At 42.4% G+C, this 61,128-nt stretch overlaps 2 protein-coding genes across 3 annotated transcripts; both read left to right on the forward strand.

Moving 5' to 3' along the window:
* The first annotated feature begins 25,740 nt into the window (after window positions 1-25,740).
* Window positions 25,741-40,706, forward strand: LOC118359455 (immunoglobulin-like and fibronectin type III domain-containing protein 1). The gene is made up of 3 exons (XM_052482607.1): window positions 25,741-25,757; window positions 38,198-38,390; window positions 38,718-40,706. The coding sequence occupies exon 3, from the start codon at window positions 38,771-38,773 to the stop codon at window positions 39,050-39,052; it is 282 nt and encodes a 93-aa protein (XP_052338567.1). The 5' UTR covers window positions 25,741-25,757; window positions 38,198-38,390; window positions 38,718-38,770; the 3' UTR covers window positions 39,053-40,706.
* A 9,877-nt stretch (window positions 40,707-50,583) lies between these two features.
* On the forward strand, window positions 50,584-57,870 carry LOC118359844 (uncharacterized). Of its 2 annotated transcripts, XM_052482204.1 has the most exons (6): window positions 50,585-51,429; window positions 54,824-55,311; window positions 55,510-55,672; window positions 56,209-56,298; window positions 56,350-56,680; window positions 57,069-57,870. In XM_052482204.1, exons 1-6 carry the CDS (start codon window positions 51,151-51,153, stop codon window positions 57,071-57,073), a joined length of 1,356 nt encoding a protein of 451 aa, XP_052338164.1. In that variant the 5' UTR covers window positions 50,585-51,150; the 3' UTR covers window positions 57,074-57,870. The 2 variants fall into 2 exon arrangements, with proteins under 2 accessions (XP_035594562.1, XP_052338164.1); XM_035738669.2 differs by having other exon boundaries at window positions 50,584-51,429; window positions 56,209-56,680.
* The last annotated feature ends 3,258 nt before the right edge of the window (window positions 57,871-61,128 follow it).

Raw genomic sequence — 61,128 nt, forward strand, 5'->3', positions numbered from 1 at the left:
TGGCACAGATTGTTCCTGGGACTCAAGCCATACAGACTGCCCTTGAACAACCCAGCTAGGTCTGTCCGTATACATCTGAGTGGATTATCAGTAGTAAGCTACCGCTCTGGCTGCTATCTGCAGGATCATGTTCATGAACACAGTGGCTCTTGCCAATAGAGTTGATTCCCTTTTCAGTCATCAGCCTTCAACCCATACAATACAACCTAAACTCTTAGGAAAAAAAAGGGGCTGTCTAGAACCTTAAATGGTTATTCAGCTGTCCCCATAGGATTACCCTTTGAAGAACCCTTTTTGGTTCCAGGTAGAACCCTGTTGGGTTCTATATAGAACTCTTTCCACAGAGGGTTCTACCTGAAACCCAAAAGGATTCTACCTGGAACCAAAAAGGGTGCTCCTATGGGGCAGCTGAAGAACCTTTTTGGAACCCTTTTTTCTAAGAGTGTATACTCTTGACAGAGAATAGCATTGAGAATATCATAGGCCAAACCATTGTAGAGTACGAATGCCAACACTACCAGCATATTAATTACCATGACAACCATGGGAATCAATGCAGAACTACCATGATTTATTGATAGTGCCACACCAGTAATTAAAATGTGATATGAAACGAACACCTTATGTTACACTCATTATGGAAGTGGGTCTTGCCTCATCATTATCATACTGGTCACTGCATGGATGTAACGGTATCTCCCAAAATGAATGAATGCAAACACAAGTGTGAACCCCAATAATCGTCAGAGGGCTTTTTTAAAAACATGAATCAAGCTGAGGGCGTTAAGTGGACACAGTTGCAGAGGGGTAAGCAGAAGAAAAGGTTAATATAGGCATCAACTTTGTTCTCTTGTCTGACAAACAGGACAACCCACTCACATTCAGAAAGGTGATTACCATTAGGCCTGATTTGCTTGATGAGGCATTTGATTGCTGAGGATCAATTTTGCGTAGGAGTAATGCAGTGCAGAGGCCTCAGACATCACATTGCAGACAACAGAGGATCAGCAGGCATGACAATAAACCCTTAGGGGGGAGGGGGGGGAGTATATAGGAGGCCACACAGCTGGGTCAGGGCGAAAGGGCCAAGAGATATTCATGTTGAGATTTGTTGATCGTAATATGTAACTAGAGAAAGAGTGCCTCAGAGTCTGAGGCATGATGTTACACAGAGGGGAACTCTTACCAGTGAGCCACACAGTTGTCCTGTCTGATGCGGTGGTTCTCCTGAGTGATACTGGGGATCTCAGCCAATGGCAGCCATTTTCCTTAGAGACTCATGCTGTACACGTCCACCATGTCCTTGGCTGAAACTGTCACACCTTGATCTGTTTCTCCTGTCTTGTGCTCGTCTCCACCCCCCTCCAGGTGTTGCCCATTTCCCTCATTATCCCCTGTGCATTTATACCTGTGTTTTCTGTTTGTCTGTTGCCAGTTCGTCTTGTCTCGTCAAGCCTACCAGCGTTTTTTTCCCCCCGGACTTATGTTTCTCATCAGCTCCTGTTTTCTAGTTCTCCCGGTTTTTGACCATTCTGCCTGCCCTGACCCTGCCTGAAGTTCTGTACCTCATGACAGTGCCTTGGATTACTGACCTCTGCCTGCCCTTGACCTGTTGCCTGCCCCCTGTTTTGTAAATACACTTTTGTTATTTTGAACTGTCTGCATCTGGGTCTGATAGAAACAAGAACAAAGTTTAGGAATCTACCAGAATGTGTTAATGGCCTGCCTCACAGACAAATACCTTACAAAACAATCAACTCCCCTTCAGAAAACTAGTCATTTGAACGTTTCATAGAAATAACTTCTGGAGAATGTGATCCAAATTCTCCTCAAGGTAACAGCTGTTCTGAAGATAAGAGATCAGAGTGGTATGTGTATATAAGTGGGTCAAGGGATTGTTTTACAGGCCATGGACCGAAGAGAGCATCAGAGATGGTAAGGCAGTGTATGATAGTGTAGCATCAGAGATGGTAAGACAGTGTATGATAGTGTAGCATCAGAGATGGTAAGGCAGTGTATGATAGTGTAGCATCAGAGATGGTAAGGCAGTGTATGATAGTGTAGCATCAGAGATGGTAAGGCAGTGTATGATAGTGTAGCATCAGAGATGGTAAGGCAGTGTATGATAGTGTAGCATCAGAGATGGTAAGGCAGTGTATGATAGTGTAGCATCAGAGATGGTAAGGCAGTGTATGATAGTGTAGCATCAGAGATGGTAAGGCAGTGTATGATAGTGTAGCATCAGAGATGGTAAGGCAGTGTATGATAGTGTAGCATCAGAGATGGTAAGGCAGTGTATGATAGTGTAGCATCAGAGATGGTAAGGCAGTGTATGATAGTGAAGCATCAGAGATGGTAAGGCAGTGTATGATAGTGTAGCATCAGAGATGGTAAGGCAGTGTACGATAGTGAAGCATCAGAGATGGTAAGGCAGTGTATGATAGTGTAGCATCAGAGATGGTAAGGCAGTGTATGATAGTGTAGCATCAGAGATGGTAAGGCAGTGTATGATAGTGTAGCATCAGAGATGGTAAGGCAGTGTATGATAGTGTAGCATCAGAGATGGTAAGGCAGTGTATGATAGTGTAGCATCAGAGATGGTAAGGCAGTGTATGATAGTGTAGCATCAGAGATGGTAAGGCAGTGTATGATAGCGTCGCATATGATTCATCAACACTGAAAGCATGTGAGATAATAGGTCAGATGGTTTTAAGCTTTTGCTTCTTGTTGCAGTTGCTTGGTGTCAATCAATGGATGACAGGCACACATCTTTCCAAAGAAGCTTTTTCATTTACTTTCAGCGAGATAGCCTTGCCATCTCATCGTGAAGTACCCCCACTCACAGCCCGCAAATGAAAGAACCACTGAATGGAAATATTGGAAAGGAAAAGTGCAATACACTGCTGAAATTCAATGGAATTATTTTCTTCAGCTTTACAAACATCAAGACTACCTTGGTGTTTTGTGTTTACATGCTCTCCAATTTTTATTTTTTATTTTTTATAAATCTTGCCATTTTGCAGCTATTCAATGATAACACAAAACGGAGAAATAAAATGTTTTGTCACATGCTCCGACTACAACAGGTGTAGGTAGACCTTACCATGAAATGCTTACTTACAAGCCCTTAACCAACAATACAGTTCAAGAAATACAGTTAAGAAAAAATTTACTAAATAAACTAAAGTAAAAATTCTATCAAAAGCACCACAATAAAATAACAATAACGAGGCTATATACAGGGGGTACCGAGTCAATGTCCGGGGATACAGGTTAGTTGAGAGAATTTGTGCATGTAGGTAGGGGTAAATTGACTATGCATAGATAATAAACAGCGAGTAGCAGCAGTGTAAAAACAAAGAGAAGTAGGGTGGGGGGTGTCTATGTAAATAGTCCGGGTGGCCATTTGATTAATGGTTCAGCAGTCTTATGACTTGGAGGTAGAAGCTGTTAAGGAGCCTTTTGGACCTAGACTTGGCGCTCTGGTACAACTTCTCGTGTGGTAGCAGAGAGAACAGTCTATGACTTGGGTGACTGGAGTCTGGAAAAAAATGTCTGCCTTCCACTGATACCACCTAGCATATACTGTAGGTCCTGGATGGCAGGAAGCATGGCCCCAGTGATGTACTGGGCACTCTAGCCTCTGTAGAGCCTTACGGTCGGATGCTGAGCAGTTGCCATACCAGGCAGTGATGCAACCTGTCAGGATGCTCTCGATGGTGCAGCTGTAGAACTTTTTGAGGATCTGGGGGATCCATGCCAAATCTTTTCAGTCTCCTGAGGGGAAAAGGTGTTGTCGTACCCTCTTCATGCCTGTCTTGTTGTCTTTGGACCATGATAATTTGTTGGTGATGTGGACACCAAGGAACTCGCAACTCTCGACCAGCTCCACTACAGCCCCATCGATGTGAATGGGGGCGTGTTTGGCCCTTCTTTTCCTGTAGTTCATGATCAGCTCTTTTGTTTTGCTCACGTTGAGGGAGAGGTTATTGTCCTGGACCTCCTCCCTATAGGCTGTCTCATTGTTGTCGGTGATCAGGCCTACCACTGTGTCGTCAGCAAACTTAATGATGGTGATGGAGTCGTGCTTGGCCACGCAGTCATAGGTGAACAGGGATTGGTCTGTCAGGAAATCCAGGATCCAGTTGCATAGGGAGGTGTTTAGTCCAAGGGTCCTTAGCTTAGTGATAAGCTTTGTGGGCACTATGGTGTTGAACACTGAGCTGTAGTCAATAAACAGCGTTCTCACATCGGTGTTCCTTTTGTCCAGGTGGGAAAGGGCAATGTGGAGTGCTATTGAGATTGTGTCATCTGTGGTTCCCTTGGGGTGGAATGCAAATTGGAGTGGGTTTAGGGTTTCCGGGATGATGGTGTTGATGTGAGCCATGACCAGCCTTTCAAAGCACTTCATGGCTACCAACGTGAGAGCTGCAGGGCAGTAGTCATTTAGGAAGATTATCTTCGCTTTCTTGGGCACAGTGACTTTGGTCTGCTTGAAACAAGTAGGTATTACAGACTCGGTCAGGGAGAGGCTGAAAATGTCAGTGTAGACACTTGCCAGTTGGTCCGTGCATTCTGAGTACACGTGCTAGTAATCTGTCTGGCTCCACGGCCTTGTGAATGTTGACCAGTTTAAAGGTCTTGCTCACACTGTCATCCGGAACAGCTGGTGCTCTCATGCATGCTTCAGTTTTCCTTGCCTCAAAGCGAGCATAAAATACATTTACCTCGTCTGGTAGGCTCACGTCACTGGGCAGCAGAAATGTGAAATTCTCACGACAGTTCATTTCCTGTCCTGTATGTTCAAGTGTAAAGCACATTGTAGGGACATCTGAGGGACCAATAGGACTTAGATTTGTCAATTTCGAGATATTGATTACCAGTCTTTAAATAATTTCTGTAGTGTGTCCTGGCAGTGTTACAACTAATAGATTACCTGATCATTAAGTCATGAAAACCTTCAGTAACAGGTGCTGTTTGTTGGTGACAAGCAAAAAGTATTCACATTAGTTATATAACATCCAACAAGGACATTACATGAAGAACATGTAGCATATCATTCTAAAGGAAGCTCTGAAATCATGCAAATTCCTTATTAAAGTGAGCGTTTTTGTTTTTCAACACCATTCTGGTCAAATTAGTGTATTGCTGGAAAGGAAATTCGTGCAGATTGAGATTTTGGTTTCCCAACCAAAGTCATTGGGTCTTATTTCAAATGGCTGCAGAATCAGTGTCATACCACCACCTTGTGGAGGCCATGAGAAAAGAAGCCCACTTTCCTGGTTTTGATCATGGGGAATAGCTTGATGTAGCCTACCACTACCATGGCAACTGCGTCAAGTTACCATGGAGTTAACATACTGTCACCAGGATACAAAAGAGAAGCTGTTGACAAGGAGTTTAATCACCTCAGTGAGGGTCCCAGACTATAATGATATGACGTTTGAGGAAGACCTCTACTACAGCAGTGTTCCCTGTGTGCCATTTGACGTATTGTAGAGATTGATACTAGAACGGGATCTAAGGCCAAAGGTCAGACATCAAAATATCACAAGATTTGTGACTTACCGTTTAGGTCCAAAAGGCTCCTTAACAGCTTCTACCCCCAAGTCATAAGACTGCTGAACAATTAATCAAATGGCCACCCGGACTATTAACATTGACACTCCCCCTCTGTTAGTCACCTTACCCCTACCTACATTTACATTTGACCTTGACTAGCTTTTACCCCTGCACATTGACTCAGTGCTGGTACCCCCCTCTTTATAGTCTTGTAATTGTTATTTTTTTGTTACTTTTTGTTTTAGTTTTTACTTTAGTGTATTTTCTTAACTCAATTTTATAACTGCATTGTTGGTTAAGGGCTTGTAAGTAAGCATTTCACAGTAAGGTCTACGTCTGTTGTATTCAACGTGTGACAAATAATCTGTTTTGTTTTACTCCCGCCCCGCTGGCAGGTACAAAAGTAAGGTTTCGGTAGTTCTGTTTTTGATATATTTAAACTAATTCACCCTAGAAATTAAATGACAGTTGCTAATGATAGAGGCAGGGGTGCAACTTTCAGAGGGGACGGGTAGGCTGTTTTTCATTTACAGCCAGCTGGATTTAGGACCGCACAGACACCACAGAGCGTTCAGAAAGTCTGCCGTATTGGACCAGCACCGGAGAGATGAACAGAAGCAGCTGCTGTCTGTGTTGCGCTTTTTCTCTGAGTTGTAAAAGCAAGCAGGAACCGTTTACTCTTTGGTTGACTGATCTAGCTGGCAAGGTAACTTCTGTTCGGCAGAAAAAAGAAAAAATAAATACTCCCAGTGCTGAGCTACTAGTGTACCTGATGTTATGTTAACTAATGTTTAATGCCCTCTCTACTGAAGTGAATGAACTAGTAGCAGCTAGTTAGCTAGTTAGCAGCTACGACAGCCAGTTCAGCTCTAACTAGCCTCTGGCTCTATCAGGTAGCAGAATTTAACAGCTGTTGTGTGTATGGAAATGTTTTGTAGCATTTGTTTTCTCCCATTTCAACATAAGTAAATTTGATGTACCATTAGCTAGCAGAGCTGGCCTAAAGTTGGTTAATGTTAGCTAGCTACCTAGCTCACAAACTTCAGCTATTATTTTTGTCCCAATCACAATAGACCTGTGTAGTAACTTGACAAGGAATGCCCACACGCATTTAAATATTACTTTCCTTTACTTTCAACCTAAGAAATAAAAGGTGTACAGAAACAGCTAAATGATACAGCCCACTAAACAAGTGGTAGAGTTGCATTGTACAGATCTGAATCTGGGTGATGACCTCATCAAAGGAGAAAGGTCATGCTCAATGCCAATAATAACCATGCACACATGAATATCAATCATACTTATCAATCATACTATACCCCAGGTAAGTGCAATCCATATTCAATTTAATCATTTATAGTGTTCACACGATAACAACCCAAATGAAACCAGCGACCAAATGATTGAAGACTGATATTCTGACATTTTTTTAAGCACAACGTGAGTTTTTATTAGTCAGTATAACAATGTTATATGGATCTGTCAGTTTCTCAAGCTAATTCCCTAATATTCACACTGACACAGTATAAACAGTTCTACAGGCTTCACTGTCATTCTGCACAGTCAGTACACAACACTATGCTCATCATAGCTGGATCAGATGGTGACAGGTGTCCCTACAGGGTCAGACAGCCAGAGAACCAGTCTACAGAGCTCAGGTGAATTTTGCAGTATATTATAACAATCAGTGAATGGATACAAAATTCTATCTTGAGTTGATGGGTAGACTACAGTCTGGGATCTGTGAATAATGGTCATTTCAATTATTGTCTCATTTGATTCTATTCTTGGATAATATGATGTATAAATGTACACCAATGTAATTATTTCTCATGCCTCATCTGAGCAGGATCAGATGGGTACAGGGGTCTCATCAGAGTCGGGCAGCCAGGGAAGATCAGTCTGTGGCGGAGCTGTGGTGAATTTATGCAGATACAACACTTTTAATTTGAAATGTAACCTTTATTTAACTAGGCAAGTCAGTTAAGAACAAATTCTTATTTACAATGACGGCCTACACCTGCCAAACCCAGACAACGCTGGGCCAATTGTGTGCCTCCCTATGGGACTCTCAATCACGGCCGGTTGTGATACAGCCTGGATGATGTACCATTTACATTCTCTGTGCAGCAAATACTGGACATGCAAGAAGCTTCAAAGATCACAACTATTTGAAGGCAGTCTGACAAACCTCAAGTTGATTTCCAAACTGTATCAAGGGTTGATAGAGGCTTTCACTGACGACACAAAACACGTCAAATAAAAATGTGAGGACGACCTGGGAGACGCTATTGATGTTGAGGAATGCATACAGACATGTTAGAATGTTCATGTAATCTCAGACATACACTACCGTAGTTGAAGACTATAGTAGAACGTACTATATGCCAGTGAAACTGAATATTATGCACACAAATGTAATTATTCAGATGGAGGTGTAAAACACAAAAGAGGACATATTTGCATATGTTGTGGTCTTGTGAAGGCTGGCTGAATTCTGTCAAAGGTTATTTTCATTTGTCTAAGCATGTCAACAGATTCACCCTGTTTTTGTTTGTCTTGAAATGTACTGGAGACTTATCAGATAAAACGGTCTAACCTAGCATTTATAGCGGCTAAGAAATGCATTGCCTATTTAACTAGGCAAGTCAGTTGAGAACAAATTATTATTTACAATGACGGCCTACACCGGCCAAACCCGGACGATGCTGGGACAATTGTGCACCGTCATTTAATAGTAAGTTTGGTTATCCTCCCACAATGATTGGCAGAAATGTAAAATTATGTATCATTAGATTTGATTTATTATAAGATTAAGGGTATACTGTGCAACTTTCATAAGGTATGGATGCCTTTATATGATATACAGTAAGATAAAAGGAGTCTGTATTGAAATCATGCCCACGCCAGGGGAGATACCTATTTAGACAATCCCTAGCTGCTGGGCTGCTCAGTCCTGGCCTTGGGGCCTGCTGTACTGTTGGTTGACACTCTGGCCTAACACACCTGAACCAATAATGAATGTTTCACTAAGATCCTAAAGCTGAGTGGGGTGTGTTAGGACGATGCAGGGGGGTGAACCCCTAGGGACAGGATGGGGTGACCGTGCAAGTAAAACGGTGAATGTGTGTTTTGTTTAACTTTTCTTTTCCAAACATTTCCTTGAGACATTAAAAAACCAACATGGGAAGGAAGTTGTGTTGGGGAGAGTTGAGTTCTTGACTGGACTGGTGGGGGATGGGCATGCGGGCTGGCTGGCATTTTATATAGAATGTCTTAATTAAAGACAATCAAATGTCTTTTTACTTTGTAAGAGTTGTTAATTTGTTAGGCTATTGGTTAAAGGTGCAGCACAATATTGATTTATGTCCTTCCCACTTCTAAAACCCTGGGTAGAGGACATGTACTGTTTGTCATGTGGTGTTTCTATCGATCTCTGAGTAATAAGAGTTACTTTTGTCCCGGTTTCCCCCTTCAGTACAGAATGAGACCTAATGAAGACCTGAGGGTCAAAACATTGTCTATCAATTACCCACATGGGAGTAGATTTGGCCTTATTTGGTAGCATACAGTGCATTCAGAAAATATTCAGACTCCTTCACTTTTTCCACATTTTGTTACCTTATTCTAAAATGGATTACATGTACCCCCAATCAACACACAATACCCCATAATGACAAAGCAATAACTTTTTTTAGAGATTTTTGAAAATGTATTAAAAATAAAAACTGAAATCACATTTACATTAGTATTCAGACCCTTTACTAAGTGCTTTGTTGACGCAACTTTGGCAGCGATAACAGCCTTGACTCTTCTTTGGTATTACGCTAGGCACACTTGTATTTGTGGAGTTTCTGAAAAACATCCCCACAACATGATGCTGCCACCACGCTTCACAGTAATTGATGGATGGTGCCAGGTTTCCTTCAGACGTGACGCTTGGCATTCAGGCCAAAGAGTTCGACCATGGTTTCTAATGGTCTGAGTCCTTCAGGTGCATTTATGGCAAACTTCCAGCTCTAGGAGGAGTCTTGGTGGTTCCAAACGTCTTCCGTTTTAAGAATGATGGAGGCCACTGTGTTCTTGCAGACCTTCAATGCTGCAGAAATGTTTTGGTAATCTTCCCCAGATGTATGCCTTGAGACAATCCTGTCTGTAGCGCTCCGAGACAATTCCTTCGACATCATGGCTTTGTTTTTGATCTGACATGCACAGTCAACTGTGGGACCTTATATAGACAGGTATGTGTGCCTTTCCAAATCATGTCCAATCAATTGAATTTCCCACAGGTGGACTCCAATCATATTGTAGAAACAGCTCAAGGATGATCCATGGAAACAGGATGCACCTGAGCTCAATTTCGGGTCTCATAGCATAGTCTGAATACTTATGTAAAGAAGGTATTTCTGTTTCTTATTTTAAATAAATTTGCAAACATTTTTAAACCTGTTTTTGCTTTGTCATTATGGGGTATTCTGTGTAGATTGATGAGGAACAAATGTAATTGAATCCAGTGTATAAATATGCTGTAACATAACAAAATGTGGGGAAAGTGAAGGGGTCTGAATACTTTCCAAATGCACTGTACTGTACATCCCATATAATTGTTCTTCCACAGGGGAAATACTTAATTTGGCTCATTAAACCCCACACGATGTAGGCCTAGGCCAATGGCGGTCCATGCAGACCATCAGACACTATGTATAATAATACACTTTTGACTACTTTTATACACTAAGTGAATTTGTCCAAATACTTAAGAAAAAAAGACCCCTTCAAATGGGGAAACTAGATATGTGATTTAATTTCTAAACCATATGAAATACCCTGAAATGAAAGGTGACATTCTGAACTGTCACTTCATATGAAACATTTGATCCCAAATCCAAAACGCAGGAGTGTAGAGTTTATTTTGAAAACATTTCTTCACTGTCTAAATATGTAGGGCAGTGTTTTCTTTTACTAATTGTCTCATCCTTACAGCAATAGCAGCCTCCAATTTTGTAGAGACATTTCTAGGATGAATCCGTCTGAATTTAGGGTGACTGTACGTAGCTTTCACTTCATTGATTTACCATTTAGAATTGCAGTATTGGCAGTCATGACATTTTTTTTGCGTACCGGTATGTATAAACTGAAAAAAAGTGTGGACAACCCAAAAGTATTTAGATAGCCAAATCCACTAATTTTAAGGATTATTTCAGCCACACCCATAGCTAACAGGTGTATGAAATTGAGCACACAGACATGTAATCTCGAAAACATTGGCAGTAAAATGAAAGTCAGTGACTTTCTACGTGGCACTGTCCTAAGACGCCACCTTTCCAAAAAGTCAGTTCATCAAATTTCTGCCCTGCTAGAGCTGTAAGGGCTGTTATTGTGAAGTGGAAATGTCTAGGAGCAACAACGACTCAGCCGTAAAGTGGTAGGCCACACAAGCTCACAGAACTGGATTTCCTGTTGCTGAAGCGCATAAATTGTCTGTCCTCATTTGCAATACTCACTACTGAGTTCCAAACTGCCTCTGGAAAAAACGTCAGCACATGAACTGTTTGTCGCGAGCTTCATGAAATGGGTTTCCATAGCCGAGCAACCACACACAAGCATAAAATCACCATACGCAATGCCAAGCAACAGCTGGAGTAGTATTAAGCTTGCTGCCATTGGACTCTGGAGCAGTGAAACTGGAGTCACTCTGGAGTGATGACTCACGCTTCACCATCTGGCAGTCCAACGGACAAATCTAGGTTTGGCGGATGCCAGGAGAATGCTACCTGCCCGAATGCATAGTGCCATCTGGCAGGAGGAATAATGGTCTGAGGCTGTTTTTCATGGTTCAGGCTAGACCCCTTAGTTCCAGTGGGAAAAAAGTTAACGCTACAGCATACAATGACATTCTAAGCAATTCTGTGTTTCCAACTTTGTGGCAACAGTTTGGGGAAGACCCTTTCTCGTTTCAGCATGACAATGCCCCTGTGCACAAAGTGAGGTCCATACAGAAATGGTTTGTTGAACGGTGTGGAAGAACTTGACTGCACAGACACCTGACCTCAACCCCATCATAAAAATGGATCTCTATAGGAGAAAGCCTCCAGCTGTTTTCTAGGAAATTCTTAGAACAAGAAAGTGGCTTGCGTCTTGTGACCGTAGCTTACGCATTGGTAAATATGGCACAAACAAACCTAAGAGATAAGTAGTAGCAATTCCATCTAATGCTTTGTAGTAAAACCTTAATCAGCCCTAGTGTCACACCCTCCTGGTATGATGGCGCCGACAGATGGTCGCTTCGCGTTCTTGGGAAACTATGCAGTATTTATTTTTTAATGTATTATTTCTTACATTGTTACCCCAGAATCTTAAGTCTTATTACATACAGCCGGGAAGAACTATTGGATATAAGAGCAACGTCAACTTACCAACATTACGACCTGGAATACAACTTTCCCAAAGCGGATTCTCTGCTTGGTCCACCACCCAGGACAATGGATTGGATCCCAGTAGGGGACCCAAAACAATGGCGCCGCAGAAGGGGCAGATGGAGCGGTCTTCTGGTCAGGCTCAATAGATGGGCACATCGCTCACCGCTCCCGAGTATACTACTCGCCAATGTCCAGTCTCTTGACAACAAGGTAGATGAAATTCGAGCAAGGGTTGCCTTCCAGAGAGACATCAGATTGTAACATTCTCTGTTTCATGGAAACATGGCTCACTCGATATGTCATCAGAGTCGGTACAGCCACCCGGTTTCTTCACGCATCGCGCCGACAGAAACAAACATCTCTCTCGTAAGAAGGGCCGGGGTGTATGATTTACCGGGTTGTGGTTTGATCATAACATACAGGAACTCAAGTCCTTTTGTTCACCTGACCTAGAATTCCTTACAATCAAATGCCGACTGCATTATCTACCAAGAGAATTCTCTTTGATTATAATCACAGCTGTGTATATCCCCCCCAAGCAGGCCCTGAAAGAACTTCATTGGGCTCTATGTAAACTGGAAACCGTATATCCTGAGGATGCATTTATTGTAGCTGGGGATTTTAACAAAGCTAATCTGAAAACAAGGCTCCCTAAATGTTATCAGCATATTGAATGTGCTACCCGGGCTGGCAGCATTCTGGGTCATTGCTACTCTAACTTCCGCGATGCATACAAAGCCCTCCCTCGCCCTCCTTAAAGCAATTCTGACCACGACTCCATTTTGTTGCTCCCAGCCTATAGATAGACACTAAAACAAGAAACGCCCATGCTCAGGTCTGTTCAACGCTGGTCTGACAAATCGGATTCCATGCTTCAAGAATGCTTCAAGAATGCTTCAATCACGTGGACTGGGATTTGTTCTAGATCGCCTCAGACAACATTGATGTATATGCTGATTTGGTGAGCGAGTTTATTAGCAAGTGCATTGGTGAGTGCACGATGCACGGCCCACTACACTGACACGGCCCACGACCAAAACCTGCAGGCTCTCCTTTACCGCGGCCAATGTGAGTAAAATATTTAAACGTGTTAACCCAGACGGCATCCCTAGACTCAGAGCATGCGTGTCCTCAGAGCATGCGCAGACCAGCAGGCTGGTGTGTTTACGGACATATTCAATCAATCTCTATCCCAGTCTGCTGTTCCCACATGCTTCAAGAGGGCCACCATTGTTCATGTTCCCAAGAAAGCTAAAGTAATTTGGCTCAGTTACCATCACCCTGTAGCACTCACTTCCGTCATCATGAAGTGTTTAGAGAGACTAGTCAAGGATCATATCACCTCTACCCTACCTGACACCCTAGACCCACTCCAATTTGCTTACCGACACAATAGGTCCACAAACGACACAATCACACTGCACACTGCCCTAACCCATCTTTACAAGAATGCTGTTCATCAATTACAGCTCGGCATTTAATTAACACCATAGTACCCTCCAAGCTCGTCATTAAGCTCGAGACCCTGAGTCTCGACCTCACCCTGTGCAACTGGGTCCTGGACTTTCTGACGGGCCGCCCCCCAGGCGGTGAGGGTAGGAATCGTCCCTCTTCCTCCCTCACCGGTGCAGGGTTCTTCTTTCTTTTTGGAGAAGGACAAGACCTTGCATCTGTGTATCGACTACCGGGGTCTCAATGACATTACAGTTAAAAAACGTTACCGGGAGACCACTCATCTCCTCAGCTTTCGAGCCTCTTCAGGGGGCAACCATCTTCTCCGAGTTGGATCTTCGGAATGCCTACCATCTGGTTTGATACGGGAAGTGGACCAATGCTCCCGCAGAGTTCCAGGCCCCGGTCAATGATGTGCTCTGAGGCATGTTGAACCGATTTGTTTGTCTACATCCTCATCTCTTCCCGGTCAGCTCAAAACCACATCTTCCATGTCCTCCACCGTCTCCTGGAGAACGTCTTCCTTTTTCTCAAGTTTTGACCCTTTTTTTGTGTGTTTTTTTGTTGTTGAATTTTACCCCTTTTTCTCCCCAATTTCGTGGTATCCAATTGTTAGTAGCTACTATCTTGTCTCATCGCTACAACTCCCGTACGGCCTCGGGAAGGACGAAGGTTGAAACTCATGCGTCTTCCGATACACAGCCCAACCAAGCCGCACTGCTTCTTAACACAGCGCCCATCCAACCCGGAAGCCAGCCGCACCATCGGAGGAAACACCGTGCACCTGGCAACCTTGGTTAGCGCACACCACAGGAGTCGCTGGTGCGCGATGAGACAAAGATATCCCTACCGGCCAAACCCTCCCTAACCTGGACGACACTAGGCCAATTGTGCGTCGACCTCCAGATTACGACAGAGCCTGGGCGCGAACCCAGAATCTCTGATGGCACATCTGATGTACAGTGCCCTTAACCACTGCGCCACCCGGGAGGCCATCAGTTTTGACCTATTTTTAACAAACTATATAGTTTTGGCAAGTTGGTTAGGACATCTGTTTTGTGCATGACGCAAGTCATTTTTCCAACAATTGTTTACAGACAGATTATTTCACTTATAATTCACTGTCACAATTCCAGTGGGTCAGAAGTTTACATACACTAAGTTGACTGTGCCTTTAAACAGCTTGGAAAATTCCAGAAAATGATGTCATGGCTTTAGAAGCTATTTGGCTAATTTACATAATTTGAATCAATTGAATGTGTACCTGTGGATGTATTTCAAGGCCTACCTTCAAACTCAGTGCCTCTTTGCTTGATATCATGGGAATATCAAAAGAAATCAGCCAAGACCTCAGAAGAAAAATTATAGTCCTCCGCAAGTCTGGTTCATCCTTGGGAGCAATTTCCAAATGCCTGAAGATACCATGCTCATCTGTACAAACAATAGTACACAAGTATACACACCATGGGACCATGCAACCGTCAAACCGCTCAGGAAGGAGACTCATTCAGTCTCCTAAAGATGAACAGTCTTTGGTGTGAAAAGTGCAAATCAATCCCGGAACAACAGCAAAGTACCTTGTGAAGATGCTGGAGGAAACAGGTACAAAAGTATCTGTATTCACAGTAAAACTAGTCCTACATTGACAGCAAGGAAGAAGCCACTGCTCCAAAACTGCCATAAAATAAGACAGACTACAGTTTGCAACTGCATATGGGCACAAAGATTGTACTTGGTCTGGTCTGATGAAACAAAAATAGAACTGTTTGGCCATAACCATTTATGTTTGGAGGAAAAATACCATCCCAACCGTGAAGCACGGGGGTGACAGCATCATTGTTGTGGGGGTGCTTTGCTGCAGGAGGGACTGGTTCACTTCACAAAGTAGATTGTTGATATATTGAAGCAACATCTCAAGACCTCATTTAAAGCTTGGTCGCAAGTGGGTCTTCCAAATAGACAATGACCCCCAGCATACTTCCAAAGTTGTGGCAAAATGGCTTCAGGACAACAAAGTTAAGGTATTGGAGTGGCCATCACAAAGCCTTGACCTCAATACCATAGAAAATGTGTGGGCAGAACTGAAAAAGCATATGCGAGCAAGGAGGCCTACTAACCTGACTCAGTTACACCAGCTCTGTCAGGAGGAATAGACCAAAATTCACCCAACTTATTGTGGGAAGCTTCCCAAAACGTTTGACCCAAGTTAAACAATTTAAAGGCAATGCTACCAAATACTAATTGAGTGTATGTAAACTTTGACCCATTGAATGTGATGAAAGAAATAAAAGCTGAAATAAATAATTCTCTCTACTATTATTCTGACATTTCATGTTCTTAAAATAATGTGGTGATCCTAACAGACCTAAAACAGGGAATTTTTACTTCGATTAAATGTCAGGAATTGTGAAACTGAGTTTAAATGTATTTGGCTAAGGTGTATGTAAACTTCTGACTTGTTCATATTATCTCGACTATCCTGTGCCCCCACACATTGACTCTGTACCGGTACACCCTGTATATAGCCTCACTACTGTTATTTTATTGCTACATGCCATATGAGGAAACCCTTGTTCCTTGTGGGTACCAATACTATGGTGAATCATACTAGCAGTTCCATAATTCCCATCACCTACACACCATTTTTTTGTGCTTATGCTGTGGGGAGACCAATCTAAGTCTGAGTGCTCATTGACTCTGGGGCTGATGAGTTTTATGGATGCCACTATTGCTTCGGAGCTTGGTATTCCCTCTCAGCCTCTCTGTCCTCATGGATGCTAGGGCACTGGACTGCCACTCTATAGAGGAAGTCATCCATAGTACTGTGCCCATTCAATTAGGGGTTCTGGTAACCAACGTGAGACCACAGTTCTTCCTCATTGCATCTCCCCATGTTCCGGTTGTTTTGGGATTTTCCTGGCTCCAAAAGTTGTGTCCCTAACACAGTCCTGTCCAGACTGACCTGTCATCCAGGGACCCGTTGTACACTAGCCTGCCTTCGACAGTGTATCTGGAGGCCCACAATGGTCCCTGTCATCTCTGCCTTTGTCACCCGCGTGTTTTTTTCTTCTTCCCGTAGTCCTTTCGCTATTCTCTTTTTGATAGTCTTCCCGGTTTTAACCCCTGCTTGACTCTGGACTACTTTTCCGCCTGCCTGATCATCCTGCCTGCCCTGACCTTCATCCTGCCTGCCCTGACCTTGATCCTGCCTGCCCTGATCTTGATCCTGCCTGCCCTGAACTTGATTCTGCCTGCCCTGACCTTGATCCTGCCTGCCCTGACCTTGATTCTGCCCTTCAGTACCTTTTTGACCCTTTTGCCTGTCCATGACTATTCTCTTGCCTTACAATATTTATTAATCCAATAGGGTAAGACTCCAACCATCTGCCTCCTGTGTCTGCAATTGGGTCTCGCCTTGTGTCATGATACCTTTGTGTCATGATACCTTTGGATCATGACCAGACCGTCAAAGCAGCAGTGGTTACAGAAGTCGCTCTGTGTGAGAGATTAAGATCTGAGATATCGGAAACACACAACTTACCATGGAAAGGCCAGAGTAAAAACAGGCATTACACTCTGCTATTGGAAATGTTTTTGCAGTTGTTCCTACAATCTGTCAGACATGACTGACTTAGAATATGTGGACAACTACAAATACCTAGGTGTCTGGTTAGACTAAACTCTCCTTCCAGGCTCACATCAAACCTCTCCAATTCAAAGTTAAATCAAGAATTGGCTTCCTATTTCGCAACAAAGCATCCTTCACTCATGCTGCCAAACATACCCTTGTAAAACTGACCATCCTACCGATCCTCGACCTCAGCGATGTCATTTACAAAATAGCCTCCAATACCCTACTCAATAAATTGGATGCAATCTATCACAGTGCCATCTGTTTTGTCACCAAACCCCATATACTACCCACCACTGCGACCTGTAAGCTCTCGTTGGCTGGCCCTCGCTTCAAACCCACTGGCTCCAGGTCATCTACAAGACCCTGCTAGGTAAAGTCCCCCCTTATCTCAGCTCGCTGGTCACCATAGCAGCACCCACCTGTAGCACACACTCCAGCAGGTATATCTCTCTGGTCACCCCCAAAACCAATTCTTTCTTTGGCCGCCTCTCCTTCCAGATCTCTGCTGCCAATGACTGGAACGAACTACAAAAATCTCTGAAACTGGAAACACTTATCTCCCTCACTAGCTTTAAGTACCAGCTGTCAGAGCAGCTCACAGATTACTGCACCTGTACATAGCCCATGTATAATTTAGCCCAAACTACCTCTCCCCCTACTGTATTTATTTATTTATTTAGCTCCTTTGCACCCCATTATTTATATTTCTACATTGCACATTCTTCCACTGCAAATCTACCATTCCAGTGTTTAACTTGCTATATTGTATTTACTTCGCCACCATGGACTTTTTCTTTTTTGCCTTTACCTCCCTTATCTCACTTCATTTGCTCACATTGTATATAGACTTGTTTATACTGTATTATTCACTGTATGTTTGTTTCACTCCATGTGTAAAAAGTAACTCTGTTGTGTGTCGAACTGCTTTGCTTTATCTTGGCCAGGTCGCAATTGTATAGGAGAACTTGTTCTTAACTTGCCTACCTGGTTAAATAAAATAAATAAACTGTCAGACAGATAAGATGGTTTTGACTAGGCCGTTTGACACGAACATCATGGGTGTGGTTTTCATGCTTAGTCTCCTGACTTCTTTATGCTGTCAGTATCCTTTCAAGAAGTTAATGTACACTGAGTGTACAAAACATTAGGAACATCTGCTCTTTCCATGACATGGACTGACCAGGTGAAAGCTATGATCTCTTATTGATATTTATTGTTAAATCCAGGGGAGGAGACAAGTTAAAGAATAATTTGAGACATGGATTGTGTATCTGTGCCATTGCGGGTGAATGGGCAAAACAAAATATTTAATGCCTTTGAATGGGTTATGGTAGTAGGTGCCATGCGCACCGGTTTGAGTGCGTCAGCAACTGCAACGCTGCTGGGTTTTTCAAGCTCAACAGTTTCCCGTGTGTATCAAGAATGGTTCACCAGCCAACTTGACACCTGTGGGAAGCATTGGAGTCAACATGGGGCCAGCATCTCTGGGAAATGCATTCAACACCATGTAGAGTCCATACTCTGATGAACTGCGGCTGTTCTGAGGTCAAAGGGGTATACAACCTTATTAGGAAGGTGTTCCTAATGTTTTGTACACGGTTTTCTTTATTAGAGGAAAGCTGAAACTGAGATCATTGTATTGAGTGTTTTCCTCTTACAAGACTCCTAAGAGTCCCCCGATAACAAGTCTTGGAGCATTACCAGGAAGAGAACAGTATATGCCACAATAAAAATAAGGTACCCTTGATTATGCAACACATGTTACATAATACGTTAAGCATGATGAAAGGAACAAATGACTCCTTAACCTCTGAAGTCATCACAGCTGATGAGCATTAGAGCTATGACAGGTCAGCCATGTAAGTTCAATACAAACCTGCATGGTGTTTGTCCAGCCATATGGGAAGCATATGGTGTCTGTCTTTTCACCTTCATGAAATAACGAACAGTTTCTTTGAAATGCTTTTTAGCAGTAGTACTACTTCAATAGAGACATACAAGCATTGCAAACGAATTATGTTAATTTAATGTACTTATACTGCATTTAAAATTATCCCATTTCCTGTACAGAATTAAGGAAGCTAGTGAATAAGAAATTTACTCTCTGATTGCTATGGACTATGCATGACAGGATTAAAATACCAACCTAATGGCTACAGTTTTAAATGGAGACCACCACACCAATCACATTTCAGGAAAGATGGCTGGACTGTCACCTGTCATTATGTGGTGAAGTCAGCGATGAGTTTTTCTATCTGTTGGTACCACTGACTCCCTCTCACTCCACAACCTATTTCAGCATATAGCCCCCCATTCCCAGACCACCCTCCCTCTTTGAGGAACAGTCTGCCTAAATACAGGGAGAGCCTCCTCTTGATCAGTCACTGTGTTTGGTTACTTGCTGGCTGGCAGAGAAATCAAACCCATTTCCCCAAATATTTACTACCAAGCAAAACATTGGAGGCAGCGAGGAAATACCCAAGCCATCAAATAGAGTCTGAGTGGAACTAATAGTATGTGAGCTGTAGAAAGGCCACAGGAAGGTAAGCTACATTCAACTTAACATTGCAAGTTCATACAGAGTAGGGTCAACCCTGATTTAATTTCCAGGGACCATAATTCCGATCACAATGTCAGGCATACCTAAAATGAACCTGCAGAGTTTAAAGGTATACTGTTTTTTTTTTAAACAAACCCTGAGGGATGTACTAAGATTGAGACCAGTCGGGTATCAGGAATTACCATACTTTGTCTATTTGTAGTTTTGAATTATGCCATTGTGACAATATCAGTTTAACTGTTCTACACTGGACCATACTGTATTTTCCCCCAATCAATCGGACCGAGCGCAGTATCTCTGTGAAGACTTGATTCCTGTCGTCAATTTGTTATAACACAATATTTCCTGCTGCACACAATGTAATTTAAAATGCAATGTTATTAGTGAGATGTGGGTTAAAGTTTGGGTAGGCTATTTAAAAAAAAAAAGATGTATCAGCCTTTCACTGTGGGGTGTTCAACTGAATGTGTCTTCTACATTTAACCCAACCCCTGCCTTAATCGAAATCCACGTCATCGGCGCCCGGGGAGCAGATGTTGTTGGGGGTAGCTGCCTTGCTCAAGGACAGAACAGCAGACTTTTCCACCTTGCCTGCTGAGGAATTCGAACCAGCAACCTTTTGTTCTTATCTGTTAGGCTAACAGGCATAGTGACTGCATATGAAGTCATTGCAGTAGGCAGGCCTGGGTTCAAACACTATTTGACTCCTTAACATTTTTTTAAATAGTGTTTGCTTTAGCATGCCTGGAGTGCCTGGTGGGTGGTGTTTGCATTTTGTAGACTATTCTATTGGTTACATTGCAATAGACAAGCTCAATCAAGCACATAGTACATACAGTATTTAGAATGATTTCAAATAGTAATTGAACCCAGGTCTGCCAGTAGGTTACCAGCATGGTCACAGCTAACTATAGCATGAGGTGTGCACAGTCAGTGTTTGTCATAATAAAATCAGTTCAATCATGAGACAGAGAGCAACATAACAGGAAGGGAATTGCTTGGCATCCTGACGTTCATTCCAGTCATACACTATTTATTTAGTATGGTGCTATGACTGCCAAGATGTGAAACTCTCAAATCTCTTTTGGACTCTTTCCCTGTAGAATTAACAATTTAATTGAAACTGTAGCTCGTATGAATTTCACATTTTCAGAGTTTTCCATTTTGTTTAGCAGGTCTGATTTGCGCCCCTGTGCTCACACGGGCACAACTTTCACTTGGGACGGGGGACATGTCCCCCCCACATTCTGAAATTGCATTTTTGTCCCCCCCCCCAGCCCCAGTTTTATCATTGGAATGTGATACAAAATGAGGCAAAGGGGGGCTTTAGGACCATGCAGACTCTTCTGAGCGATCGGGTAGGCTGTTATGTCCCCCCCACTTCTAATGCCAAAGTTTCACCCCTGCAACAGTATATACTTCTTGTTTTTGAATGTGTTGCCCCTTTTCTTTTCATGGATACATTTTTATCCTGTCCACTCCAGTTCTCAAGGGCTTGATTGGTGTCAAACCTTTTCTCCATCCCTAGCAAACACAGCTGATTAATCTAATTGCATTCTAAACTGAAGATCATGATTAGGTGATCATTGGAGTCAGGTGTGTTAGCTGGGCCTGGGGAAAAACTGTGACACCAATCAGACCCTTGAGGACTGGAATTGCCCACCCTTGCTGTACACTAATCTCTCGGATCAGTTTGTGAAGAAATGTGAGAAACTCAGCACTCTGATTGATTTGCAATAATGAACTGTGCCCATATTTCATCAGGTTTCGTTTAGATTGCTAGACTAAGCCTCTCACTATGTATCAGTTGGGAGGTACACATGTAAGTGAAGTTCAAATATTTTAGACTCAGAATAGTCAATCAGAGCAGCATTTCTGGGTGATTCCACGTCAGCGGTCCGAGCAGAAAATATTTTTGGTGTCTCACATTGTTCTGGCAATTCTCACATAGGAACTTCATTGGGAGGAAGGATGTTTTTTACATTTGTATCACAAATGTTTTTTTTTACATCATGTTGACATCAGCAATTTTAGGCCCTTTTTAGACCTATTGTATACAGTAGATACCTCCTGTAAGACACTGATCTGTGAACAGTACATGATACAGACAACATCTTGGTGTCATTCTACTCCTTATAGTGTGCTCTAACTTATGGAGTATACCTAGATTCTGAAATTAACAAGGTGGGCTCTCTGATACTTTTAATGATTTGAACCAATCACAGCCCTCCTATAGGATTGCACAGTTCCCTTTGAATCCATTTTCCCATTCACGGTGTTGGTGGAGCTCATAAAATTGATCATACCTTCAGAATTTGTCACATCTGCTCCTGCTACAACCTCTGGTGTTCATCCGATGTCTTGACCTGCAGTTTTCCCCCTGTACTCTCTCCCTCTGTGATTGTGTGGTTGGAGACAGGTGTGCTGGAGTCAGACCAGATCCCTACCAGCTGCAAATCGTTCCATAAATCAAGATCTCTACATATACTCATTCTTGCCAGATCGTAATCTCTGCTCATTACCGCTCTGTCTCCTGTTCCACATCTCACCACCTTGCTCTGGATATCACTCACCACCACTACCTTGGATTCCCCTCAGGACCTGTTTACCCTGTTCAACTCAGCCAACTCCAACCTCACTCTACACTTGTTTTTTTCTGCAACTCATGTGAGCTACCCCGGTTCTGCACTCCATATTTCTCTACAATAATCTACAATAATCATTTTGGTTCATTCATCCCTGCTTCCTCTTCGGAGTCCGCTCTTGGGTTCCCCCGTTTCGCTCCGCGTAACAGAATTAGCAGAGAGCCCACTCTGGAAATGTTCCAAACAATGTCATAAAATGAACAAAATAAAAGGTAGTTTTGACATACTAATATTAAAATCAGAATCAAGACACTATTTTAGAGCACACTAGAAGGAGGATAATGCCACCAAGATGTTGTCTACCATGTACCTTTCACAGGAGGCATGTTTCGGTTTAAAAATGTCCACTTTCATCATTTTAACAGAGGATTGCCAGGACAATCTGAGATACCAATAATATTTCCCGCTGATGTGGAATCGCCTTTCTGTTTAAGAGGTCAAGGCTAATTGTTTAAATGTTGCGTTGTTGATTAAGTCTTAATGATATATGATTTATTGAAGTGTCATACGCCTACCCACATGGGCTTACAAGACACTACAGAACAAAATAACATTTGACAAATTATACACATACAATAATCATGGCAAGTAAAGCTACCATCTAGCCACACTACACAAAAAAGTACATTTATCCTTCTCCAGTCATTGTGAACAAACTGAGCAATCCCAAACACACCCTGTCTGAAACAGAATTCAAGCATCTGTTCATCCCGTAACCCTGATGTGTTCTAGTTATTACCAGAACATTTACAAAAAAGAAAGTCTGTCATACAGACGATTGTTTTCAATTTCCCCAAGATCACACAGTAGGCAAAGGATCTCTATTAAATCTACCCCTCTCTATAGCCAGATGAAGGGTGCTGGAGTTAAGTTGTGCCTAATCAGAACTTCAGGCGGACATATGGTTTAGGGATGTAGATCTGAGTGTACATTCTAAATGTAGGTTTAAACCAAACAACTTCCCAGTTCTCCTTGTGGATCATAAAACACTTGTCCTTGATTTGGTTAATATCACAGTGATTTTTTTTCCTATATACATATAGTACCAGTCAAGTAGAGTTCAGAGTTCAGACACACTGTCACGCCGGTGTAAAGGATTTGGAGACAGGCGCAGGAATGCACAATAGGGGTTTTTAATACACCCAAAACAAACACGTATACAAAACACTGGGCTGTACCCAAACAAAAGAGCGAAGGTAAACCTTGATGATCAACACGATACCCGTAATACACAATCTATAAAGCACGCAGCATAACAGCTGCACCAACGCATAGGTACTCACACGGCCAACGGACATGGGAACAGAGGGCACATATATAATATACTCATCAGGGGAAATGGGAACCAGGTGTGTGTAATCAGACAAGACAGTCCGGGGTTGATGATAATGAATCCCGTTCAGTGAAGCCTAGAAAGCATGTGACGTAGACCTCCAGAACTGGTACACAGAATGAGCAGTAGTACTGGGGGGATCCGTGACGCACACCTACTCATTCCAGGGTTTTTCTTCATTTTTACTCTTTTCTACATTGTAGAATAATATTCTAGACATTAAAACTATGAAATAACACACATGGAATCATGTAGTAACCAAAAATATACAATTCTTCAAGTTACCACCGTTTGCCTTGATGACAGCTTTGCACACTCTTGGGAAAGAAAACCCCTTGACTGAGTAGGTGAGTCCAAACTTTTGACTAGTGCTGTATATACTGCAAATCAGGTTCACAAAAAAAGTTAACAATTCTCTTGCCCATTGATAGACTGAGATCTTACTCATAACTAACACTTTTTTGTGATTTATATTTATCAGTCTGTTCCATACGTACCATGTCCCAGTTTTCCCAACCACACATGGTTCTCAACCCATATCTCCACAGGTGGCCAAGTTTGGAGTCAGTTTGTGAACACCAAGAAAGCAGCGGATTGCTCTGTTTTCAAACATTGTTACAATTAGTACGCACTTTGGATCCCCATACGCCAGCACCATAGTCCATCGCTGGACACGCACAAGATTTATACAACTGAGAATACGCACAGTAACCAAGATCCTTACAGTACCTATTTTTATTTGGTTTAACACTGACCCGAAGGCTCTAATTGCAGAATCTGCCAGTGATCTAATGCCATCTTCAAAGGTCATGTGTTCATCCAGAGTGAAACCAAGGTATTTATAGAGCCCAGTGTAGAATAACAGGGTTGTACCAAAACAAAAGTTGTGTGCACTTCTTTCTGAAATGAACAGAAGGACTTCTGTTCCTAGGAAAGCCAAAGCATATATAGATAGATAAACAAAGTCCTTCTGTTCATCAAACATCTGACCAGACAGTTCTAGATGGTGGGAGAGCCTGTTTTTTAGAATGCAATAATAGAATTAGCATACAATGCTAATGAGATTCATCCCTCTATTGTTCAATGGGATTTTAGGGTAATTTTTGGGGATTGGCTTGATTATGGATTTGTATCATACAGATAGAATAATGCTTCAAAACAAGCCTGGAAGAGTTCAAATTGTATTTGGAACAAATAAGATATTTCTACAGTTCTTCACTCCCATGCCAAGACCCTTATGCGATGACCTTTGTCTTCAACTTTTTGGCGAGACAATTCTTAGGCTCAGTTTACACAGGCAGTCTAATTCTGATATTTTGCCAATAATTGGTATTTTGACCTATCAGATATTTTGCCCATAATTGGACAAAAGATGAGAATTGAGCTGCCTGTGTAAATACAACCTAAGTGAATTTAATTCATGGGGATTTAAAGCCATCTAGATATGCCTTAAACAAGTAGATATGTGTTTGTATACTTATATAAAAAACCCTTGTTATTTCTATCTGCTTACCTATTCAAGTATAACCCCTCCATTTCATTTGCACAATGTCGGTGACAGCATGGTCATAGGGCACATACCTAATAAAACTATCACATGCACAAGGTTAGTCTTGGCTGTTAAGTGAAGTGCAATCTTTTGAATCCCATGTAATTACATTGTTTTCTGACGGTTCTTAAATGAGCACACCACCAAAGTAAATATGAAAGGCAATGCACTGTAATGCTGTTTGTTTACCAGACCATGAGAAACACAGCAATCATACACAATCATATGCATCCCATAAATTATGAAATGTCAGCAAACAAGGACGTTTTCATCTCTTAGATTAAATATAGTCTACAGTACAGTACACTGTGCACCCTGAGCATGTGTCATTGTCACTGTTATGAGCAGTGGTCACAATTAGTCACACAGGAGAAGGGCATGAGCCTGATGTTCTCACACAACCTTCATCCTTCACAATCCACATTTAGTGGCTACCTTTAGAAACAGCTTCACAATAGATAAAAAATAAAATACAGAATGATAATTCAAAATATCAAAAGTCCTAACTAATCAATCAACTGATGTTTACATGATCTTTTCACTTGCAGAGATCCCCGTGACTGACTGAGCTTTTGGATCACACACGTCTGCCAAGAGGTAGAGGTACTGTATACATGTGTATTCCTTTCTGTCCTTCCTAATTCAGGCACAGAACAGACTGTGAGAACATCTCAATTGCATAGTCCTTGCATCCTCTCTCCTTGTGTCCTCTCTCCTTGTCATTTTCTCAAACTGTTGGATGAGAAAGCTAGAGGTCCCACCCCTCTGACCTTCTCCTCCAATAGGTTTTGATGAGGCAGGGAGAGAAGACGCAAGGCGTATGCAATTGAGATTCTCCCTAAGACAGAAGACATCAAACATCAAGCGTTTATCTTCACAAGGCCCCCAATGATTGCCAGAGAGAATGAAGATGGGAAGCCCTTGTGGTTCACTGTGGTATTGCATGAGCCTACAGTATATTGGCAGCATACTGTACATTGCCAGAAAGCCTGCTTTGAACATTGCTAAGTATACTCGCCAAGTAAAACAATATTTGCTAATAGCTGGGTTACAAAAAATGCTTTAATCATGCCAATTATTTCCCCATCGTACACAGGAAAATATGTTTTACTTTTTTCATATTGCGAAAAGGCTGTCCTTGTGTAGATAAGAACCCAATGTAAGAAAAAATTGTACTTTGGTTATTTCTTAATGCAGTGTGGCTAGTGGGCCCTTGTGTGATAGACTAGTAAGTAGTATCTTATGAAATTACATTAAAGGAACTGATTACACAAATATTTTTGCTTTGCGGTAATGAGTAAGAAGTTACTACTGAGGACCACAGAATATCAGAGCTCCTGCCAACTTGTGATCCTCAGGCTCTATGGATGTACCAAGGTGCCTGATCAGTCTATTATGAAATGAACAACCCCAAGACAAAACAAAACACAAGGAATCGACTGCAACACGTTTTTGTCATCAAAACAAGAACATCTTGTTTCAAGTGATCAGCCGTTTCTGAAGAGATTACTGCAAGACCTAAAACAATGAACATTCGAATGAATGTTCAGCCTCATTGAATATTGAACTATGCAGATGAGCCGGAGTCTCAAGAGGAGAGCTGTCTCTTTTATACACAATGGCAGCTCTCTGAAATATAGCCAATCAGAGGTGACCAACACAAGAACATTGGAATCGCCCTGAGGATGGGGGAGGATGACTAAATGTACAGCTCTAGGGTCTAGCACCATGTCACACAGAAGAGAAAGAACATCTCCACAACAATAAATTGTCTGAGATTGAACCACATCTGCAAGAAATTAATGAACTTGTATTTCTCTAGTAACTTGGTCCTCTTCATTATGTTAGTCCATAAAGGGTATGTCTTTAACAATGTACAACACATTCTCAATGTGAATAAATGCCTTTGTACCTGTGTTTGTCTTTCACCCCATCTATTGAGTTGTTCACACTTTAAACAAACTGTTATTATCCTTTATGGTGTTTTATAAGGTTTATAATACTTTACCTCTTTGTATATTCAGAATTTGCGACTTTAAGTCAAATGTTACCATATTATTGTATGTCTCCATGTTGGAATCTATCCTGTCTTTATGTGTCCTAATGTCTCTGTACCAAGTACTAGGTCTCAGCCATGTCTTTGCCAGAAAGGTGCTTCTCCTCTCCCTTTCAACAAGTCCTTACCAGGAGGAACGTCTCTTGCCCCATCTGCTTCCATCACTTTGTCTTTGCATGCCCAGGCCCTTCACAGGCTGAACATGAAGTAGATTTTTTATTTTTTAAAGGTAGGACAGTGATCAAACACAAGTTTTGCTTTTTCACTCATCAGTATATTGTTTTTCAAATTCCACACAATGAGGTAAAATTAGGTACATTTTGATTGTGTGTCCTGAGGTTAGAAATATTCTGGACAACCAATCAAATCAGTTTAGGTCATGCTGCCTTTAAGGCAGATCTGAACATGACAAACACAATCAATGTTCAAGCTATTTTGGATGAAAAAAAGCGGTATTGCGGTATTGTATCTTGTGTGTGTGTGTGTGTGTGTGTGTGTGTGTGTGTGTCTGTGTGTGTGTGTGTGTATATGAAAAAATGCATTCCAGAAGAATGTGCATGCATACTTTACATTCTTCTGGATTGCATTTTAAAAAATATATATATACACAATCGCTCTTATCAAGACACAACACTTCCTAAAACTACAGGCCATTCTCCTGTGTGAAAATGTAAAATGCTATTCAGATTCAAGGACAAGAATAATAAAAAAGTGTTACAGGCTGCACAGTGCACTTTGGATTATTATTGTCCTGTGATGTGCACAGTAAAGACTTTGACACCATTTCCAGTACCCCACTTGGGGGAAAGCATGCCATGACTGACATCTGCTGGTAGGAATATATTTGTCATACAAAATATAGAACCGCTTCATTTCAGGGACAGATATGCAGCAGGTGCATAGTATGTGGTCCCGTGTGGCTCAATTGGTAGAGCATTGCACTTGCCAAGCCAGGGTTGTGAGTTTGATTCCCATGGGGGACAAGTATGAAAAAGCAGGAAAAAATACACGCTCACTACTGTAAGTTGTTCTGGATAAGGGTTTCTGCTAAAAGCTTCTGTAGCCTAGACCCAGGTCTACTGCTTGCTAAGATAACAGGATGCCTCTACTAATGACTTGTAACTTAATAAATATACCATTATTTAATACATTTCCCCCACAATGAAATTGGGGAGGGACTGTGGATCTCCCTCCATCTGTTCGGACTTTAATTTCATGCGATAGCTGACACATCACTGGCCCGATTTTGACTAAACTTGGGTGAATGATGCATCTACACGGATTGAAGTGGATTTCTCAAGGGATCATAGCTTTCACATGGACTCACCTGGTAATGGAATGAGTAGGTGTTCCTAATGTTTTGTGCACTCAGTGTATATTGATACATTGGCTGGATCTATGTTTATGTATCACATTTGTTGGGGCTTTATCTGACTTATTTTCTTTTTGCGTCTCATCTTTTCTCCTGCTGGCATCAAGAGGTCCAAGGTTCCTGGGGTCATGATCACGCAGTTTATAGAGGGGGTCATGATCACGCAGTTTATAGAGGGGCTCCTGAGTGGCCAAGTGGTCTAAGGCACAGCATCTCGGTGCGAGAGGTGTCACTATAGACCCTGGTTCAATTCCAGGCTGTATCACCACTGGCTGTGATTGGGATTCCTATGCAGTGCACATGGCCCAGCGTCATCTGGGTTAAGCCTTCATTGTAAAAATAAATAAAACAATTCTTAACTGACTTGCCTAGTTAAATAAATAAAAATAGGACTTACCAGGGGGCAAGAGCACCCCAGACTTCCCATCACTCTAACCATTCAAGAGGGTAAGCCCCTTGGATGTTTTAGGAGGTCTGTATCAGACCTATGCCCTCTCAGTGTTGGTCTATGTGCAATAGCTTTTCGAGTGTAATTCACATTGGGATTGAGGTATTTGATCATGAATCCATGTTTTTGCATATCATATAGGTAAATTAGGCATTTTCAAAGCCCATGTGTGTGGGGATCCCAAACTGGTAGTGACGTGGGGAAGAGCCAAGGGGGATATGTCAGACACAGAGACATTTCAACACAGAAAAACAAATATGAAGAAGCTACTGGTGAATACACTTTAGAGGTGAATCTAACCTTGTGCAATAGCATGCGTATAACCCATGAATCCAGTCAGTTGTCCTTATATAGTTGATTTATTTCACCAGATTCCCAGAGTGTCTGGAGAGGAGGTAGACACTTACAAATGCTATTCTACAAATTAATATGGCAAGGCTATTTGCACTGCGGCATTGAATGTTATAGAGTGTGAGAATGCCTGCCTGGTATTATTTGTTTTCTTACACTTCATATCATTTTGCATGAAGAGTTGAGTCTTTGTATTTTGGTGCTAATCCTTAACATCTCTCATTAGTTGGATTCAAGAAGAAGGCCTTGGAGCAGCTGGAAAACGTAGGTAGGTCTTTTCATTCATCTATCCATGACAATGCTGATTTTATAACCAAATGGAAAGGTGGTATTTACCACATACGACTTGGAAAAATCCACTTGAACGCCCCTCCAACTCGTACTAGTGGGAAACCCATCTATCATCCCTGAGCTCCGACTTCTCCCACATGCTGACCTCTGATGTGACCTACTAAGGAAATGACCTCGATAACAGCATTGTCGGCAGTTAAATGTAAGTCAAACATTTTTGATTAAAAACTATGGTTTTTGAACATCATTTGTTTACAAGCATGACATATGTACTTTCAGTTGATGCAGCTTGATGGCCATTAGCCAAACAACGTTTCTCAACAAGTTCAAAGGACATGAATGCATCCAACTGGTAATTACCACCTTCCCACTTGGTTATGAACACAGCATAACAAGCGTAAGAAACCTACAACTACAACAAAGGAGGAGTATTTGGAGTCATGGAGTTGTCAGTCCGAAACCATTGATTGTGAAAAGCACATTAATCATTTCATTTAAACTGAGTGTACTAAACATTAAGAACACCTTCCTAACATCGAGTTGTACAAATCTTATCTCTTGTGTTGCCTATTCACCCTGTGAATGGCACACATACACAATCCATGTATCAATTGTCTCGAGGCTTAGAAATCCTCTCACCTTATAAGAATCCACTCTCCCGCCCTCTGGTCATTCTCAAGCATGCTTCTCTTCCTCACGCTCTTGCAGGCAGGGAAATGCGGTCATACATCTCACGAAAGTCACCTCAAGTTCTCTTTCAAATACTTGTTTTGATGCATCACATATGGAGAGCCCTGCCTTGCTGTCTGATAAGTGTGGGAATTGGACCATTTTTCTGTCCTGCTAAGCATTCAAAATATAATGAGTACTTTTGTGTGTCAGGGAAAATATAGTAAAAAAGTACATTAATTTCTTTAAGAATGTAGTAAAGTAAAAGTTGTCCAAATGTAAAGTACAAATACCCTAAAAACGAATGAAGTATAGTACTTTAAAGTATTTTTTTATTAAGTACTGTACTTTACACCACTGCCTGCCTTATATTTGACTATGTTGAAGCACTTTTGACACCAAGGTATGATCTTAGTCAGACTACTACTCAGCAGAGCATGTGCAAATGTCTCAGCTTCAAAATGTTAGTGATCAATTTAGTGATAAACTAACTCTGCCAGTACCCTAGTTATTGATGGAAAAACAAGCCCTGCTCGTGCAATAATAGTTAGAGGCAAAAAAAGGGCCATAGGCAAGGGGAAAAGGGCCACAGTGTGTCTTGAGACCGGAAGGAGGGCTGACATGCAGACTTCTGCCCCTGGCTAAAACACTGGAGGGAGAGCCTGAGGGAGGGAGGCACTCGGGTGGAACAAAATGTGCGTCTCCTCTATTTTCTCATGTGAGCACAGTCACGAAGAGAGCTGCTGCACAGAGAAAGGGGTTTTGTCCTAATGCAGCCTTACCTTCCCACTGCTGCGAAAGGAGGAGAGGGGAAGGAGTGGCAAGAGTTAAACCCGAGGAGAGTGGGTAGGGAGGCGTATGCTTTGCGCTCTATCCTCCTTAGCTTACCTCCCCCAGGAGGGTTATAAGGGCGGAACCCTGCTGTAGCCTACTGTAGGACTGATTACTTACAGGTTTGGCCTGGTTCAGCAATCTAGCCTGAGTCTTTTCAAACTGCTCCGTCGCGAGGGACCTCAGTCCCCCAAGGCCAGCATGTTGCCCCCTCCCAGCTGTGAGGCTGGGGTGAGATGCAGGAATTGAAGGCTTCACCTTCTTTCTTGTGCATGTCACACTTCTGTCACATGGTGAGACAGAGGGCCCCAACAACTCCTTGGGTGTCACTGGGGCTTCCATGAGGTCCACCTTTTCTTTGTATTTTAAGCTGGATAAGCTCAGTCAAAGTGCCCTTTCTCCCATCACTGCTAGGCTCATGGTACGACCACAACGTTGAATGGCACTACGGGAAGCAGAGGTTTAGATCTGTAACCACACAAATCTCCTCCCAAGCATCTGGATCTAGGGTGGCTGAAATCCAGTTGCTTCCCCACCTCCTCCTCCAGTAGCTCAACCTGATAAGCCAACAATAAAGAGGTCACATTGAGAGCTCTGACTGAATTGGCTAAGGCTTTGTACATCTTCTGAAAATAGAGGCAATAAAGAGCTCCCTCTTTCTAGGGAGTGAGGTGCCGGTGTTGATAGTAACACGGCACGAGGTGTTTAAGTGGTTAGCCAGTGACGGCTCCACCATGGGAGGGTTGCCAAACCCGTATTCCTCCATTTTGTGCATGGCCAGGTCAGTCATGCTGAGGAGAGCTAGGGGGTAATGCTATTCGTGAGGAAGAGAAGCGAGAATGACCAGATGGGAGAGGGTGGGAGAGTGACTCCTTCCAAGATGGCGTAGCAGTCAGACGTATTTTGTCCTCGTCGTGTCCTGTGTTTATATTTTTTCTAAAACTCAACTTCAAAACACTCTCCTGCAAACCGCCTCACCCAATGTGGTGCGGATCTGTTTTTTTTTCTAAAGTATTATTCACCTCGAATCCGAAATCCCCCAACAGAAGCTAGCCAGCTCACTAGCTAGTAATCAGCTAACCACTGCTAGCCGTCATCAGCTAACCTTTAGCTTGGAAAGCTCTCGCCAGTTTGTACAACGTGACTCAAACCAGAGCACACCGGACCTCCATATTCTCTCCATATCCCTGGATTCCTACCGCAAGCTCGGGACATTTTCACCTGGATCTTCGCAGCTAGCTAGCTGCTATCCGAGTACTGGCTAACGTCGGTCCTGGAGCAAGCACCAATTAGCATTAAGCAAGTCTAAGCTTGGCCCTTTCTCCTGGTTAGCTAAAGAGGCCCATCAGCCACTCCTGGGCTACAATACCAGGACCCTTTCTACTGCTGATACGGGGCACGGAACCCCGCCGATCCTTCACGACTGGACTACAACGTAATCTGCTCAAGGGGATACTCAACTGGCCACTACATCGTGACCACTCCTGAATGCCCGCTATCCGGGGTCCGCTAGCTGCTAGCTGTCTAGAGCATATTGGACTGTTAGCTGTATAGATCCATCGGCCAATTTCTTGGGCCATCATACCTATTTTGCTAATTGGACTTGAACCCCTCTGCTACTCGGAACCCTACTAATCCATCATGACTGGTCTATCAACGTCACTGCACGCGGAGAACAAAACAGACTTTCCTCCGTCGAGATGTCCCTCTAAGGCCCATCTGCTAGCTTGCTAGACCCGGTCTGTTAGATTGCTAGCTCCGGCCTGCTAGCTGTCTCCAGCCAGCCCAACCACTCACTAGACCCCTATTGATGACCCGGCTACGTATGCCTTTCCCTAATATCAATATGCCTTGTCCATTACTGTCCTGGTTAGTGATTATTGTCTTATTTCACTGTAGAGCCTCTAGCCCTACTCAATATGCCTTAACCTACCATTTAGTTCCACCTCCCACATATGCTGTGATATCACCCGGTTTAAACGTCTCTAGAGACAATATCTCTTTCATCAATACTCAATGCCAAGGTTTTTCTCCAATGTACTCACATCCTACCATACCTGTCTGTACATTATGCCTTGAATCTATTCTCTCACGCCCAGAAACCTGCTCCTTTTACTCTCTGCTCTGAACGCACTAAACGACCAGTCCTGTTAGCCTTTAGTCGTACCTTCATCCTACTCCTCCTCTGTTCCTCTGGTGATGTAGAGGTTAATTCAGGCCCTGCAGTGCCTAGCTCCACTCCTACTCCCCAGGTGCTCTCATTTGTTGACTTCTGTAACCGTAAAGCCTTGGTTTCATGCATGTTAACATTAGAAGCCTCCTCCCTAAGTTTGTTTTATTCACTGCTTTAGCACACTCTGCCAACCCGGATGTCCTAGCCGTGTCTGAATCCTGGCTTAGGAAGTCCACCAAAAACCCTGACATTTCCATCCCTAACTATAACATTTTCCGACAAGATAGAACTGCCAAAGGGGGCGGTGTTGCAATCTACTGCAGAGATAGACAGAACTCTGCAGGCTTACTATCCAGATCTGTACCCAAACAATTCGAACTTCTACTTTTAAAAATCCATCTTTCCAGAAACAAGTCTCTCACTGTTGCCGCCTGCTATAGACCACCTTCTGCCCCCAGCTGTGCCCTGGACACCATATGTGAATTGATTTCCCCCATCTATCTTCAGAGATCGTCCTGCTAGGTGACCTAAACTGTGACATGCTTAACACCCCAGCCATCCTACAATCTAAGCTTGATGCCCTCAATCTCACACAAATGATCAATGAACCCACCAGGTACAACCCCAAATCCGTAAACACGGGCATCCTCATAGATATCATCCTAACCAACTTGCCCTCCAAATACACCTCTGCTGTTTTCAATCAAGATCTCAGCGGTCACTGCCTCATTGCCTGCATCTGTAATGGGTCTGCGGTCAAACGACCAACCCTCATCACTGTCAAACGCTCCCTAAAACACTTCTGCGAGCAGGCCTTTCTAATCTACCTGTCCTGGGTATCCTTGAAAGATATTGACCTCATCCCGTCAGTAGAGGATGCCTGGCTATTCTTTAAATGTGCTTTCCTCACCATCTTAAATAAGCATGCCCCTTTCAAAAAATGTAGAACCAGGAACAGATATAGCCCTTGGGTCTCTCCAGAACTGACTGCCCTTGACCAGCACAAAAACATCATGTGGTGTTCTGCATTAGCATCGAACAGCCCCCGTGATATGCAACTTTTCAGGAAAGTTAGGGACAAATATACACAGGAAGTTAGGAAAGCAAAGGCTAGCTTTCTCAAGTAGAAATTTGCATCCTGTAGCACAAACTCCAAAATGTTCTGGGACACTGTAAAGTCCATGGAGAATAAGAGCACCTCCTCCCAGCGGCCCACTGTACTGAGGCTAGGAAACATTGTTACCACCGATAAATCCACTATAATGGAGAATTTCAATAAGAATTTTTCAGCGGCTGGCCATGCTTTCCACCTGGCTACCCCTACCCCGGTCAACAGCCCTGCGCTCCCCACAGCAACTTGCCCAAGCCTCCCCCACTTCTCCTTCACCCAAATCCAGATAGCTGATGTTCCGAAAGAGCTGCAAAATCTGGACCCCTACAAATCAGCCGGGCTAGACAACCTGGACCCTCTCCTTTTAAAATGTTCTGCCAAAATTGTTGCAACCCGTATTACTAGCCTGTTTAACCTCTCTTTCTTATCGTCTGAGATTCACATCGATTGGAAAGCTGCCGCGGTCATCCCCCTCTTCAAAGGGGGAGACACTCTAGACCCAATCTGCTTCAGACCTATATATATTCTACCATGCCTTTCTAAGGTCTTCGAAAGCCAATTTAACAAACAGATTACCTTCTCCGCTATGCAATCTAGTTTCAGAGCTGGTCATGGGTGCACCTCAGCCACGCTCAGGGTCCTAAACAATATCATAACCGCCATCGATAAGAGACATTATTGTGCAGCCGTATTCACCGACCTGGCTAAGGCTTTCGACTGTCAATCACAGCATTCTTATTGGCATACTCAACAGCCTTGGTTTCTCAAATAATTCCCTCGCCTGGTTCACCAACTACTTCTCTGATAGAGTTCAGTATGTCAAATCGGAGGGCCTGTTGTCCGGACCTCTGGAAGTCTCTATGGGTGTGCCACAGAGTTCAATTCTTGGGCCGACTCTTCTCTGTATACATCAATGATGTTGCTCTTGCTGCTGGTGATTATTTGATCCACCTCTACGCAGACGACACCATTCTGTATACCTCTGGCCATTCTTTGGACACTGTGTTAACTAACCTCCAGATGAGCTTTAATGCCATACAACTCTCCTTCCATGGCCTCCAACTGCTCTTAAATGCAAGTAAAACTAAATGCATGCTCTTCAACCGATCGCTGCCCGCACCTGCCCACCCGTCCAGCATCACAACTCTGGACAGTTCTGACTTAGGTATTTGTAGTTGTCCACATATTCTAAGTGTTTGGTTAGACTGTAAACTCTCCTTCCAGACTCACATTAAACATCTCCAATCCAAAATCAAATCTAGAATCGGCTTCCTATTTCGCAACAAAGCATCCTTAACGCATGCTGCCAAACATACCCTCGTAAAACTGAACATCCTTCCGATCCTCGAGTTTGGCGATGTCATTTACAAAATAGCCTCCAACACTCTTCTCAACCATGTGGATGCAGTCTACCAGTGTCATCCGTTTTGTCACCAAAGCCCCATATACTGTACTACCCACCACTGCGACCTGTACGCTCTCGTTGGCCGGCCCTCGCTTCATACTCATCGCCAAACCCACTGGCTCCAGGTCATCTATAAGTCTCTGCTAGGTAAATCCCCGCCTTATCTCAGCTCACTGGTCACCATAGCAGCACCCACCCGTAGCACGCGCTCCAGCAGGTATATCTCACTGGTCACCCCCAAAGCCAATTCTTCCTTCGGCCGCCTCTATTTCCAGTTCTCTGCTGCCAATGACTGGAACAAACTCACTAAAGCTGGAGACTCTTACCTCCCTCACTAGCTTTATGCACCAGCTGTCAGAACAGCTCACAGATCACTGCACCTGTACATAGCTCATCTGTAAATAGCCCATCCAATCTACCTCATCCCCATACTGTATTTATTTATTTATCTTGCTCCTTTGCACCCCAGTATCTCTACTTGCACATTCATCTTCTGCACATTCTACCATTCCAGTGTTTAATTGCTATATTTTAATTACTTTGCCACCATGGCCTATTTATTGCCTTACCTCTCTTATCCTTTGCACATGCTGTATATAGATTTTTCTTCTGTATTATTGATTATATGTTTGTTTATTCCATGTCTAACTCTGTGTTTTTCACGTCCTGACCATAGAAAGCCTGAATTTTCTATGGTAGAGTAGGTCAGGGTGTGACTGGGGGTTTGTTCTAATTTATATTTTCTATTTGGGGTTCTAGGTTTGATTTTCTATGTTGGTGATTTGTATGATTCCCAATTAGAGGCAGCTGGTTATCGTTGTCTCTGATTGGGGATCATACTTAAGTATAATTTTTTCTACCTGTGGGTTATGGGATATTGTTTATGTTTAGTTGCCTGTTAGCACTGCATTGTCGTCAAGGTTAGTTTATTCTTTATTTGTTTTGTATTTGCTTAAGTTTCACTTAATTTTAATGAATAATGTGGAACTTTACGTACGCTGCGCCTTGGTCTGACCATCATTATTACGAACAGTGTAACAGTGTTGTTGTATGTGTCAAACTGCTTCGCTTTATCTTGGCCAGGTGGCAGTTGCAAATGAGAACTTGTTCTCAACTAGCCTACATGGTTAAATAAAGGTGAAATTTAAAAAATAAGGAGGTGACGTGCTCAACTCATTCGCCATTCTAAAATGTTTGTTTGTGCTTTTCTATTTACCAATTTCTGTGTTCTATTCAGGTTCTTTACTAATAACCAATTTATGTGTTCATGCAAGTGACTGATTGAACAAATCTTCACTATCAGTATCTGCAGTACGTCCAGAACCTTGTTTTGAGAAAAGGATATCTCAGTTTCAAGGCCTCAGCTTAGAGAGAAGCCTTGTGAGGTATTGGTCTGTCACATGAAGGAAGCAAACATTAATGATTAATGTATTATGAATGATGGATAAGCTAAATCATGCAAATATAACTTGTCTGTATATAAGTGTATTTTTTTGTATTTACATTTTTACCCCTTTTTCTCACCAATTTCGTGGTATAAAATTGTTAGTAGCTACTATCTTGTCTCATCGCTACAACTCCCGTACGGGCTCGGGAGACACGAAGGTTGAAAGTCAGGCGTCCTCCGATACACAACCCAACCAAGCCGAAACTGCTTCTTAACACAGCGCCATCCAACCCTGAAACCAGCAGCACCAATGTGTCAGAGGAAACACCGTTCACCTGGAAACCTTGGTTAGCGCGCACTGCGCCCGGCCCGCTACAGGAGTCACTGGTGCGCGATGAGACAAGGATTTCCCTTACCGGCCAAACCCTCCCTAACCCGGACGACGCTAGGCCAATTGTGTGTCGCCCCACGGACCTCCCGGTCGCGGCCGGTTACGACAGAGCCTGGGCGCTAACCCAGAGTCTCTGGTGGCACAGCTGGCGCTGCAGTACAGCGCCCTTAACCACTGCGCCACCCGGGAGGCCTATATAAGAGTATTAATTGGACTGTGGAGCTCCTGATCAACATTGATTGGAACCTCTCCAGCGCGCTGGTAATAAATAATTATTCATTTAAGATTGACTTTGAGTGTCCCTGTGTAAGAATTTCCATGACACATTATTCACCAATAATAAGATGAAAAGTTTAATGGTGGTGAGAGCAGGAAATTCTGTTAGGATCCTCTTAAACTTTGAGGTAAGAGGGTAAGAGGTCAAACTGGTAAACTCATCTTTCTCTAAACAATGTTTCCCCAGATTGCATTGGTAGGTCTTTCTGGTAGATTCCTGGAATTGGCTTATGCTTGGTGTTTTCAATCCAGATAATGTTCCAATCATCTTGTTATTAACAGGCCTCCCCATGGCCAGAAGTCACGTGGCTGAAGGATGATGTTCCTGTGCTGAAGCGGGTCAGTATCTCCAACTCTGAATCGTCATCTCCGCTACTGATCACTTCATCTGAGTGCTCTGATTCAGGGATCTACACCATAGGGGTCAAAACCCTAGTGGACCAGGAAACCTTCAGCGTGGAGGTTAGGGTTACAGGTACAGTAACATACAATGAAGCTCTCCCAGTCTATTTCAGAATGAGAAGGGATTGGAACTTAGCCTCACAAGATACTTGATCTCCTACGTTAATGGTTTGCTAAATGTAAGCTTGCGAGATCAGGCGGCTTGCAAGGCTAATTGGAACTTGCACAAGATGAAAAAAATGGCAAGTGTCAGCACTCACAAATTAAGTATTTTAAAATATCAGCAGTCACAATGAACATTGGCCATGATTGATGCAACAATTCTCACATAATGAGAGAATTCCCTCCCAAAGTGTTAGTTACATCCAACTGACTCTCATGTCTCTGACTCTGGCACTAGATGATCCCAAGCCCCCAGGACCAGTAGAACTTGAGGAGAACATCCCAGGCACTATGACAGTGATCTGGGAACCATCACCTGATGAGATGTGTGACGATCACCTCCACTACTCTGTGTCTAAACGAGACTCCATCAAAGGCTCATGGAGCACAGTGGCCCGACAGGCTCTTCAACATGTTCACCACTTCCGTGTCTATGCTAAGAAGGACACGGGCATGTCTGCCCCATCTGAGTCATCCACCTGGGGAAGTAAGAGGAAGAACGCTATTACTAGGCAAGTAAAGCGATCAATTGCCAAGTCATATAATCAGCTCATATGGATAGATTGGCAATAATAACAGTATAATCAATAACAGCTAAGTCATTAAGCTCAACATTAAGTACTAATGTGTTATACCTGTTTATTATTATATTTATTTATTATTTATTATTATATGTATTTATTACAAACAATCTATTAACCCTTTATAAAATGCTGCCATTTCAACGTATTCATTACATGACATGTGAGATGAGAGTTTGACCTCTCTGCCCTGCCTCTTCTCAAGGAACATTTGTGGTGAACATGCCAGCCTACAAGACCTGTGATTTGAGGACTGCTCAATCGTTCCTTCTGCCACTGAGACAGCACACAGCTCCCAAAGGTTACGAATGCTATATGTGCCATAAAGGGAAATCCCAAGCCTCGCGTCACCTGACTATCATCAAGTAGCAGACACCACAGATGGTGATTAAGTATTTGGTCAGCCAAACACCAAATACTTAATCACCATCTGTGGTGTCTGCTACTTGATGATAGTCTGCGGGACCCTAAAGACTCGGGCGAGTACACCATCCAAATAGAAAGTGCCCAGGGGAGGGCCGAGTGCTCCACCAAACTCAGTCGGAGATGAGAACTCATCTGACCTACTCTGACAAATGTATGTAGTACCTTGGTGTGAGTCGGAATATCATTGAATGTAATGTCATTGAATGTTGCATGAAATAGAGTTATATTGTTTCTCTCTCTTGCTCACAGAATGAGAAACATTGTGTTTTTACAGTGCTTCAGTATGTAGAGCCATTATTATGTATCAAGGTGGAAAATGTAAAGTTTGTTATATGGTAAGTTATAAGTTATTTCCAAAAAATGCATGGCTGTACTGCTTGTAAGACATGCACTGTGGTTGTTGGGGATAGTAAGTACAAATCCGAGAGTTATTGTTTTTGATCATTGTGTTTGATGTGGATACTCCACAACCTAAAAGGACATAAATCGAGATGGCATTGACCCAACCTGGGAGACAGACAGGAGCAGGGGAACAAATGCTGGTGGTTTCATGAACAAAACAAACTGGCAATAGACAAATAGAGAACACAGATATAAATACACAGGGGATAATGGGGAAGATGGGCTACACCTGGAGGGAGGTGGAGACAAGCACAAAGACAGGTGAAACAGATCAGGGTGTGACAACTGAAGGTCCCATGAAATACTAAATATGACTACAGACAATAACTGAGCTATGCAGTCCACAGTTGTTGTGAAAGTGTTTATAGAGCCCCTTCATATTTTAGGCTACATATTTACTAATAATTGGCCTACACAGTCACTACACAGCTGGCTATTTGGTTCCTTGGAAGTTGTGGTTGTGATTTTAATAATACTGCTAGTTCCTCGACGTACATATCACTTACAAAATGAAATGGTCCACCCACACAGACAGTGTGGTGGAGAAGGCGCAACAGCGCCTCTTCAACCTCGGGAGGCTGAAGAAATTTGGCTTGGCACCTAAAACCCTCAGTCTGCACAACGCATCACTAGGTGCAGTCTACCTACCCTCGAAGACCCCTACAGCACCCAATTTCCGAGAAAGGCCAAAAAGATCATCAAGGACAACAACCACCTGAGCCACTGCCTGTTCACCCCACTATCATCCAGAAGTGGAGGTCAGTACAGGTGCATCAAAGCTGAGACCGAGAGACTGAAATATTAGCACATTAGAGGCTGCTGCCCTGTATACATGTTACTTAAAACGTTCTCTAAATGTTACAAAAGTTTTCTTGTGGCTTTTCTGGAAGGTTTTCTTAACGTACTGAACAATTTTAAAACATGAATTTAAATAGAACCATGAGGAAACCTGTAGGAAACATTATGCTGAAGTACTGAAATTCCCACAGAAAAACAATGTTTTCTTAACATTCTTCGAATAATTTGAGAACATGACTTAAATAAAACCATGATCAAATCGATTACAATTTTATTTGAGCTGAATACAACATGTGTAGACCTTACCATGGAATGCTTACTTACAAGCCCATAACCAACAATGCAGTTAAGAAATAGAGTTAAGAAAATAGTAACATAAACTAAAGTAAAAAAATCTAATCAAATCAAAAAGTAACACAAGAAAATTACATAACAATAACGAGGCTATATACAGGAAGTACCAGTACTGAGTCATTGTGCAGGGGTACAGGTTAGTTGAGGTAATTTGTAAAGTGACTATGCATAGGTAATACACATCAAGTACTATCAGTGTAAAAACAGGGGGGGGGGGGTGTAAATGTAAATAATCCAAGTGGCCATTTGATTAATTCTTCAGCAGTCTTATGGCTTGGGGGTAGTGTCATGGTTCCACCTGTCACCAGAGGGCTGCAGATACCATCCAAGAGACATTAATGATACTCAGCTGTGTAATATTACTAATTTTGATTTCCCTGCTAAAAGAGGTGTGTTTTCTGGTTTCCTTTGCAGAAGCTTGAATTGTTTGTCTTGTGCAGTTGTCTCCTGAGTGAGTTTTCAAGACTTAGTGTTTGTTGTTTTCCCAGTGTTACTATGATCCTTTGTTTCTCAGTAAAGTATTATGTTTATCCTTAACCACTGATTCCTCTCCTGGTCTCTTCTCTGTGCCTGGATCCAACCTCACCACATCACAGGTAGAAGCTGTTAAGGAGAATTTTGGTCCTAGAATTGGTGCTCTGGTACTGCTTGCCACGTGGTAGCAGAGAGAACAGTCTATGACCTGGGTGACTGGTGTCTTTGACCCTTTTTGGGGGCATTCCTCTGACAATGCCTGGTATATAGGTCCTGGATGTCAGGAAACTTGGCCCCAGTGACATACTGGGACGTACACATTACCCTGGGAAATTCCCATACCATACACTTGATTGTGCAGCTGTAGAACCTTTTGAGGATCTGGGGACCCAAACCGAACCTTTTCAGTCTCCTGGGGGCGAAACGGTAATGTCGTACCCTCTTCACAACTGTCTTGGTGTGCTTGGACCATGATAGTTTGTTGGTGATGTGGACACCAAGGAACTTGAAACTCTCGACCCGCTCCACTTCTGCCCCGTTGATGTTAATGGGGGCCCGTTTGGGCATCCTTTTCCAATAGTCCATGAATGGAGTGCCTTTGTCTTGCACACATTGAGGGAGAGGTTGTTTTCCTGGCACCACACTGCCAGGACTCTGACCTCCTCCCTGTAGGCTGTTTCACGTGGTCGGTGATCAGGCCAACACTGTTGTGTTGTCAGCAAACGTAATGAGGATATTGGAGTCATGCTTGGCCACGCAGGACGGGACTAAGGAGGGGACTAAGCACACACCCCTGAAGAGACCCAGTGTGAGAATCAGCGTGGCAAATGGTGTTCAGTCCCAGGGTCCTTAGCTTAGTGATGAGCTTTGTGGGTACTACGGTGTTGAACGATGAGCCGTAGTCAACGAACAGCATTCTCACATATGTGTTCCTTTTGTCCAGGTGGGAAAGGGAAGTGTAGAGTGTGATTGAGATTGCATCATCTGTGTATCTGTTGGGCCGGTATGTGAGGGTGTCCAGCATGATGGTGTTGATGTGAGCCATGAAAATAAAAGAGAGCCGCTCACTCTAGGAGCTCAGAGGCAAAAATGTAATTACCAACGTTTCGACAGCCAAGCTGTCTTCTTTATACCCTGATGAAGACAGCTTGGCTGTCGAAACGTTGGTAATTTAAAACAATTGCATCTGAGCTCCTAGAGTGTGTGGCTCTCTTTATTGTCAAGTTTTCTACTCCGCTAGCCAGCACCTTGCCTAAATAGGTGTGCGTTTCTTTTTCTTCTAAGTTGATGTGAGCCATGACCAGCCTTTCAAAGTGCTTCATGGCTACCGATGTGAGTTCTACATGGTGGTAATCATTTAGGCAGGTTACCTTCACTTTCTTAGGCACAGGGACTGTGGTGGTCTATTTGAAATATGTACAGTTGAAGTATGAAGTTTACATACACTAAGTTGACTGTGCCTCTAAACAGATTAGAAAATTCCAGAAAATTATGTCATGGCTTTAGAAGCTTCGATAGGCTAACTGACATCATGTCAGTCAACTGGAGGTGAACCTGTAGATGTATTTCAAGGCCTGCCTTCAAACTCAGTGCCTCTTTGCTTGACGTCATGGGAAAATCAAAAGAAATCAGCCAAGACCTCAGAAAAAAAATTGTAGACCTCAAATTCTGGTTCATCCTTGGGACCAATTTCCGAATGCCTGAAGGTACCACGTTCATCTGTACAAACAATAGTACGCAAGTATAAACACCATGGGACCACGCAGCCGTCATACCGCTCAGGAAGGAGACACATTCTGTCTCCTAGAGATGAACGTACTTTGGTGCGAAAAGTGCAAATCAATCCCAGAACAACAGCAATGGACCTTGTGAAGATGCTGGAGGAAACAGGTACAAAATTATCTATATCCACAGTACAACTAGTCCTATATTGACATAACCTGAATGGCCGCTCAACAACAAAGAAGCCACTGCTCCAAAACCGCCGTAAAGCCAGACTACAGTTTGCCATTGAACATGGGGACAAAAATTTTACTTTTTGGAGAAATGTCCTCTGGCCAATTGAAACAAAAATAGAACTGTTTGGAGATAATGACCATTGTTATGTTTGGAGGAAAAAGGGGGGTGCTTGCAAGCTGACGTACACCATCCCAACTGTGAAGTACGGGGATGGCAGCATCATGTTGTGGGGATGCTTTGCTGCAGGAGGGACTGGTGCACTTCACAAAATAGATGGCATCATGAGGTAGGAAAATTATGTGGATATATTGAAGCAACATCTCAAGACATCAGTCAGGAAGTTAAAGCTTGGTTGCAAATGGGTCTTGCAAATGGACAATGACCCCAAGCATACTTTCAAAGTTGTGGCAAAATGGCTTAAGGACAACAAAGTCAAGGTATTGGAGTGGCCATCACAAAGCCCTAACCTCAATCCTATAGAACATTTGTGGGCAGAACTCAAAGTGCGTGCTAGCATGGAGGCCAGCAAACCTGACTCAGTTACACCAGCTCTGTCAGGAGGAATGGGCCAAAATTCACCCAACTTATTGTGGGAAGCTTGTGAAAGGCTAGCCAAAACATTTGACCCAAGTTAAACAATTTAAAGGCAATGCTACCATATACTAATTGAGTGTATGTAAACTTCTGACCCACTGGGAATGTGATGAGAGAAATAAAAGCTGAAATAAATCATTCTCTCCACGATAATTCTGACATTTCACGTTCTTAAAATAAAATGGTGATCCTAACTGACCTAAGACAGGGAATTTTTACTTGGATGAAATGTCAGGAATTGTGCAAAACTGAGTTGAAATATATTTGGCTAAGGTGTATGTAAACTTCCGACTTCAACTGTAGCTATTATACACTTGGTCAGGGAGAGGTTGAAAATGTTCGTGAAGACACTTTCCAGTTGGTCTGTGCATGCTTTGAGTACACATCCTGGTAATCCATCTGGCCCTGGGGCTTTGTGAATGTTGACTTGTTTAAAGGTCTTGCTCACATCGGCCATGGAGAGCGTGATCACAGTCGTCCAGAACAGCTGGTGCTCTCATGCATGCTTCAGTGTTGCTTGCCTCGAAATGAGCTTAAGGCATTTAGCTTGACTAGTAGGCTTGCGTCACTGGGCAGCTTGCGGCTGGATTTCCCTTTGTAGTCCGTAATAGTTATCAAGCCTTGCCTCATCCAACGAGCGTCCGAGCTGGTGTAATAGGATTCAATCTTAGTCCTGTATTGACGCTTTGCCTGTTTGATTGTTCGTCTGAGGGCATAAAAGGATTTCTTATAAACCAGGATTAGTGTCCTGCTCCTTGAAAGCAGTAGCTCTAGCCTTTAGCCCGGTGCGGATGTTGCCTGTAATCCATGGCTTCTGGTTGGGATATGTATGTAGGGTCACTGTGGGGACGACAACGTCGATGCACCTGTTGATGAAGCTGGTGACTGAGGTGGTATACTCCTCCATTAGAGGTCAACCGATTTATAATTTTTCAATACCGATATCGATTATTGGAGGACCAAAAAAAACGATACTGATTAATCGGACTATTTTTATTTATTCGTAATAATGACAATTGCAACAATACTGAATGAACACTTATTTTAACTTAGTATAATACATCAATAAATAAATTTAGCCTCAAATAAATAATGAAACATGTTCAATTTGGTTTAAATAATGCAAAAACAAAGTGTTGAAGAAGAAAGTAAAAGTGCAATATGTACCATGTAAGAAAGCTAACATTTAAGTTCCTTGCTCAGAACATGAGAACAGATTAAATCAACCATGTGTAGTTAACTAGTGATTATAATTGATTGATTGTTTTTTATAAGATAAGTTTAATGCTAGCTATCAACTTACCTTGGCTTACTGCATTCGCGTAACAGGCAGAGCTAGGTGGTTATAGCTTTGGACAAGTTAACTGTAAGGTTGCAAGATTGGATCCCCGAGCTAACAAGGTGAACATTTCTCGTTCTGCCCCTGAACGAGGCAGTTAACCCACCGTTCCTAGGCCGTCATTGAAAATAAGAATGTGTTCTTAACTGACTTGCCTAGTTAAATAAAGATGAAATAAATGTGTAAAAATAAATAAATAATCGGCGAAATCAGTGTCCAGAAATAACGATTTCCGATTGTTATGAAAACTTGAAATCGGCCCTAATTAATCATCCTTTCCGATTTAATCGATCGACCTCTATCTTCCATGCCATTGGATGAATCCAGAACATATTCCAGTCTGTGCTAGCAAAACAGTCCTGTAGCGTAGCATCCGAAGCATCTGACCGCTTCCGTATTGAGCGAGTCACTGGTACTTCCTGCTTTAGTTTTGCTTGTAAGCAGGAATGCGGAGGATATAATTATGGTCAGATTTGACAAATGGAGGGAGAGCTTTGTATGCATCTCTGTGTGGAGTAAAGGTGGTCTAGAGTTGTGACATGCTGGAAGAAATTAGGTAAAACTGTTTTAAGTTTGCCTGCATTAAAGTCCCCGGCCACTAGGAGCACCACTTATGGAGGAGCACTTATGTTATGTTATGCTGAAGTATTGAAATTCACGGCTGTTTCTTAACATTCTCTGAACTATTTGAGAACATTCCCAAAGTCAAACCAGTTTGAGAATGCTCCTACAACATTACCAACATTTTTATTAAATGCAACTATGTTTGAACTTTTAGGAAACGTTCTGTTAAAGTAATGAAATACAAAGAAAATCACAACAAAATGTTAAGTCCCTTAAATGTGCTGAGAATGTTCCTAAGCAACTGTCCTGCACCATTCCCAGAAAGTTGTGGGAAGGTTTTATGCAATATAACCATAAGACAACCACGCTCTAAGAAGCATACGGTTCTCCGAATGTTATGTGCTTGCTGGGTACATAGAATCTATATGGCTTGGCGGTGCCTGAGGCATACATAGAAAAGTATATACATTTAATGGGGTACGTATGGGCTTTCTATTAGGTAATGTCACGTTCAAGTCATGACGGAAACTCTGACATTTCTGACTTGCTAACCTAGGCGGAAGAGTCGGATCACGAGTTTCCCACTTCAGGGTTACCAGAATCAACCAATAGGAAGCTCTCCATAATTAAGGGGGCTGCAGGAAGCCTCAAGGTTAAAGCATTGGGCCAGAAACCGAAAGGTCGCTGGTTTGAATACTGGAGCCGACAAGGTCAAACATCTGTCGCTGTGCCCTCGAGCAAGGCACTTAACCTTAATTGCTCCTGGAGAAGTGAGTACACTCTAATTTTGCCCAAAATATCCCAAATGGCCCACCCGGCATAGGAAAGGCGCCCTGTGTGAAAATTTTTATGAGAAACAGTGACATACACTTTGAATGGCCTAAAATGACGAATCCCATAATGATCTTTCACAGTCAGGCCAACCCAAGCTGTACTGTGCAAGTAGGCCTACTGTACTGTGCAAGTAGGCTAATAGTAGGCCTACTATTGAAACAGATAATTGAGTCAGAAATTTACAGGTTTTGGATTTTTCACTCTCAATGTCACACTTTTATAGAAAAAAAACACAATTGGATGTTCTAAGTCCACAACAATGCTTAAACCACATCAAGAGACCACTTTCGAGGTCTGAGAAAATTTGAAGAAATTTTGATTTTTTTTAGTTACCCTAAGCTCTAGGTGCACTGTTTGGTTAGCGGTGTTTCTGTAACACATGAGATGGCATTTGCAAAACAAATGGCCACTGGATTGATGCAAATAATCAGGATATCATTCTGCCAAGTAGACATAGGCTACTTTGTAGCTAGTTAGGAAAACCTTTCCATCTCCCAGTTGGGAAAACCTTTCCATCTACCGTTCCAATACAGTTAGGCCTATCATTAGCATATCTATATTTTCCCTGTTCCTTCATTGTTTGAAACCTGGACGTTTTTTACTTATTATGAGGCATGTCTTACCTTTTGGTTTTCTTTCAATTTTATTTCATTGTCTAGCAGCTAAAGGCATTATCCTAGTCATATTAGCAACTCATTATAGTTATTGACAGTAGTTTGTGTCGGGGGGCTAGGGTCCGTTTGTTATATCTGGAGTACTTCTCCTGTCCTATTAGGTGTCCTGTGTGAATCTAAGTGTGCGTTCTCTAATTCTCTCCTTCTCTCTTTCTTTCTCTCTCTCGGAGGACCTGAGCCCTAGGACCATGCCCCAGGTCTACCTGACATGATGACTCCTTGCTGTCCCCAGTCCACCTGGCTGTGCTGCTGCTCCAGTTTCAACTGTTCTGCCTTATTATTATTCGACCATGCTGGTCATTTATGAACATTTGAACATCTTGGCCATGTTCTGTTATAATCTTCACCCGGCACTGCCAGAAGAGGACTGTGTACGAAGGGCTATATAAATAAATTTTCATTTGATTTATTGCATCTTTAGATCTCAAATCAAATCAAATCAAATGTATTTATATAGCCCTTCGTACATCAGCTGATATCTCAAAGTGCTGTACAGAAACCCAGCCTAAAACCCCAAACAGCAAGCAATGCAGGTGTAGAAGCATCTCCCCTCTTTCTAAATTATATTTTAGAACAGTGTTTTCCTGCCAATTGCATTTTGGAACATTCACGTGTAGGCCTACCTCCATGTGCATATTGCAACGCTGAAAATGTGAGGAAATACAAGTTTATCAACATATTAACAAACATTGTGATCTGTTCCATCAGCCTTATGAATTGATACAGTTTATAACTACAGTGCTTTGATACACATTGTCAGGCCATAGGGGGCCTGACCCACCCTACCATACCTCCTTGCCCGACCAAATAAAATATTGAAAGATAATGTATTTTACCGAGATGTGCGTCGACAGATGTATCGATCTCAGATAAAGCATTAGAGTGAGCGAAACAGCGGCCCTCTGTCTCCGTATGTGTAAACCATGTGTGTGGAGGAATGTGGAATGTCAATACGGCATTCTGTCCAGACAGCATCAGATACATGGGCTACACATTTTAGACAGAGGAGCGCTGTTTCAGCAGAGGGGAAGAGGTGAGCTCACTCTCGACAAAATATATCCTGAATAAGCCCAATGCGTTTCTATGGACATAATATTCAGACCTACGCTTGTTGCCTGCATTTCCGCCTTTGGGACAACGACTCCCATTGTCAGGGCGGCGACATGAGCACCTCATTATGGTTTCAGCCACTTGCGAAATAGAAAGGAAAGTTGGCGGATGCACAGTCACAGTGCACTGTTCGGATAGTGGCTTCCCTTTAAGTAAATGTATGTTTTGCCAAATTATATAATATCCCTCTCTAAAATAAGCTAACGATCCAAACTCTCTGGTAAAGTATTTTGAGTGATTTTATTTAAAGGGTTTTGACGTGGATTGTTTCAAATCACAACGACATGGGATTACGTCTGTTTGGGAAGCCAACTATTGGGCCTGCGCGCGAGGCAATACATCGAGCTGATTATTAAATTGCGGATGTCAGTGAAAAGCATCTAAAATGTGCGAAAAATGTATTTAGTTTAATTTAAAATGTTGACACAGGAAGAAGGGATGGGGTGTGTGGCGAAGATATGCGTATCTCTACAGAATGCCTGCACTCAGCTCTCCAGAATGTGCTCTGTTCATTGTTTCATTGTGTAAATGGTTTGCTCTTTGATTGTTTATATGTATCAATTCCCCATTATAACCAGTAGGCATAGTAATTGTACCGTTAATCTCCACAATTTGGTTACATTAATTTATGTTAATGAATGTACATTAATTTATCCTTCTCACTCTTGGAGTGGAAGCGTTTACAGAGTTCACAACCTGCTACACTTGTGAGAAACACGTTTTGGTTCGTTTCATAATCATGATTTAGGAGTTTAGTCCATTTTTTCCGTCTTTTTTTGGTTAGAATGCTTCATATGAGCAATGACAATGTGTGTTGTTTCTCTGTTCTGGTAACGTTGATGGAGCACGCGTGCCTGAGCAAGCCAACCTGCTGAGTTGAAACAATGTTGCACTTCACTCGCAATAGCTCAAGTCAAGACAGATAAAAAAAAGGGAGGGAGACAGGCGGTAGAGAGAAATTCGTCTTCTTTCAATCGCATATATAATCAGGATATTTTCTACTATTTTTATTTGTATGCTTTAGCCTATATGTTCACTTAGTTGACATTGGAAGTTATAGGCCTACTGCGACATTGGTCTATCGCCTACCTAGGGGCTAGGCTATATCTGAGTTCCATGCGCTAATGTATTTACCCGCCAATGTATCAAAGTGTCCATATGGTGCTCTTATCATTTGAATTAAGATGTTTATGATTAACCACGTGACAATTTTGAGAAACAAAAACGGTTATTGAAAAGAAACTGTTCCACGAAAATGCACGTATAAAAATTATAAAAACTGGCGCACAGATTTGTAGGATAATTGTAAGCTTCCCCAAATGTGAAACTCACGAGCTGCCTGTCGTCTTTATTATTAACTGGGTGGTTCGAGCCTTGAATGCTGATTGGCTGACACCCGTGTGTATGACAAAATATTTATTTGTACTGCTCTAATTAAGTTGGTAACAAGTTTATAAGAGCAATAAGGCACCTTGGGGGTTTGTGTTATATGGCCAACATACCACGGCTAAGGGCTGTTTCCTTAGCCGTGGTATATTGGCCATATACCACCCCCTATCAAATGCCCATTCAACTGATTCGTTCTGGCACCGGCCCTGCGCATGGTGGGTATTATGAAGTGAGTATACCCAAAGCCCACTGAAAAGTAAGCAGGTATATGGCACATACCTGCGTATACCCTGCAGGTGTCTCAGGGGGAGTTGGGATATGCAAGAAACACATTGCCATGACACACTTGTGTGTAACCAAACAAATAATATAACCCCCCAAATTATTTTATTTTTTTATAAATAATTTACATTCATTTTAACTCGGATGTCCTGAGTTTCCGACAATGTGAACGAGGCATTAGAGCTGCACACATGGTACAGGGAACGCCCACTCACTCATGCTTCTCTTCCTGGAGCGGGTACCATCATAGAGATGGGTAGGAGGACTAGTGCCAGAAGTTCATTTTAACATGAGGTAGCGCCATTGAGGACATTCACAATTTTGAAGCAGTCAACTGGGTGGGACCTCCTATAGTTTTAAGGAAGGTTCACATAATTCCACCGCGGTCAATAGGAGGGATCAGCCAATCTATTATAATTGTGAGGAAATATTCCATAACTACAGGTGGCAGTAAATCACCAACCTTGCCTTTATACCTGTTCTAACAACACACTCTCTAGGCGGCAGTGTGCACCCTTTGAATTTATTTGCCAACTCAAATATGTAGTGGAAGAAAATGTATTACTTTACAATGGAGATGGACTCAATTGCGCTCACAGACGCCATAGTTAGACAGATATAGTAATGCGATGTCTATCTAAGTCTATGGGTACCACATACACGCCTCTATCTTTTCTCATCTGCAGCCACCACTTCACGGAGAACTTGCTTTTTTCGCTACTTTGTTGAGCGGTTTTGAATGAGGACCAAATTGCATTGTGTAATATCAATTAAGGAATAAAAGACCGACGCTTCTGGAAAAGTCACCGCAGCACCCGAGCAAACATCTTTCGAAAACCGGTCTTACACCATCTCTGGCCTTTATATTAACTACTACGCTACTGTGTTAAAATGACAGCAAAGCACCGAGGGAAAAAGAACAAACACAATCACGAAGACTTTAACAATTTTAATCATGAATCTTCTGAACCGGAGGCTCGAGGTGGAAACCAGTATACGCTTTTGTTCATTTTATTCGTTCTGATTGTGGTCGGAGGTGCAACGGCTGCATGGTTCTGTTTTCAGCAACACCAAAGTATAACCTACTTAGCAGACAACCTCATGGGCATGCAGATGAAGATGGTGAAGCTTCAGTCCTTCCAGGAAGAAATTATACAGACAAATGAAAAGGTAATTAGCCTAGTTAACCATGCGTAATAACAACATGGGCAAACATAATAGGCACGTCAAAGGCTGTTTCCATGCGTCAACAAAAATACCAAAGGAACATTTTGTACAAAGTAATTTGTGATCAAATCCTGTGTTGACCCATTGAAATACTGTTCTGACCTTCCTAATTTATTCTGCACATTTATTTATTCTGTGACATATTTTTTTACTATTTTCCTATGGATAGACAGAGCCCTAAGGCCCCCAAATGTGAGCTTCACATTTTAATTAAATGGAAAACTCTAGCAGGCGGTATTTATAGGCCTTCCCTAGAAATGTATGATAGTTGTGAAATCGTATCAAATGTCATACTGCATAGACATTGAACTGATGTGAGTCGAATTTATTCTGTTTCTAACCCCCGTCAAGGTGGGCGTCACGCAGCTGTTGGTGTTTGTAATGGCATATGACCTACAATTTGGGAACATGAACTCCTAATAGTTTGTTAGGGTCTGCCACTGAATGTCCCTACAATATAGGCATATTAAAATTAGATTCACAAACATTTTGAAATTAACACACTTGACAAATATTCCACTTCCAATTCATTTTTACAGCAATTGACCCTGCTTGTAACCATGCTCTTGACACAGTCATTGCTGATTTCAGTGTGCACTGTGCAGTTGCTTTTTAAAAAATCTAGTTGTCTACATGGGAATAAAAATAGCCTGCTACAACGCTCTATATTGACCATAGTTGTGAGTCCCTGTAACAAGTTCTCCTAGTTTGCCAGCTTCCCCAGCTGGTCTTTAATTGTACGTACTGTGCATTCCGGAAGTATTCTGACCCCTTTTTCCACAATCTACACACTACCCCATAATGACAAAGCAAAAACAGATTTTTTTCAAATGTGTAAATATATTTTAAAACAGAAATACCTTATTTACATAAGTATTCAGACCCTTTGCTATGAGACTCAAAACTGAGCTCAGATGCATCCTGTTTCCATTGATCATCCTTCAAATGTTTCTACCACTTGATTGGAGTCCACCTGTGGTAAATTCAATTTATTGGACATGATTTGGAAAGTCACACATCTGTCTATATAAGTTCCGTCAGTTGACAGTGCATGTCAGAGCAAAAACTAAGCCATGTGTCCGTAGAGCTCCGATAGAGGATTGAGTTGAGGCACAGACCTGGGGAAGGGTACCAAAACATTTCTGTAGCATTGAAGGTCCCTAAGAATGTGGTGGCCTCCATCATTCTGGAAGAAGTTTGTTAGAAATTTGGAACCACCGAGGCTCTTCTTATAGCTGGCTGCATGGCCAAACTGAGAAATTGGGGAGAAGGTATTTGGTCAGGGATGTGACCAAGAACCCAATGGTCACTCTGACAGAGCTCTGGAGTTCCTCTGTGCAGATGGGAGAACCTTCCAGAAGGACAAACATCTCTGCAGCACTCCACCAATCAGGCCTTTATGGTAGAGTGGCAGGCAGAAGCCACTCCTCAGTATAAGGCACATGACAGCCCGCTTGGAGTTTGCCAACAAGCAATACAGCTGTCATCAAGGCAAAGGGTGGCTACTTTGAAGAATCTCAAATATTAAATATATTTAGATTTTTTTAACACACGTTTTTGGTAATTACATGATTCCATATGTGTTATTTCATAGTTTTGATGGCTTCACTATATTTCCACAATGTAGAAAATAGTAAAAATGAAGAAAAACCCTGCAATGAGTAGGTGTCAACTTTTGACTGGTACTAATATATATACATTCATGTATACAGTTGAAGGCGGAAGTTTACATACACCTTAGCCAAATGCATTTAAACTCAGTTTTGCACAATTCCTAACATTTAATCCAGGTAAAAACTCCCTGTTCTAGGTCAGTTAGGATCACCACTTTATTTTAAGAATGTGAAATGTCAGAATAATAGTAGAGATAATGATTTTTATTTCAGCTTTTATTTCTTTCATCACATTCCCAGTGGGTCAGAAGTTTACATACAGTCAATTAGTATTTGGTAAAATGGTCTTTAAATTGTTTAACTTGGGTCAAATGTTTCGGGTAGCCTTCCACAAGCTTCCCACAATAAGTTTGGTGAATTTTGGCCCATTCCTCCTGACAGAGCTGGTGTAACTGAGTCAGTTTTGTAGGCCTCCTTTTTCACACGCACTTTTTTCAGTTCTGTCCACAAATTTTCCATAAGATTGAGGTCAGGGCTTTGTGATGGCCACTCCAATACCTTGACTTTGTTGTCCTCAAGCCATTTTGCCACAACTTTGGAAGTATGCTTGGGGTCATTGTCCATTTGGAAGACCCATTTGCGACCAAGCTTTAACTTCCTGAATGATGTCTTGAGACGTTGCTTCAATATATCCACGTAGTTTTTATTTTTAATATGCCATCTATTTTGTGAAGTTTACCAGTCCCTCCTGCAGCAAAGCACCCCCACAACATGATGCAGCCACCCCTGTGCTTCACGGTTGGGATGGTGTTCTTCGGCTTGCAAGCCTCCTCCTTTTTCCTCCAAACATAATGGTCATTATGGCCAAACAGTTCTATTTTTGTTTCATCAGACCAGAGGACATTTCTCCAGATAGTATGATCTTTGTTCACATGTGCCGTTGCAAACTGTAGTCTGGCTTTTTTATGCCGGTTTTGGAGCAGTGGCTTCTTCCTTGCTGAGCGGCCTTTCAGGTTATGTCGATATAGGACTTGTTTTACTGTGGATATAGATACTTTTGACCTATTTCCTCTAGTATATTCACAAGGTCCTTTGCTGTTGTTCTGGGATTGATTTGCACTTTTCGCACCAAAGTACGTTCATCTCTAGGAGACTGAATATGTCTCCTTCCTGAGCGGTATGATGGCTGCGTGGTCCCATGGTGTTTATACTTGCGTACTATTGTTTGTACAGATGAATGTGGTAGCTTCAGGCATTTGGAAATTGTTCCCAAGGATGAACCAGACTTTTTTTCTGAGGTCTTGGCTGATTTCTTTTGATATTTTCATGATGTCAAGCAAAGAGGCACTGAGTTTGAAGGTAAGGCCTGAAGGTAAACTGTTGACAGAATTAAATTGTCCTACTTAAATCATAGGATTATCCTACAGTAATTGCAGTACCTGGTGAATATGTTCTCATTTCTTTACACACACTTACTGGAACTGTTTTCACCAATAGATAGTTTCCTCCCAAGGATGAATAGCATGAGTAGTAAAATACTTTATAAATAGTGTCTGTTTCTGACTGCTCACTTACAGTACATTGTGCAGCCATAAGAAAGTATGATGGCTTGCCATAATTGTCTATTCATCATGAAAGAAGCTGCCCTTAGTTTGGAGACCAGTGTCTGGGCAGGTGCTTTCAAAATGTTATTTAGATCTAAATCTAGTTTTATTTCCTTGCAGCTGCTCAGTACCGACGGCTTTGAGCATCGCCTCAACACCCTGGAAGAGTCATACGAACTGGCCCAGAAGCAGGTAGGTATGGCCCTGGCCATAGCTGAACAACTGAAGACCTCAGACCTGCCCACCCAGGTTCTCTCCCTACACACAGAGATGAAGGCCCGGCTGGCAGAGATGCAGCAGGCCACAGTGTCCGCGGATCAGCTGAACCAGCTGCAGGCAATGCTGAAGGGGAAGAGCGAAGAGTTTGAGGCTGTCCGGCTGCAGGTGGAGGGCCTGGCAAGGGTGAGCACGGAGATGGCCCAGAGCGTCGAGGGCCTGACAGGGAGCCTGGCGGAGGCTGAGTCCAAGCTGGAGGAGAGGGAAGGGCTGGTGGGCACACTGAGCGCCACATTGGAGGGCCAGACATCAGAGCTCCTAGGGCTTAAGGAACAGCTGGCTGCCAACCAGGCTCAACTTGAGGCCAGTACAGTGGAGATCGCAAGTGTCAAGTATGTAGTGTATTTGGGGTTGGTCAATTCCTGAAACCTTCCCAAAGTTCACTTTTTTTTTTAAAGAATTATCCCAGAAGCAGGAGGATACCTGGGTTCTTTGGGGGAACTTTCTGCAACTTTAAGTATATTGGTTTATATTTCTGTATTGGTTGGTTTCCCTGTGCGTCTCACTGTGTGTGCATACCTGTGTTTCAGGGAGCTGATGGAGATGGGGCAGTCTCAGAGGGCCCAGCAGGCCAGTGTGGAGGAGCAGCTGGTTACGGTAGAACAGAGTCTGCAGGCGCAGAACTCAGCGGCCCACAGTCTGCACTCTGAGCTCCTCGCTCAGCTGGAGGCTGTGCAGAAACAGGTCGCCCAGGTAACGCCTACAGGAAGTCTCACACAGGGTTTAGAATATCAGATTGGTAGTGGACTGGGTCACCCTCAAATATAGCCAAAATAGTTTGTTTTACATTTTTCTAATAGTACTTACTAATTTACTAACTAATAGTACTTACTGAGACGTACTAATAGTATTTTCTTCTTTTAATGAATAGTCGGATGTACAGGTACATCAGGACCGGTCACAGGTTATTACTTAAAAAAAATAGATATTTTCTCATCTCTACATTGGTGTTTGTAATGGCAAAAAATGTTGCACTATTTTGTACAGAGGAGCATATCCATTCTCGCAACTATTTTTACCCAGCATGTGTCCATGGGGAACTTTTATGAGATTGCTACTAAACCATTAGTATGTAGGGGCTAATTGCCTGCTGTGGATTCTCTGAGTTTGGGGTAAATGTTGTATTCCCATTCATATACTGCAATGTAGGCCAAATGCATGATTACAAAGTCACCATAGGCCCTATAGTTCCCCTAAGTACTAACTCACTATAATTGTGTCTGTTCCAGCTGGAAGGAGGGTTTCAAACAGATGAGCCCTCAGAGGAGGTGGCGGAGGAGACTGCTCTGGCTGCTGCTGAGGAGGTGGAAGAGGAGGAGGTGGCGGAGGAGACTGCTCTGGCTGCTGCTGAGGAGGTAGAAGAGGAGGAGGAGGTGGCGGAGGAGACTGCTCTGGCTGCTGCTGATACTGTTGCTGAGGAGGTGGAAGAGGAGCAGGCTGCTGAGGAGGAGGTGGTGGAGAAGGAGGCAGCTCACTTGGATGGGGAGCCTGCTGAACAGGAGGACTCTGCTCTCACAGAGGAACAGACTGCTCCTGCAGAGGAGGAGATGGTCGAGGAGCAGGAGGACTTGGCAGAGGCAGGACCGGAAGAGTGGTTGGCAGAAGAGAATGTAGACCAGGAGGATTCTGAAGCAGAGGAGGAGCAAGGGGAGGAAGAAGACGAAAAAACAGAAGAAGATGAGGCCTCTCCTGAGGAGGAATGTAAGTCTGTCTTAAAATGCATTTCAAACTCAAATTTCTTCGTCAGCCCGATTTTATGTAAGGAGTGTATCCATCTTTATTTCAAAGATTTTACAATTACTCTGTTACCTCTTTTGGCCTGAAATTGTTTCAAGTGAGGAACATTAATATGTTAATGCAATGTTACTAGTCTAATTACAGTGTAATTACACAGATATAAGAGCAACTTAATGTGTTACCGACGCCAATATCGTCTCTCATTGGTTGAGCAGTGTTCCTCACTAAAGGTTATTGTGGGCAATAGTGTATGAAATGTTGTTTTTCTGATTTTCTTGGTCAGCTCCAGGGCCTTTAGTAAAAAAACATTACCATTTATCTCTCTGATAACTAATGGTATTATATTTTACAGGGTGAATGTAAACAGCAAGGAAAGTCTTCTACAGCCACAGAGGATAATGGACACGTTCAGTCTGCATCATGACAAATGGGAAGGCATTGCCGATGTTGAGGTGCAATAAACATTCACTTTTTCTCACCAAGGGGAAAAATCAGGTCAATAGGATTCAAACAATTCTCTAGAATCAGTATTGTTACATAAATGAACGTGTGTATGAGAGGGCTACCTGGTCAGGCGATAGTTAATAATATTCAGGACTCACCTGCCAATACCAACCTCAAAGCCTTAATCTATTTTAACACAGCTCTTTCTATAGATTATTTTACGTACACCAAAATGTCACTTTTTTTGCAAGCTCAGTTGAAACAAAGTGACAAGGAGGACTAACTAAACAGCCAATAGGAAAACACAAATTCACTCACACGATCAAACAAAGCCATAAAATATGCCCATCTTGTTGATATGAAATTGGCTTTCTTTTTTGTCATTGTCTGAAATGTCTTGTTGGGATTTTAATTAGAATAAGATATACAGAACAAGAGTCCTAATTCCTGTGTAAACAAATAACAGCCTACTAAAGGAATAGCATGGGGGTAGCAAGGGCCATATCTGTGAAATGCTAACATTTATGTACAGTTTTACTGAAGATTGTTAGTCTAGTCGTTTTTATTGACTTTTTTCTTTAAACTGTTTGTCTGTACACAAAGTGCGCTGTTACTGCCCAGGCATTGGGTTCTTCTCTCACAACGTACCGTTCATCTCAGATCTCTGTGATGTATCTTTTATAAAATAAACCCTGGGCTATCCTCTGGAATGTTTTTTACATAAAGTTCAGTCTCCTCATTAATTTTTTCTACTATTGATTGAATAGTAGCTCATATGAACTGAAGTGAACATCTTTGTCACGGCCTCGTCATTTTACAGCTGCAGAAAATGCCTTCATTTCTGTTCATGGATTAAAATGGTGTCTTTGTCCCTACAGGGAGTAAAAAAAGTGGTCACAGTGACACACTTATTTGCCCTGTACTGCTTCTGAGTCACCTTCACCAAGGTCAAACTAATGTGTTGCCATTTTTACATTTTCTAATGATGTACTGCTGTGAAGTAGTCCCACTTAGTGCGAAACTGCAGCATAGATATATTGTGGAAGGGTGAGTGTCTATAATCATTTTATTCCACATGTCCGTGCATGCCATGGGAGGAATGACTCATGATGAAATGCTGAAAAGCACGAAGACGTGTGTGTGTGTGTGTGTGTGTGTGTGTGTGTGTGTGTGTGTGTGTGTGTGTGTGTGTGTGTGTGTGTGTGTGTGTGTGTGTGTGTGTGTGTGTGTGTGTGTGTGTGTGTGTGTGTGTGTGTGTGTGTGTGTGTGTGTGTGGTAACACACGCCTTTGCATTTTTGTAGAATCTTTCCTCTGGTTAAGAATAATGACTTGAACTCTGGTTTGGTACTGCCACTATGGTTTACTATTATACCTGTTAAGCTGAGTTGAAATACTACTGCATACCTGAAAATCATTCAATTGATCAGAAATATTGCCAAACTTGTTCACACCCAACAATTTATGATGTACACTGAACAAAAATATAAATGCAACAATTCCTAAGATTTTAGTGAGTTACAATTCCTATAAGGAAATCAGTCAATTGAAATGAATGAATTAGGCCCTAATCTATGGATTTCACATGACTGGGAATGCAGACATGCATCTGTTGGTCACAGCTACCTTTAAAAAAAAGAATAGGATTGTGGATCAGAAAACCAGTCAGTATCTGGTGTGATCACCATCTGCTTCACGCAGCGCGACACATCGCCTTCGCCTAGAGTTGAACAGGCTGATTGTGGCCTGTAGAATGTTGTCGCACTCCTATTTGATGGCTGTGTGAAGTTCCTGGATATTGGCGGGAGCTTGAACGCGCTGTTGCACAGGTTGATCCAGAGCATCCCAAACATGTTCAATTGGTGACATGTCTGGTGAGTATGCAGGCCATGGAAGAACATGGGACATTTTCAGCTTCCAGGAATTATGTAGGGATCCTTGGGCCATGCGTTATCATGCTGAAACATGAGCTGATGGCGATGGATGAATGGCACGACAATGGACGTCAGGATCTCATCACGGTATCTCTGTGCATTCAAATTGCCATCGATAAAATGCAATTGTGTTCGTTATCTGTAGCTTATGCCTGCCCATGCCATAACCCCTACCGCCACCATGGGGCACTCTGTTCACAACATTGACATCAGAAAACCGCTTGCCCAGACAACGCCATATAAAGTTGGAAGTCAGAAGTTTACATACACCTTAGCCGAATACATTCAGCTTTGCACAATTCATGACATTTAATCCTAGTAAAAAGTCCCTGTCTTAGGTCAGTTAGGATCACCACTTTATTTTAAGAATGTGAAATGTCAGAATAATAGTAGAGAATGATTTATTTCAGCTTTTATTTCTTTCATCGCATTCCCAGTGGGTCAGAAGTGTACATACAGTCAATTAGTATTTGGTAGCATTGCCTTGAAATTGTTTAACTTGGGTCAAATGTTTCTATATATAAATATTATTTATAATTATATTTATATTATATAAATGTTTCTGGTAGCCTGCCACAAGCTTCCCACAATAAGTTTGGTGAATTGTGACGCATTCCTCCTGACAGAGCTGGTGTAACTGAGTCAAGTTTGTAGGCCTCCATGCTTGCACACACTTTTTCAGTTCTGCCTACAAATGTTCTATAGGGTCAAAGCTTTGTGATGGCCACTCCAATATCTTGACTTTGTTGTCCTTAAGCCATTTTGCCACAACTTTGGAAGTATGCTTGGGGTCATTGTCCATTTGCAAGACCCATTTGCAACCAAGCTTTTACTTCCTGACTGATGTCTTGAGATGGTGCTTCAATATATCCACATAATTTTCCTCCCTCATGATGCCATCTATTTTGTGAAGTGCACCAGTCCCTCCTGCAGCAAAGCACCACCACAACACGATGCTGCCACCCCCGTGCTTCACGGTTGGATTGGTGTTCTTCGGCAGGTACACCTCCAATTGACTCAAATAGTGTCAATTAGCCTATCAGAAGCTTCTTAAGCCATGACATTTTCTGGAATTTTCCAAGCGTTTTAAAAGCACAAGCAACTTAGTGTATGTAAACTTCTGACCCACTGGAATTGTGATACAGTGAATTATAAGTGAAATAATCTGTCAACAATTGTTGGAAAAATGACTTGTGTCATGCACAAAGTAGATGTCCTAACCGACTTGCCAAAACTATAGTTTGTTATTAACAAGAAATTTGTGGAGTGGTTGAAAAACAAGTTTTAATGATTCGTAAGTGTATGTAAACTTCCGACTTCAACTGTACGTTGTCTGCCATCTGCCCGGTACATTTGAAACTGGGATTCATCTGTGAAGATCACACTTCTCCAGTGTGCCACTGGCCATCAAAGGTGAGCATTTGCCAACTGAAGTCTGTTACGACGCCAAACTAAAGTCAGGTCAAGACCCTGGTGAGGACGACGAACACGCTCCCTGAGACGGTTTCTTACAGTTTGTGCAGAAACCCACAGTTTCATCAGCTGACCAGGTGGCTGGTCTCAGACAATCCTGCAGGTGAAGAAGCTGGATGTAGGGGTCCTATGGTTGCATGGTTACATGTGGTCTGTAGTTGTGAGGCCGGTTGGATGAACTGCCTAATTCTCTAAAATGATTTTGAAGGTGCCTTATGGTAGAGCGCTGAACATTAAATTCTCTGACAACAGCTTTGGTGGACATTCCTGCAGTCAGCATGCCAATTGCATGCTCCCTCAACATTTGTGGCATTGTGTTATGTGACAAAACTGCACATTTTGGTGGCCTTTTATTGTCCCCAGCACAAGGTGCACCTGTGTAATGGTCACACTGTTTAATCAGATTATTGGTATACTACACGTGAGGTGCATGGATTATCTTGGCAAATGAGAAATTCGCACTAACGGTGTATACAAATTTGTGCACAAATTTCGTGAGAATGATCTTTTATTTCAGCTCAAGAAACATGGGACCAACACTTTACGTGTTGCATTTATATTTT

Source organism: Oncorhynchus keta, chromosome 27 (assembly GCF_023373465.1).
Source record: "Oncorhynchus keta strain PuntledgeMale-10-30-2019 chromosome 27, Oket_V2, whole genome shotgun sequence".
Lineage (NCBI taxonomy): Eukaryota > Metazoa > Chordata > Actinopteri > Salmoniformes > Salmonidae > Oncorhynchus > Oncorhynchus keta.

What these genes read in the sequence shown, in the direction of transcription:
- LOC118359455 (XM_052482607.1), top strand. Translation starts at nt 38,771, where the DNA reads ATGACAGTGATCTGGGAACCATCACCTGATGAGATGTGTGACGATCAC.
- LOC118359844 (XM_035738669.2), top strand. Translation starts at nt 51,151, where the DNA reads ATGACAGCAAAGCACCGAGGGAAAAAGAACAAACACAATCACGAAGAC. An exon ending in GTGGAGATCGCAAGTGTCAA is followed by an intron (nt 55,312 to 55,509) that starts GTATGTAGTGTA and finishes CCTGTGTTTCAG; the next exon opens with GGAGCTGATGGAGATGGGGC. An exon ending in TGCAGAAACAGGTCGCCCAG is followed by an intron (nt 55,673 to 56,208) that starts GTAACGCCTACA and finishes TGTCTGTTCCAG; the next exon opens with CTGGAAGGAGGGTTTCAAAC.